The following is a 72,089-nucleotide window of genomic DNA, read 5'->3' as shown; positions in this document are numbered from 1 at the left end:
ATATACAAACTCCAAAACTGTGGTATCTCAGTTTATTTCTTCTTCTTGAAGGCATAGTGATCTCAGAGCTAGGATGTGTAAGTAGCCAGGATGTAGGGACACAGTCCCCCATATTTGGGGCAGAAGGCAAAGCCACCCTGCAAAAATGTATTTAGATCTATAACAGTGAATTTCAGAATTCACTCTTTATACTAAATTGTATATAAAACTGGCACAGTGTCAGGACTTGCAATGTAGAGTGTTGCACTTCTAAGAGGGAACAAGTTGCTACTATGATTAATTTATTGCTTGATTTATTTGCTGACATTTGATTACCTGGAAAGTCTGACTGGGTAGGAACCCATTTTCAGCGAAGGCCCAGGAAGAAATGCTTCAGAGAAATACAAAACATTTTAAGCATAACAATTTTACAGTCTTTAAAAATACTACAAAAATGAATACATTTTCAAAAATAAATATATGTTTTTATGCCAAGTTATTCTCAGTAGTGGATGCTAATCAGGGTTTGTTATGCTATATTTCTGAAACAACTACCTGGCATATCACCAGTTAGACAATGGACTAAGGGAATCAAACCTGGCACCTCTGGAGCACAGGAAACAGTTCATTAACTGCTCCTTAATCCTCTAAGCTAACACCTTAACATAATAATAATTAGGCTTGAAAGTGAACACCGTGAAGTGTCAGGATGATGACATTTTTTTAAATACATGGGTCATCTTCTTACTACTGATGGATTACAATCAGACACTGATAAAGCATGAACTCTTGTAAAATTGCAAAGTCCAGCAGACAAAGTGTCATTTATCTTATTCTTGGGGGATGGTATAATACATGTCCAGGTTAATACCTCTCTTGTCAGATATAACTGAATATCTAAACTGATTGAGTAAGATATAGTTGGGAGTTGAAAGAAGTCAAAGGGCAAAGAACACTGTTGGTTCCCAAGAAGAATGCAAGCATCAGAACTTCTCAGAAGAAGGAAATGAATGCACAGGAAATAATAAGGCAAAAATGCAAATAATTTCTCTTTTCTGTAGAAAGGAGAAAGCATCAAAGTGATAACAGATCATAAATGTAGCCTACATGCCTTATTTTTTTATTTATTGTTAGAAAGTTATCTTTTCTGTTCACAACAGTCCTTTTTCAGGAGTGACCCAGGAGCACTAGGTGATTCAATGACTTCCTCAGAGTCACATGGTAGGCAAATAGTGGCTGAAAGAAGCAACCCTAGACTACAGGAATCTGTTTAGTAATGGCTCATAGCCTTAATCCTGTGCACTAACTGGGTGCAGACCCTACAATTAGTCCAGAAAAAGGACTATAGCCTCCATCCAAGGAATAGTAGTTCGATATCACCGAAGTCTTCACTGGTATGTGCTTCAGAGTGATAATCTGCACCAGAGTGATAATCTGCACCATGACAATACAGCATATAGTATGAAGTATGAAGTATACTGCATAAACAATACAACTGACAGACAGCCGGGCAGATCAGTTTTGAACTGCCAGACATTGTACCTGAGCTGTCAGGGATGTCTTTATCAACAGCAACATGATCAGGAAATACAAATCCCACTACAAAATGTACATCTGCGTGGTCATAAGGCCTTTATCTCCTTTACCTTTATCTATTACTAAGACTGGTGCTTAGCTAACCTAGGACAATTCCTACTATAATAGATATGGCAGACTAGTGAAAAAACACTCGTATTTAAAGACTGTGCTTTTACAGGCCTCTACTGGTTTGTCAACTAATAATGTTTTGTTTCAAGAATGTGTATAATGTTTGCAAGTGAGAGTGTGCCATTATGGTTTTTAATGTAAAATGCTTGCAAATAGGATTGTGTCTGTGCAGTTTCATTTATATAAATGTATGATTGCTTATGTCGTAAGCGATGATTTAATAAAGATGTTTCTTGTTTAAAAAAAAAGAATGTAAAAACTTGATTCTGGAAACCAAAACAAGTAATATAAATGGGCTAAGAAACAAGAATCCACTGAGATCATAAGGGTGCTCCATGAGTTATACTCAATACTATGGAACATAAGTAGAAAAATCCCTTTGAGTCACTGTGGACTTAACTATGTTCTCTGGATACTCATTTAAACTCAACCGTTAGTGAAGTAAACAGATCTACAAAAGGTATTTTCTACATGATTCGTTTAAACTCTTTATCTTCCCTTCCAGAGCACAAACCGCAAGCAGGTTGTACATATCAAAAACAATAGGATGTTTCAGACAGTACTGGTGCGGTATGGGAATATTATTGCCTAGGCAAGCAGAGTTCTATTAGTGTCAGATAGCACACCTGTTGGCACTCTTTTGCTGTGTATAAATGCTAACAGTTGTGTTTGCTCAGTGACAACCTGAAAATTGTTGTACTTGTTTTTTTTGGTTTTTTTTTTTTGTATTGGTAGGAATAAATCTGTACATAGCAGCCAATTACTAACTTTAAAAAAACATCAGTTTCACAGTGTACAATAGTTCAGCTTTGACACCTCTAGGAAGTTAGCATCCATTCATTTCTGAGTGGTGAAAGTTGGGAGTAGGGAGTGGGATAGTCTGGTGGTCCTGTAGAGCAGCCTATCCATCCCCCCAAGTGGAGCAACCTCCTGTTTCTCTCTCTGCTTGTAACATTAATGATTCCCGTACTTAACACATAGGCTAATTAAACGAGTTAGCAATGCGGAATATAAGAACATTCCTTTAAATGAAATTATTCCATTTTATATAGCACAGGTATTACAGGGCTAGTCATGACCCCACGAGATGTGGTCCTCATGTGGTCACCTAAACTTCCTGATTATAATCTGCTACTAACAAATGGGCAGTTTGGTTATCGGCAACTTGCCTGAAGGCATGCTTTTGGGTTGTAGGAAGAAACCAGTGACCTAACAAATTCGGGTTGGCATGGCGAAAACATGCAAACTCTGCACAGAAGGTACCCCTGTTGGGAACTGAAAAGAAAATCAAGACGTCTGAAATGGCCATGCTAACCACTGCCTCACTCTGTCACCTCTGTCATTTGTTATGCTTGGAAAAAGAGAATAACCTTGGAATAATTCTTTTCAGAGCTATTACCCATAAATGATCACATCTATCAAATCTGCATGAAATAGCTGAAAGAAAAACACATACAATAGAATCAATATTCATATTATATGTGCTGTTGAAAGTGTATCTAATAAATCAAGGGTCTGGAAAATAAACTAACATATGAGGAAAAAAAAACTGTTGGAGAAAGGATATTTTAGTATGAAGTGCTTTATATAGGCAGTATAAAGAAAAGTCAAAGTACAGTTAGTTATACATATATATCCATCAAAGTTTTATGGCAATAGTGAATCTGATTTCCTTTTATAATGCTGAACAACCCTACATGCACAAGCTCTAGAATATCTTATTAAAGAAGAGAAGGAAACAAATTTGTTAAAAGAATGGAACAATGAACTTTCTAAAGAGCGCAATAACCCTACCTAATGTAAAGCTCCCTTAAAGTAAATAAATAATAAATAATAGAACTGTAACTTCAGTATGGAATAAAAACATGAACTGAATTTATGTTTTGCATTTTTGCTGAGTATTATGTATGGCATAAGATTCTGAATCAAAGGCATGGCAGAACACCGTGGGTACATTATGCATTAAATATCATGCTTTAATTCAGAGTAACACACTGGTAACTGCATGGATAAGATACTGTCATGTATTGGGATTACAGAATAGACCAGCTTAATATTAGTATGTGCTGTGAAAGTGATCATATTATAGAAAAATAAACTACTACAGCAGAACAAACCTCCATTAAATGAGGTATTGTATCAGCAAATTGAGTGAGAAGGTTGAAATGAAAACCTGAGATATAAAAAGAGAAGCTGGTGCCCCAAATAAATGACTGCATCAACAATTTTATCCCTGATAGAGTGAAATATAACAAGAACAGAAAGACAGTTGCCTACCTCAGCAACTCTAGAAATAGAAGTCGCTTTGCAGATTTGATAAACCACAAAGTACTATCTGTCAGAAACACTCCTTATATACAGGTATGTGTTCATGTCACTGACTTGCCTGTGCCAAAAATAGGTTGATAATGAATATAAAAACTGGTCTACGAGTATATAGACAGGCATTTGTCATTTCTTGAAGTTTCTTAACATGGTGCTTATTATTATATAGAAACCTGACTGCCAGGATACGATAAAACATTATGGATGAATACGTAAAATGATAACTGTATGCTTTATGAGATGCTTTAAAAAATTCCCATCCTGAAGCTTTACTTATTTATTTTTTGTTATGAAGGCATAAATGCAATATTATAGCATCTTAAAAGCCATAAAAGGTATGGAAGCAATTTTGTACATGTCAACACATAACCAAAACTATATAATGATTGGAAATATTTTCTACCATACAGCACTGTCATTACATGATTGTAGATCCTGAACAAAGATGGAGGTAAATACTCCCCAAATGTATAAAAGATGAGTTTATAACACCAGCATATTCGAGAAGAAAAAGAAAAATACGTATTGTGTAAGAATCTGAAAAGATGGTTACTAGAGAAACTGTCACAGCAGAATGCCAAACTGGCAAAATGTGGTCAGTCCATTGCACCCAGGCAGTCTCATATGAGTTCACTGGTCAGTCCATTGTACTCTACAGTCTCATACTGGCACATTTATAATGTCGCACGGACACTCACACCATTGTTGCTCATCAATATTTTTGTACGTTTATGTGATCTTCCAAGGGAGTCATTGTACCAGAGTCGGTACATTTGTTAGAATTTTTGCCACAAAGACCTTAGTTTTTCTACTCTTTTCAAATTTCTTGAGTGCCTTCTCTGCAGAACCTGTATGTCATGTTTTTGGCTATGTAGGTTTTCACCAGGTATTAAAGTATCCTTTCATAATGGAAAAGCATGCAGAGAGGTAAACTGCTGATCCTGTGAATTATCTGTATGCGTATGAGTAAAAGCATAAAATAAATATTACAAAATGAACAAATAAATTATACTTATTCTTCTTGCATTCTTCATAATGTATTAATGTTCAGCTTCTGCTAAATTTGGGATACATTTGCATAGTGCCATTTGTTCAACAGGTTATGCCCCAGAAGGTTATTCTAAATGTAAGACGGATTATTACTTCTTTAATGTCAGAGTGTGAGAACTATGTTGAAACCAGCACCTGTTTCCACCCACATGCCAAAGATATGCTATAAGCGAACTGGCAATCCGCCAAATTGTCTGCAGGTTTGTGTGTCATAAGTGAGTGATTGCATGTGCCCTGAGATGGTCTGGCATCCATTTCAAGATCAGCTTGTGTCTTTTTTGCGCCCACTGATTACCAAGATAGAGTCCAGCTCCACAAGACTCTGGTCTGGATTAGATGACTATTGGCGATGAATGAATGAATGGATGAAGAAACAGTGACAATGAGAAAATAAAATACAGTGATGCAGAATACTAATTTTGAAGTTTGCAGAACAGATATCACACATCAAGGTATGAACACAAAGTACAAACACAGATCCAGTGTAAAATGATGCAATTCATTACCTCCTAAGGAATGTAGAAATGTGGGAAAGCATTGCTTGTGATGAGTGCCTATTCAGATGGACAGGTGGGCCATCGTTTAATCACAAAATGGACAAAATCTGGTTAAATTTAATAAGAAACTTGATAAATGTTTTTATTTATGCCAGAGCTATCACACAGATGTTTTTCGGCTTTAATTATTGTGGTTTGTTGCTGTCATTTGCAATAAAAGTAAAGGAAATACTAGTTGTGGTTCAGTAAATGATGCATAAACAAAAATGTTCTTGGTCTTTATGCAAATACTTTATGCAAATAAAATGTGCATGTTGACCCAGCAATGGAGAACATCACTTTATAATACTCAGAATACAACTAATCTGCCATATTTTATAGCATCAAGGATATGATTTTCAGTAAGAAGCCTTCTAAAAGGGAATCTGTGTTATGCTAACCTTTGTTAAAACTTTCAGAATTCTGAACTATAGCAAAGTGTTTCAGCTGTCTGTGGATAAAAAAAGAAATACATGGATTATTGTAATTTACCAGTTCTGCTAGATATATAGTCAGCTATATGTATATTCAGAAACGTACTGTATCTTAGAAATCTTAAAAGTGAATGAAAATGAACATTTGATATTAAAAGAACACAAAATAATATTGTAGTTGTTCAAGTAGTGTAATAAAGAATAGTAGCTTTCTCCGGAAACAAGCAATTAAGCTAAAATAATGAATAATATGCTCTTTTCATGCGACATAAACTGATTTGTTCAATCATGCCAGCTAAAGAAATGAGGGACAAATATAAAATAAACTGGACCACAGGCTCCAGAGAAATGTTCAACTCAGTAAAAACAGAAATCCAACAAGCAGCAAAAGAGTTGAACAACCCGATGGCTTCAGAGTCAAATTAATAAAAGCTATTTTATTAAACAAACAGATGTAAGCATTTTCACAGTTAATCTAACTGCTTCTTCAAACGTTGAAAGGCATAAAACAAGAATCCTTTTATATAGACAGCATTACATCACTTTCCTTAATTATCCCTTCCTGATTTTTTTTGTGTTTTCATATACTATGACAGTGTTACACTATGGATTTGCGAGAAGGTGCTTTAAAATCTAGTTAGGATTCAATTAAATAGGATTATTAATTTGACTCTGGAGCCATCAGGTTGTTCGACGCTTTTGCTGCTTGTTGGATTGTATTCTGTAAGCAAAAGTAGGCAAGCATATGGATTCATATTAAGAATAACAATACATAACTAATGAAACCACCAACATTAAAAAATCCAATAAGTCTATAAAACATATAGCCAGAGGTTTATGAAAGGGAGATATGCTCCTTGTAAACAACATTTAGGGGACCTAACCCACAACCCATCTTACTTACATATAGTAGTGTTAAAATCACATAAATGTGGAAAAATTGATAAGTCCGTGAAATCTGTTATTTTAGAACAATACATTTAATGTTTGATATAAGTGGCAGTCTCAGACTTTGTAACACTAATACAGAACTGGCTTTTATTAATTGTATTTCGACACCAATGCATTCATTATCATAGTCATTGTTGAAATAACATGCTCTTTTATCATACGTATATACAAACGTACTTTGTTACAGGAGGTAATACAAGTAAATGAATCTGGGGTCAAATAATTGAAAATGTGGTAATATTTAACACTGGCTCACTAAGTTGTTAGTCTTATGTTGGTTCCAATAAACTGTCCAGATGGCAATATTATAACTGCTCCATGAAAAAGGTGGAAAACTCAAATACATTTTGATTTTCTGGACTTCGAGGTCTGTGTTATCAAATTAAATACTGGCAGGCACGCTCTTCTCAACCACTTTAAATTAAATCTATCAATGTCTTTGTTATCATTATACTGTTTAAAATAATATAGAAAGCTTTGCCTTATCAGTGACTTTGTGGAATGACTTTAAAATCACATTTTCCACACCCAAAACATATCTGATTCAGTTATTGAAAATTGTCTTGCATTCTTCAGATTTTGCACAAATAAAAATAATAGCAGTCTAACCACACAGGAATAGTTCACTGTAAAGGTTATTGCATGCTTTTGTGTAAATTAAAAGACTTCATCAGAATGACAAAATACACATGGAATGAAACAGTTATAGAATACACTCCAAGTTATGTGATCAAACATACCTTTAAAGTTTACTTCACTCTGTTGTTTTTCTGTTTCAAACTACAGTTGAGAGGCACATAATCATTTAACTCTAGGGATCTATCAGAAGTTAATTGCAGTTGTCATCATACATCTCAACTGTCCCTGATATTCAGTGACGTCCCTGATTTTGACTCAAATTTTAAATCCGACCCTCCTAATCTCTTCTAAAACTAGTGACTTTTGTAGAAAAGGAGGTGCATTGCACTTAATAAATAATGGCAATAATTAGAGTTATGGACTTCTTTTACTTTAGAAACTGTATATTAATTCACATTCTCTTATTCTGGCAATGTCTAAAGTAAATAATACTAATACTTTAAAAGTGTCCCTGATAGTCCCTGATTATTTGTGCATTTGTCCTTGATTTTGTTGAGATTTGTCCCTGATTGGTTGAGAGCTATGGTTGTCATAATAGTTCTTTTGTGAGTAAATTATTTGTGCAACTGCTCCTCTATCCCAGTACTGAACCACATTGAAATTCCAACCTATGGGATGGTAGGGCAATAGACTACAATGGAGTTAATGGACTGTTTGTCTTTTTTATGAGAGACATTAAACATGCACATATAATTAGTAAAATAACTAGAAAAAAAACAATATTCTTAATCTCTTTTGAAATAACAGACCTTGCTTTGACTACAGTTTTAAAAGTCAAGCAGTGATCATAAAATCACGTATTGTGAAATGAAGCATAGTAACTTAGGCCAAAGGCATGTACTGGGTGCTCATGTATCACCTTTCTTTACTACAGAAAATTATTATAAGAAGCTACAAGACTTGACATCCTGATTTAGAAGGCCTAAGCACATTAGACATTTGGGGCAAGATAAAGGAAAACATTTAGCGAATACAAAGAAAAAATTGATAAGCTGTAAAAGTCAGACAAAAGTACATACCTGAAAGAAAATGCATTAACTTTTGCAGCAGGTTTAAAAAGGTTGACAAGAAGAAAAGAGGTGAAACAGTATTTAATCTTCCCATAAGCTATGAAGGTAACCTTACAGCATTATTTAGGTTTCTGGAAGAAGTTCAGGTTAATGATAGCATTTCATTTCAAGTCCCCTATTTCATAATATCACATATAATGTTCAATGAAAACTAATACTTTACTGCTCATACTTAAACATGTTGGGGAATTCTGAAAATATTTTTGAATCAAGCATAACCATTGCAATCAAGGACTCAAGTTTATATCAATTCAACACAAGTGAAACATCAGCATTTTGAAAACTTTAAAAGTCAACAAGGCTTCAGGTTATCATAAAATTACAAATAGTCATCTTAAGAAGCTTGCCACTGTATGGTAAGAATCATTTGAGTATCTTTTTGGTGCTACTTTCATGGAAATCTGCTCACTTAATGATTGAAGAAGAGGGGTTTTATTATAATTTCCAAAAAACATCAGATGAAACTTCAGCTACAAACAAGCCATAGAGCAGTCAGTATTCTGTCATGCATTGGCAACATTATAGGAAAATAATACAGGATGGCTTAATAGAAAACAGCACTGTGAATATTTTGCAGCATGCTTATACAATTAAAGCTTCCTCCACCACCACCACCACCGGTAACATTGGCTTCTATACTAGTGAGGTAACAGCTATAGATAAGAACTTTCAGGATGATGCTGTCTACATCAATTTTTCTCATGCCTTCAACTCAATAACTCACAAGTCCTTGATTGAAAAGTTAAATAAATTAGGTTTAGTAGCACAGCTCATTCCTTGGATACATGACAGTTACTGATTAGAGTGGTATGTTCTAACTCAAGGAATGCCAAACAGTTCATGATCTGGACTTTGCCTTTTTACTTTGTATTTAGCGTATTTGAGTATTTTATATCTTATTTGCAGCATATATGCTGAATACATTAAACTAGCAAATGTTAGCTGAAGAAGAAGATGGCATAATACTTCAAAAACTGCTACATGGCCTAAATACATGGGTCAAGCATAACATGTTAATAATGGTTACTAAGACAAAATTCATTCATTTTGATAACCAAAAGATACACAATATCTCTTTGGATATCAAATAATTGATGAGGTTGCTATATTTAAAGTCCTGGGAGATCTTGGTTCATGAACTTCTTATCATTGCTTACTATGTGGATGGTTTATGAGGTTGAGGTTACAAAATGACACATTACATCAGAAATTTCAAATAAAGTGCTGGTTCCACTTTTCATCCACATCATGCTCTCTGAGTAAGAGTATTGTCTCCTGCCTGGCATCCAAACTTAAGAACTTTATTTAATGACTTTGAACTATTATAGTAAAGAATAACTAAGAAAATAATTGTAAAAGAACTGTCCTGTAATGAAAGATTAAAAGTATTAACCTTGTTTTCTTTAGTTCATAGGAGAGTTACATGGTGTCTAATATTGATATAAAGATCTTGACACAAAAGATTCTTACTTTAATGCACTGGATGAAAAACATCTAAACTTCATGGACATGATGACATCATACATTTCTGATTGATTTAAACAGGAGTCAAACCATCATCACCTGGTTCTGTTTGAGAATTTCTGAGTCTTAGAATAAATTACTAGTTCATGTTAAAAACAGTGAGAAAATAAAATTTTTACTTCAAGAGCTGATGAGTTCTATGGTGAAGATAAATCTGATTAACTGAGTTGTGAGGCTATTATGGACTAATGTCCCTTGTTCTTGGATGATGATGATAAGAGAAGATACTCCTCTTGCATTGCTGCTAATCTGCCAAATCCAATTACTAACATGACAGGCAACTGCTTGGTTCATCTAAGACATAAGAGATACTAAGAGGATTCTCTGTAATACAAAAGCAGCCTCCATTCTTATATTTGTTTGCAAAGCAAGTCTTTCATCCCATAGATTGCACCAATACATAAAAAGATTTATTTCTCTTACCTTGCACCCAAGCTAGTACAAAATGCCGGATGAACATGAAATTAAATACTGGACTTGCTGATAACTCACCACTAATTCCCACATCTCTGTTCCAGGCAGTGCCTATATGAGCTCCAAAATATTTACTTCTTGCTGTTACTGATAATTGCAGCTGCCTTGATAGACTATGACTTGCTTTTCTCAAAACGTCAGACATAAAATTAAGCTACTGTTTACAACTTTGGAGGATCCAGTGTACTGGAAATGTGCTATGACAATACAACTTTCTAGACTGAGAATTTCTTACTTCACCAAAACCAATGAAATAATAATCACCACAGGATGATAAGTAAAGCAGGATTTATAGATTACTGGCATGGTTTACCTAAGAAGGCAAAACCTCTTTTTATTTTTGATGGACATTTCTATACAAGCCAGAAATTGCAGATGTCCTCTCCAACAAAGTGAACATGTGCATGTGTATGTAAGTATACATTAATGAGCTAGCTGGTAGTTTGTGTCATTGATATTGTGGTAATAAGTTATGTTGAAAATAAGAAAACATGGTTTATATTAATTCTTCTGGAACTGAAATATGTTTTATGTTTTCTTTCACAAGTACTGACATTTTGATGTAGGAAGTAAGCTTGAATGGATTCAGGGGGTCTATTGAGCAGATCTTTTTGTGGAAGTAATCATAGTTTGCCACCACTAAAACCTCTATTTAGGCAATCATATAATCTCATGTGAGGGCTAGTTTTAGAAGCTGTATATAGTAACTATTCTCTTTCACCAACTATTAGCAAAGATACTGAAGAACTTGGTCTACAGACAAGTGATTGACTATTTTAATAAGTATTAATGCAAGCACAATATGACTTCATATCTATTTATTATACAGCTTATAGTCTGCCTCCAAAACCAGTTTCACAACAATGGATTGTAGTTTCTTGACAGATACCTTTTCTGTGGTCTGCAAAGGCCTTTAACTTAGCCTAAACCTGGTTTGAGGAATATCTGTTTCTTCACTGGTCTGAAATAAGATCATTTGTAAAAAATTATTCTACAAATGTTACTTCTCTATTACATTTCTTTAAGTTTTTCTCCATTTTGGACTTCACCATCATTATTACATACTTCAGCCAGTGCCATAACGTAGAGGGATAAATATTGGACTATGGTCCAGGTGACTCAAGTTTAATTAACAACTGGCTTGTCTGAAGTGCTGGCAGTGAAGGATGAGTATACTCATTGTGGGAAGGAGAGAGGTGTACGTGATTAGGGTACAAATCATGATTTTATTTCCCTGGTGGGAAGTGCTATCTAAAGATGGGTGAGGAATTCTATTGATGTCACCTTTTTGCAGACGTGAGGGTGGTACAACTCTGATGCCCATTGCAGCTTCCATCTTCAGGATGTTACTGGGTAAGCACAGGGATGACTTTAAAGTATTAAATACTCATGCAGCAATAGTACAATGCTGTCCCAGTATGCTTTGATTTTCTATCTGGCCCCAACCCTCATAAAGAGTTAGTACGGTGTAGCCAGGAGAGTGCACAAGTGGTAAGGTGAAAACTTGAACAATGAACAAGGAATGCAGGTAAGGGACAGAAAATGGAAGGATAGTGGTAATGTAGGGTCATAGCATGATTGGATGCCAAGCAGAGTCAGAAGGTAACAAATTGGATCCCAGGCTGACTCAGACAGCAAAAAAAAAAAAAAAAAACAGGCATCAGTCACCTGCGTGATCAATGTTCTGGAGCAAGTGCTCCCCTGTTGATCCAATGGGTGGAACCTGTAAGTCATATGGCTCTGCAAACCATGACAGAAGGTGCTAAACATTGCCTTGACAGACATTTAGGTACCAGCACATTTGGCACTCAGCATACTCCATAACTCATGCCAGCGGATCAAGGTAGACCCCACCAGGTCACTGTGAGTGAGAAACCTTTGACCCCTTCCTGAGAAGTGAAGGCAGAAGCCACAAGTACCCCTTCAAGTCACCTCCAGCAGTAGGACCATTGTTGCTTTGCTGTGGCAACTGCTGGCCACAGTTGGTGTAGAATCAGAGACATTGTTTGGCACAGACCACTGTGGCCACAATCTCACTTCCTACTCTTCCATGACTGGACCTTCAGAAGGATGACACAGTGGGAAAAATGATTACATACATATGCTACAAATATAATTGCAGTTGTACAGAGGGCCAGTACATACATCATCTGCATCCCACTGTTGAGAGAGGCACTTCTGTTTTCTTTGCCATCCCATGTTTAGCTATTGCTTTTCTGTTGATGGAAACAACCAATAACCAAAAACCAAAACAACATACTAATAAGCTAAAACATAAAAAACAATGCTTCAAGAAATACAGCACAGAAAAACTTTAACTAATTAAGTGTTTTTCTTCATATTCAGTAATTGGAACTTCATCAGAAACAATGTGTGCACTTCTAAGTGTACCTGTACAACAGGTAAGATAGAAGGCAAAAGTATGAGAAAAAATGCTTACAGCATGTTTCAGGCTCTCTGTCTCCTGAAAATCTGTCTCCCACTAAATTAAATAGGTCATGTTGGTACCCCCTCAGACCATTTTACCATTGCTGGTACCGCTACCCAGAATGGGCAATACCAATGACATAATTCACCATCCTAGCAAGCTTATGCTAGGTACCCACCTTCTGCAGGGAGTCAAATGTCATTTTGGCTCAAAAGACACTCCCCAAAGAATAAGAAACTGCTACATATTTTCCACATCATGTTGGAGCCCTTCATTCCATAGTGCTTGAAGTAGCCAAGAGCACTCACTCAGGTCTGCATGATGGAACAAAGTGGCATCCCATTGCACACTGATACACATTTGTGTATCATGTGTTAGGCAATGCAGCAGTGCACTGTGGCACTGATGTATGTCAGTAGTGAAGCATGCTGGCACTAAGAATGAACACATTCTGCGCTATGATGCTGCAGCCATCACAGATGCCTTATGTACAAGTATACTGGTTACATGCTTCATGGTCACCATGATGTGCACTGATTGATCGCAGCAGCATGTTTGGATATCACAATGCACCACTGTAGTGATTCAAAGATAGTGTTGGTAAATAGCTTAATTAGCATACCAACTACGCTAATTGGCCCTTGTTAATGTGATATGAAGTGTTAGCATAAGCTTATGCAGCACCACTTATTAATTTACAACTGTGGAATTTGGTTATTTTAGTAAAGATTCTAGAATTGCAGCTTCACAGAGTTAGGGAGTGAGTTCTGCCACGTAAACTGCCTCAGGAAGAGCAACAAACCATGTACTGGATGTCAGTGACAGTGAGAAAAATATCATGGTGCATATATAAGTGGAAAACCATGACACCTGCATAGTACTGCATCATCTGCCTGAGTCTTTTGGGGAGGCAACCATGTACAAAGGGGTTCCAAGGTCATGCACTGATGCATGGATACAATACAAATGGGAGTTGTGCTTAGAAATAATTGCAGCTGACAGACAAGTGCATACCAACCCACAGCATAACATACATGTATACGCATGTTCTTCCCACAGGTTCATAGGCAGGTACTAGGCTACTGGCCCTAGGGCCTATATAAACCTAGCCAATAGGTACCCTGGCTTTCGCCACCCAAGGAAAATTATTTCCCTGTGCCCCTGTCAATCAGAGCCACAGAAGTGATCCCCGGGGTGAATTTCCTAGTTTCCATCCAATCATCAAGATTTTTCTTGAAGAGTGCTAATGAGGAGCTTTGTTTGATAAAGGTATGTAGTTTGTTCCAGAGTACTGGCAGTCTCTTGGACAGGAATCTATCCCTCCAGCATGTCCTGTTTATTGTGGTGACAAGGTTTAAGTCCCTAGAGTGTGTACCTCATAGGGATTGGGATTTCTTTAAGTGGAGCATGTCCAACAGCTTTGGGTTTGACATAGCTTTGTATGTTAGGCAGATATCATCTCTGAGTAGGCAATATGCAACAGAGTAAAGCTTGTGTTCTTTGAGATGGTCTGAGTAGGGCATCTGGCTGATAATCTTCTTTGTGAGGTATTTCTGCGGTCTTTCCAGTTATTGTAGATGTCTTGTGAGGTACATACCAAAAGGGGTGTTGTACTCTATAATGGGTCTGTGTGACGAGTAGAGGGGAACAATAACCTCTTTTTTCCTTGATGAGAAACCTTTTGTGATGAGGTATGCCACATAGCAGGATTTCCTGACTACTTATCAAAGGAGAGACTACTGTCCACCTGTGTCCCAAGGTCTCTTATCACACTTTCGGTGTTAAGTAGACTACCACCTATGTGGTAGTTCATGGGTACAGAGTTTTTACCAAAGGGGATGACAATGCACTTTTTGGCATTGAGCTTGAGACCATGACTTTGACAGCAGGCATCTGTCTCAGTGAGGGACATTTGTAGGATGTCCACATCGTTAGGAGTTTCAATTATGGCTCCTAGTTTGCAGTCATCTGTGAACTTCATTAGCCAAAGACCTTCTGTGTTAGCCTGTACTTCAGAGAAGTAGATACCAAACAGGAAAGGACCCAGGACTGAAACCTGTGGTACTCCAATTGTCACTGGTCTGAAGTCAGATTTGGAGTTTGCTACTTTCACAGTGTGTGTTCTGTCAGTGAGCCATTTGGCAACCCATCTTGGGACATAGGGATTTATACCTAGTTTAGTGGGTATCTATAATTCCAGAGTTGGAGATGGTGTCGAAAGCCTTGGTGAGATCTAGATAGGTTGTGTGAACCACCTTACCCTCATCTGCGGCTTTTGTGACTGTTTCAAAGAAGTCTGTCAGGTTTAGGAGACATGTTCTGCCTTTTACAAACCCAAACTGGGTGGGGTCCAGAGTTTGGAGATTACCAATGTCTTTGTTTATAAGTTCCATGATGATACATTCCATGGAATTGCAGACCAGGCTCATCAGGCTAATGGGGCAGTAGTTCCCGAGGTCCATGGTGGCTCCCCCTTTGTGGAGTGGGATAACTGTCGCTGTGCACCATTCAGTGGGCACAAAGCCTGAGGTGAGGCTATGACTGAACATGGTACTTAGGTGGGGTGCCAGTTTGTACTGTAGTTCGTGTAGAACGTAGCCTGGGATGTTGTCAGGTCCCATGGATGCTGTGTTCTTGGCTTTGGAGAGTGTGGTTTTTACCTGTGCAGCAGTGATTACAGGAACTTTCCATTCTTCTGGTATAGAGACGGGCCCTTTAGCTGGTGAGGGGGGTAAAGTTAGCACTGAATCTATCTGCCAGAATGTTGGCAATATCAGTTGGTTCTGTATATTTAGTGCCATTGTGCTGTAACTCAGAGCAGATCTGAGTGCTGCCATTGAGATTCTTGACATAGCTAGGTGTACATGTACTATTATGGAAGAGTTGAATATCCTGAAGAATAGAACACTACCACAGACCATCTGCACATGGTATGCACCTAAAGAGCAACTGTACAACAGACAAGCATTATCAGGAGCAGATATGGCAGGGACTGATGTAATTTATGAATGATGTGGGTGGCCATATAAAGTCTTGACAAGGTGTCAGTGAAGGGTTACTGATTTGATATTCTCTGCTCAAGAAAAGGTATAGGACATTACAACATCTGGGTCCACCATGGTGGGTGCACCACCAACACTGAAGCAGCTCACTGAGGGTATGGGTGTGGAACTTTTGATCTCACTTGCCAGCTGAGAGAGAAATGTGACATATATACGGGGGGGGGGGTTGAATCTGGTAGCTGTACTGGCATGGATCAAGTACCCAGGTTAGTAACATCCATTACAGTACAGGACAATGCACTCCACAGAATCTTTGAAGGGAGCGATTAATCAAAGCCCACCTGCATATCTGTCCTTCTAGACACTTCTGGTCTGCAACTGCAACAACCTACCTAGATGTAATGTGTAGTACTATGCATGCCATGGAACCATAGGAGCATATGTGAGTGGGCAGACAATAATGCTTTATGTGTTCCTGCTGTCACAGGTTCCAACAGTGGAGATTCCAGCACAACAGGACAACAAAAGGCTTTTGTTAGCAGGGCACCTGTGGCTGCTGATGACAGCAAAATGCAATTGGCATAATATAATGACACAATGGCTTGTTCTGTAACTCTACAGGGGAGGAGAGTCAACCGTGTCCATCATCATGATCGCAGATTTCATTCTCCCTGTTATTTGCACCGCATGAGCTATTAGCCAAAGCTGTATTGCTCTAAGACTCTTGGAAACCGAAGATCCTGTGCACAAGCTAAAACCAAATGAAGCATTTTGACTCCAGTTTGCATCCAGGAAGCATGAAGTATATTTATGCCACTGCATTTAAGGTTATCTAGCCATTACATCAGTTTTGAGTGGTTCCTGTAATTTTATTTCTGTATTTTACTGTGTTTTTTTCTGAATCCGAAGTTACTGGTATTAATTGAAGTTATTTTACCACTTTTTCATCTAGGTTCTATGGTGTGCCTAGCTACTTAAATCAGTTTTGAGCAGATTCTGCTGTTTTCTGCATTTTTACTGTGTTCTCTGTATTTAAAGCTTAAAGCTGTTTTTTTTCATTTGTTCATTTGTTTGTTTTCTCAGCTCAGCTATAGTGTTCGGATGCGCAAACCTTTACTCAATAGACAGAGGCACTTCAATTTAAGTTTTACCCTTACCAAGACTAGTTAAAGCCATACCTAGTAGCAGGCTGTACTAAAGCACTACTCTTTGTTTCAGGAGCAAGTTAAATTGATTTAGTTGTTTCTACCTTTTGTAGATTTGTACTGATATTTATTATACCGAAAATTATTGTACTAATATTTATTTAATTATTATTTGTTGACCGGGAAATTCCAGCTAGGACAGAGCCTATTTTTAGCAAAGGCTCAGAGACAAACACCCCAGATGCCTGTCTTTGGAATGTGGGAGGAAATCAACGTGAACACAGGGAGGACATGCAGACTCCACACAGAAGGCACCCCAGCCGAGAATCTAACTGGAGAACCTCTTGCTGAGAGATGACAACATTAACCACTGCACCATTGCACCAACCTAATTTATTATACTGAACAAATAACACCTTATTTAAGCAAGTCAAGTATTGTATGCATAAGTCTTATATCCCATATTTCTACCCTATTGGACTAAATGGAAGAGCAGCCAGCTTGTCTTCCCTCAATTGTTAACCTTTTTAGCATTTTGTCTACTCAGGCAATGCACCAATTACTTACCTCATTACAGACTATCTGTGAGACATGTAAGTATTTAACTAAGATGAAGACATCACTTCCACATATGAAAACTCTCTGTAAGCAGCACACACTTTCACAGCACTCCACACAAACACATGGAAAATGATCCTGTGCTGAGGCTGTAAAAAAATCATTGCCTAATCCTTCAAGGTCAAGCACAACTATGACTCCATGGAATACATACTACCACATCCATAGCTGAGAGCTACCACAAAAAAAACTCTCCCCAAATCCAGAAGACATAAACCATCTATTAACAAAAATTTACTGGTGGCAAGCAGCTCCCTAGTTAGGCACACAGATGCTACTCTTACGAGGCTAGACAAAAATAGAATGACTGTTAGTTATCTTTCAGGTGCCAAGATCTCTGATGTCACAAGTGGCCTCAACACCCCAAGCCTAACAAGTGTGACTACAACATGGTTGTGGTCAATGTTGGTGTAAAAGTCTGGCAAAAAAGAACCCTGAAGGATATGCAGAGAGAAATTCATGAGCTCTCCAGTCCTTCATTCTCCAAGAATGATGCAAAGGTACCAAAAAAAGTGAATGATTTTAACAAGTGACTGAATAAATGGTGGATTCACTGAGGATCCAACTTGGGATGAATTGTTGCCCAGCTCTAATTGCTTCAACAAGGATGGTCTACATCTCTCATTCCAAGGCTTCCACATACTGGTTAAAGTCTACCTGAGGTGCATGTTGACTTCTCTTGTATGTGATCTTGTAACTGTCTCTGTTGCTGAACCATGTGTTGGCCACCATCAAGTAATTTGCCAGACAGAAGTCTAGAATTGACTCTCCTTCTTTATTCGTGTTGCCCCAAACATGTGGACATAGGCAGCCCTCATATCCTATTCTGTCTATCTTGCTATGTACATTCAGGTCACCCATTATAAACACCAGTTCCTGCTGCTGTGCTTCATTTTGTAGGTCCTGCAACTGCTGTCTGAATGCACGCTTTTCCTGACTATCACAATCCTGATGCGGGCCATAGGCTGAGATTATGAATACAACCTTACCATTGCACTGGAGTCTGATTGCCATGAGTCTGTCACTAATTCTGATGACATCACTCACTGATGATTACTGTCTTCTGAAGTCTCTCCCTCTCCACAATTCCCACACGCTTTTCTAGTCTGTCCTCCTCCTGAGTAGTAGACTCCGGATTCAAGCCAAGTGTCTTTGCTGTACTGCCTTTACATCTTGTCTCCTGGATACAGAAGATGTACAGCTTCCTCCTTATCATTGTGTCATCCACACCTAAGCTGCTTCCTGTCAGTGAATGTAGCAATTCTTATAGGTCTCAAAATTCAAGTATAACTGCAACTACCAAAATGTTAACACATAGTTATGTGAATAAATTCTACATTAACCTCATAGTTCCTACCAAAAGCAAACAAAGTGGGAAGTTCTAGAACAGACCAGCCAGGTAGTCTACATGCATAAAGAAACAACACAATAAACTAAAGAGGTTTCTTAGAATTAGCAAAAAATAAATAAATAAATAAAATAAAGACCCACAAATCAAGGTCAACATCAAAAAACGTATCAAAGGTACTGAAAAATACCATCAGGAAGATAACAACATCCCATGAACTTAGATTAAAGTCAGAAGCTAATGATAATTACAAATCTTTCTTTACTTACATAAGAAAACTAAGAAATACCACCCAGCATTGCTTTGAACTTTTTAAAATGACACCACCTACTTAGATCTAGTAGATATTACAAATATATTAGCTAAAAAAATTAATTGCAAATTTCACCTTGGAAACAACTATACAAAAACCTACAGATTCCAAAGGATCTCAACCCTCCTATTATTACAAAAGAATGTGTATTAAAGATACTTTCCAAAAACAAAATTGCCTCTGTGGGACCTAATAACAAACCCAGCTGCCTCCTGAATAGCAATAAATATGCACTTTTGGATGCATTCCTACAGTTATTCAACCTGTGCTTAGACACTGGCTTTATCCCTGAAGTATGGTGCACAGCAGTTTTGCCACTGAACAAGAGTGGTCCCCCACAGACCCCAGAAACCGTAGCTCTAATAGCCTGATGATCCTCATGTGCAAAGCCACGGAATGGGTCATAGCTGGTAAACTATGATACTAAAAATCTTACAAGACTTGACCGCCAGCAGTTTGGCTTCATTAAGGGTAGCACTTGTCTAATTCATCTAGTAAACATTTGTTGAGAGAGTAAGATAAGCAATGGACAGTGGTCATGCTGTCAGTACAACATATCATGACCTTGCCAAAGCATACGATAACATCACATAGTAACATAATTAGCAAGCTAAATGTGCTCCAAACTGATCTATATGTGATTACATGGGAAGCAAGTTAGCTAAGGGGCAGGACACACACAATGAGCATGATGGTAAAAAGTGGAGTCCATTAGTGATCTATACTAGGTGATCTCTGATCTTCAATTGAAAAAAAATAGAATCTTTGGTTATCCAAGTTTGCAGATGATTGCAAACTATGTGTCATCCTCAAATCCCCTTCTGACATGCAGAAGCAACAACTTGAACTTACACTTTAATAACTGGTACACAAAAGTAAACTAAAACTAAATCATAAAAAGTACAATATTGTTGCATTTGCTAAATAATCTCTCAACCCAGTTTACAGTACAGACAATACCCCATTACAAAATTAAGATGATGTGAATGATTTTGGAATATGAGAAGATAATTCCCTCTCCTTTGATCATCCTGTTGCAGTAGTCATTGCAAAATCTTTCTATCTGGTACAGCTATTGCAAAGGGTATTTTTCTAAATCCAAACAAGTCCTTACAAATTTACATTTTGCACTGATCAAACCCATTAACACAATGTACTCTTTGGGATGTATATTAATAGACATATTAGGCGGTTGGAGTGACCCCAGAAGTTCCTAACAGAAAAGATTTCAAGCCTAAAATGTCAGAGCTACCAGGAGAGGCAGGAGGCTCTGGTCCTGTTTTATGTGTCTCACAGACCATTTAGTCACAATATGTGCCTTGTTCTTTGGGTCATTAGGGATCTAGCAGTACAAGATCTCATATCAAACCAAACAGTTATTGAACAATAGGACAAGGGATCTGAATCTGCTTCAGCAGATATATAAATCAAGGTGAGAGACAGCTACATTACACAATGACTAACTCTTCTCTTGAACAAACTTCCATTGCAGATCAAGATATGTAATGCCCTATCTTCCTTTAAAAAGCAGTTTATTTTTATTATTTATTTATTTTACATTTGTTGACCGGGCTAGTCTAGCTGGAGATATTTCCATTTTCAGTAGAGGCCCGGGGAGAAAAGCTCCACATAATTGAATGGATATTCACAAATTCACCCCCAGATCGACTGGCATATCTCTACTTGAGAAAGCAAAGTAAGGTCTGCTCACAAGGTGTAAATGGCCATATGACCATTTGCTTTATATTTCATATGATTTCTCTTTCTATGATTAACAGACTATCTCATTTCAGGGAGTTAATGCATCAGAATTCATATGGACTAAGTGGGGCCTTGATGACATTGTGTTTTCAGCCTATTCCACCTGGGACCATGACTAAATTAGTTGTATCATAAAATGCCTAGATGATGCTGGCTTTCTCCTCTGCAGTTCAAGATATGCTTATCTGATTTTGGAGCAGAATGTCAAGGAACTGGTTTAGGATTCATAAGGCTCACACCTGCAGCAACTCTAATATGTCCCCAGAAGGTTGCTAAAAGGTCCTGTACCTAAGATAGTTAAAGTTCACATACTTTATTATTCACAGAAATGGTTATACCATGCATCCATTTTGATTCATCTGGTGGCCTGCATAGTTTGATTAGGTCCCTTAACTCTCCCTGTCCATGTGAAAATGGTCCACAATCTACTGATCAGTGACCTGGAAGTAAATCAGACACTGTCTGTACCTCCTCCATTGGTGCTGATTGCCATGTTATACAGCACCACAGGCACTGGCTCTAGTGGTGGCTAATACCTAATGATGTTGCTGCCCTACAGCTGCTGATTATCCTAGCATTACTCTTTACATGTGCATCACGATTCTCATTGTAAACAATATGTGATACAGTGCATTAATGCCGATTTTATAACATTTCTGAATTAGTCCACCATTTTGGGTGTCATCACTTACATATTCCATGTAGATCTTTTACACAGAGTTTTTAATTTCTAAGTCATTATGCACTCACTGGCATATACTGCATACCAGGATACTCTGTCCTTTATACAACCATGCTATCTGCATCTTAGTATCACCCACACCATGTGCATTGTTACTGCCTCTGCCAACTTATCCTGTGCGATATGCTGAATAAATATGAATTTTTGCCTCTGTCTTTTTCATCCACAAAGTTAAAGCAGTAATGCAACTCTAACTGAATGCACTTCAAAGGTACTCAAAAACTATATTATAAGTAGTGTGTGTTTCCTTTTAAGAGAGTATTGGCTAGTTCTGAACAAAGTTTCTATATAATGGAGGACTTTAGACATATTTTTTTCAAACCTGGATTTGTTGATTTAATATAGTTTGAAAATCTCAGTTCTGAATCATCCATTTTAGTTAACTCCACTGATAAACAATAAATTCAGCAATGACAGATACAATATGATTGTTCATAGATCATCAGTTGTGATTGGCAAATAGTTCTTAAGAGTCCCATTCCCTCCTTCCCTTCTCAGCTACATCTAACAGCCTGAGGTGCAATGACCTGGAGTTTTTATACTCTTACTAGTGATCAGAGCACAGTCTCCACTTCATGTTGAGAAGCTGTACCTACAATCATTGTGTGCATAATAGCATTTTTCAGAGCAGACATCTTTTTCATGTGTTTTCATAAACTCTGACCATTTTACAGAATGACCCAAACACAGCATTCCACACCACGAGTCACTATTAACCAGAAAAATAGTGGTGTATGAAATGAAGAAAAATCTAGACTAAATTTTGTGGCCAGTTATGCATTAATAATGTGAACTAATAATACCAAAACAAAGAACACAGGACAGTTAAGCAATTTCATCCCGTTTACAGTATGCAGACTTTATCACAACAAAAATCAAACCTTTCCATAAGTATTCATGCTACTGTCAATCAAGAAATAAAACTCTCTTAAAGTTGTATACATAGAAAAAAACATCTTAAAACCCCAAAACTTGTTAAACTTTCTTACTTTCTTTAATACTTATTCATGTATTTGATTATGTGTTATACCTTATGATATGTTGAAATATTTTAGTTTGTCAAAAAAGAACATAACAATAAAATATTGAACCCAGCCCTTGAATTAATAATATACCATGTAACTGTGAGTTTATATGTTAAAATTAATATCAAATGCAATTCATCCAGTTTACGGTTAAACCTTATTGCTATTAAAATTTAAGCAGAATGAGAACATTTTCTAAAAAAATGGATAAAATAAATCATTTTTATAATTTTTCAACCTGCATATTCAAAACTGGTAATATTGAAAAATGATCATTCAATCCTGGGGGTGTGGTAACATTCACTCTAAGTTGCCATAGCAACTCTTTGTATTCTAATCTAAAAAATCATTCAAAAACTGCTTGGTATCTGTTAAAACAGTATGCACTTCATTCAATACAGACCTTAGCTGTCTCTCAGTATAAATCGACATAGGCTCAGTTAACCAGCCTCTTTCAGAGACAATAGGTCTAAAAGGTGGGTTACTGATGTCTTTGAGTATTTTAGGCAGTCCATAAATCAATGGTATGATAGGCTGATCCACTAATAGCTAATTATATAAATCAAAATATATAATAGCACTAATCAAACAATCATATAACATAGCTCGAATATTATCTTTCATAGCATCTATACATGTCATAGAAGTTAATTCATATAGGTCTGACATCTATAACATATTCAGCAGAGCTTTATCATAGAAATCATTATCCAAAACCACCACAGCTCCTCCCTTGTCGACAGGGTGTATAACAATTGAACTATTATTTCTTAATGCTTTAAGAGCTTCTAATTCACTCTCGGTCATATTATAAAATTTATTCTTATCACCAGTACAATTAAACATCTCAACTAGATCTCTTTTGCAAACATTACAAAAAGTCTCAAGCATAGGATCCAGCATAGGGTTAAAGGTACTATGTTACAAAAGATACTAGAAAACAAAGTTTCAGGAAAAAGGGTCTTTAACTGAAGATTTCGAAGAAACAGTCTAATATCCAACATAACTTCTCCTACGTCAGCTTTACTGGCTGGTTTAAAAGATAACCCCTTCTGTAAAATGGCAATTTCATTGTCTCTTCTAGAAATATTATATACTAATATCTTTTCCCACATTCTCTTTATTGTTCTTATACCTGGATAGTCCCGTGAGTTCTTTCACCTTTTTTGCCACCTGCTCAGAGTGTGAGCCCTCTCTATAGACCTCTCTCCTCTGATAGGTAAGGGTAGTGAGGGAAAAACCTGCACTATCCACTCTTGTTATTAGTTTTTCTTTGAACATCAGGTTGCAGCATGTTGTCTTCTGGGATCCATTCTGAAGTTACTGGCATAGGAGGAACGATTCTGTTGACTTGATTCTTGAACACATTGTGACACGCCTCTTGGTTACTCATTTTTTCACCCGCATTCATCATGGGCTTTCTGCCATAAGAACACATTTCCTTTTGTAAAATTGGACAAGTCATGTTCAATCTTCTTAAACTTCTGTTGTTTTAGCCACAACTCATAACAAACAATTATGTTAGTTACTTGATCTAAAGCTGAAGTGTCCAAATCAACTAGGAATGCCTCATAATTTATCTTGGTTCTTGGAAATATCATCTATTAGAGACAATTTCAGAAGTCTAAAAAAGTCAATAAGCAGCTTCACATACCTGTAACATAGATCTAAATTTAACTTCTACCATTTTTAAGGAGTTCAGGAAATACCGTGCCATACATCGGCATTTTTAGGATTGCAGTAATCAAACAGCAAGCTAAAGCTGGTTAAGACTGAAGTCCAAAACCAAAAACCAAAACCAAAGGAAATCAAGCTGTTTTAATAAAATCCAAGGACAATTCCACAGTAAATAATTCCAGTAAGCGCTTTCGTCTGTAATAAGACTTCTTCAGACTGGCCAGTGTGAAGAAATCTTATTACAGATGAAAGCGGGTACTGGAATTATTTACTGTGGAATTGTCCTTGGATTTTATTAAAGCAGCTTGATTTCCTTTGGTTTTGTTTTTTGGCATTTTGGCATTTTTAGGATTCTTAAACATCTAGATAAGATTTTAAAGTGCAAGCATGCCTCCATATTCATATGTTGACATTGCAGATGCTTAAGTTTATACAGGTCATTCTCAATTGTTTTTACTGAGGTTCTAAAAGAATCAATATCCAAGTCCATAGCATCCAAGTGTTCATTGCTAGTATCCACTGTAAAACACAGTAAGGGATTATTATCAACCTGAAGGACTTTACGTAGCCGACTTCTATCCTTTCTCAAGGTGGAAACCTCGGGATTAAAAAATCCAATTCAATATTTAATCCTTCTGCCATCCCTTTCCACCAATGTAAATAACAAAGTAAATGAAGAAAATAATGCTTGGTGTAAAGAACCAGTAAGACATAACCAAAAAGTAGAATTAAGCAGACCAAAAGAAACATCTACTGTGCACGGCAGTAAAACATGTTCAACAAACGATAAAACAATAGTCCACTTTAATAAAAATTAAAACAAAGGTGAGTGCTTTCATGGAATATTCTCCACTTCATCAGACCATACAAATGTTACAATTATGCACAATTTAATAACAGACTCCAAGTACCCTATCAGCCAATCACATACTCAAGACAAATCACGTGGTAAAAACTAAAAGCTACAGAGCATCACCTAACTAATCCTCGCAACTTCAATGCTGGTGTTAAAGAGATGCAGGCAGCACCTAGACGTAGTAGGTTAAAATCAAGTCGGAATATTGGGACAGCAGTACCCTTAACTCTTCATTATTCAAGCAATATTGGGACGATTTGTCAGATTATTAATGACAACTGGCATATCCTGAGGGCTGATAGTAGGATTAATGAATTTAATGGTATGAAACCTATGTTTAGTTTTAAAAACAAAAAATCTATTAAAAGACTTCAATGCTACAACACTGGGACAACAGATAGGATACAAGGAATGGGTACAGTTACGTGTGGTAGATGCAACTTCTGTTGATATATTAACGTTGACCTCCTTTTTTATATATCCGGTTACTGAGGAGAAATTTGAATTTAAAATTAGAGCAGATTGCAATACTAGACATTTAGTTTATTTAGCTCAGTGTCAACAATGTAAATATTTTTATATTGGCAAAACTAATTGTACCCTTATGGAGAAAGTGAGAGAGCATGTTAGGGATATAAGAAATAAAAATGATAAATACCCACTAGCAAAACATGCTTTGGAGGCAGATGGAGTTCACTTTTCTAAATTTATGGTTATAGAAAAGATGCATGAGGATCTGACAATGGCAAATCTCTCCACTAGAACCGAATATAGAGGGCTTTATTGGATTCTGCACTTACAAGCTGATAAAGGAAAAGGGTTACATGGAAAGATCTCTTTAAGACCAACACTGAAGCTGCAAGGATTAGTTAGGTGATACTTTGTATCTTTTAGTTTTTACCATGCAATTTGTCTCGAGTATGTGATTGGCTGATAGGGTATTTGGAGTCTGTTTTTAAATTATGCATGACTGTAACATTTGATGGTCTGATGAAGCGGAGAATATTCTGTGAAAGCGCTCACCTTTGTTTTAACTTTTATTAAACTGGCTTATTGTTTTATCATTTCTTGAACATGTTTTACTGCCCTGCACAGTGGCTGTTTCTTTTGGTCTGCTTAATTGTACTTTTTGGTTACGTCTCATGGTTCTTCACACCGAACATTATTTTCTTCAAGGTTTGTTTTTTGTTCTGATAAGGCCTGCTTATTCTAAAGTGGACAAAAGCATTGAATGGCATTCTGTTCATTGTTTCATTGAAACACTTCAGCCCAATAAAGTATTACTGGCAAGAAAATTTAATCTAGACCTTTTTTCTTCATTTTACACACCATTTCACAGAATAGATGGGTCAGATTAATAGTTGAACATTCTAAAAAATCTAAATGTGCGGTGATTTACATTTATCAATTTTAAAATGATTAAGATAGCATAAGACACAAAGGATTGTCAGTTTTAGAAATGTTTTAGATGACATAGAAAATACTTAATTATTTTATTGATGCTAATACCTATATTCAGTTAAACTAATATGTCTAAACCAAATCCAGTCTTCTGTAATTACCAATAAGTTAGACGTGAATGTCTAACCACTGACTTTTCTTGCAAAGTATTCTTAGCAGGCAGCACGCATCAGCATTAACTGTTTTCCATCTTCTTCTTCTTTCGGCTTTTCCCGGTTAGGGGTCGCCACAGTGGATCACCTTGTCCGCACATTGAATGGCAATGGAGTTTTACGGTGTCGAGTTGCCAGCCCGGCGCCCAACCTTCCACAGAAGGCACACTCACACGCACACCTAGGGCCAATTTAGAGTGTCCAATCCACCTGCAGCATGTCTTTGGGATGTGGGAGGAAACCGGAGCACCCCATGACCACAGGGAGGACATGCAGACTCCGCACAGAAGGTACCCCAGCTGAGGATCGAACCGGAGAACCTCTTGCTGTGAGGCGGCAATGCTAACCACTGCACCACCGTGGCCGCCCTAGCATTAACTGTTTTCCATATTTTACTAAAATCCCACAATAGTTGTTTTCTGTTCTTTACTCCTCATAATATTAATTAATTTCATTATTCCCTTAAAACTGAACATTCTTGGGTGGGGGAGAGGGGATGCCACACCTATTTGACATAGGTCTCAAGAGCAGAATATTACTTTTTTAGAATTTATATTCTGATCAGTTACTTCCAATGGGATGGATTCAGAAAACTTTTCCACATTGTACAAAGTAAATTGGCACTATGCGTGGTATCACTCAGGATATGTACAATTCAGAAAACCCAGCTACACAACATGGCTAAGCCAAATAATATGGTCAGCCATGCTGTATGCTAATGGCTGCATAATGAGGTGCTGTGTAGGATAATGAGACAAAACAAGATGATGGAACAATCCAAAAACATTTAAATGCTATTCAATGGAGCTGCAACCAATTTATATTTGAACTCAGTCATATACCCATAGTCAGAAGAAGTAGATTGTGGAATTATGTTAGTGACTGCCACAGTCCTAGTAAATGTGTATCTAAAAGAGGCTGTCATTGCAGCTGCTACAGAGAAGGTGTGCAATGTCACCCCTTGACAAAAACAACAAATTAAATCTGTTTATAAAATATGTATGCAAAAATAGTATGTTTATGTCTATGTGTGTAAAACATATCTACATATCTCCCAAAGACTGCCCATAGTCTGGAATAAGCTTCCTATTCATGTCAAGCAGAGCACCTCACTGGCCCTCTTCAAGAGAAATCTTGACAAGTGGATGAGTAACAGAAAGTTCACTCCAGGGATCATTCCAGTTGCCCTACTGGGAATGGGCACTGTGAACTAACATCGGGTGGCAGAGTGCCTGGGCAATTTTTTTTTGGGCTAGGCTTGTAAAGGCTCCAGGGCCATTAGCATAGTACACACCCATGAACCTATGAGCCTCTCTCTCTCTCTCTCTATATATATATATATATATATATATATATATATATATATATATATATATATATATATATATATATATATATATATATATATATATGGGTTCCATTCAGAATTTCAAAGCTCAAAACTTCAAATTTCATATGATCGAAGATCATATGTTCGCAGTTTCAATACTCTGAAATCCTGAATGGAGATTGGCATACAGCACGGACCAGGAGATTTCCCTTGTCCTCGCTGTAGTGCAATCTTGAAGTTGGTATATTTAAGTTGCAGGGGGGTGGGGGCTGCAGCATACACATATTGTAGTGTGCTGAGTGGTGTTTTTGGGGGGGTTCATAATTTCGAGATCCCAAAATTCCGAGATTCTGAACTCAATATTCTGAAACTCACACACACACACACACACACACACACACACACACACACACACACACACACAAACACACATATATATGCATGTATACAGTTTATATTCAGAAATAGTGTCAGGGTATGGAAAACTTACACTATGCTATGCATGCCTATTAGGAAATCAACTAACAATGTACAAAGGGCAGGGCATTGTTATCATAATTTGCAAAGGTCAAGAATATAACTGGCTCCATCTGGACTGGCAATAGATGAACTACCTCCCTGGCTAAATATCTGTGCTCTAAAGCTCCTTCCTTAGTGCAGTGAGGCTCTCTTCCTATTGTGTAGATTCACCACCATGCATTTAACACAACATTTTAAAAGTGCGAGAATTGTCATGTCATAATTATCCATTTGATAATATATCCAGGCTGAGCCTGAAGTCGGTCAGTATTGATCAGTGCACTTCCTCTGTAAACAAGTATAAATAAATAAAGGAAAGAAAGAATGGAGTCACTGTAGACCAGTATTCTGAACAGCATAGTGAGGGATGTAGAAGTGCTAACAGGCAAATAAGAAAACTTGTCAAATCCTATAAATGCTCCTTTGAGAGTTACCTAGCAAGTACAGCCAAGGAGAACCATAAGGCCTTTTACAGCTATGTACATACCCTAAAAGGTTGGATCCAAGCATGTGGAGAAGTAGTGACCAATGGTATCACACACACTGACCCCACAGAGATAGCAAACCTGCTAGCAGATAGGTTTGGTCAAAATTTCACACACTTATCCCCTCCAAACTTATCACAAACCTTCCCCAAACTTCCTCCTCACCCTACATATCTGAAGAGCAAATCCTCAAAGCCTTGTCCAAGATGAAAACAAAGCCTCTATGGGACCAGATGCCATCCCAGGCTGTCTTCTAAACAAGCTAACCCCTTTTCAATCATAGCCTAACCAAATGCTTTGTTCCTGCGGAATACAGAACAGCAGCAGTAATTCCCCTCCACAAAGGTGGCCTAGCAACAAACCTGGGGAATTACAGACCTATAAGCCTGACCAGACTCCTCTGTAAAGCCATGGAACATATCATTATGGAACTCAAATAAAGAAATAGGTGACTTCCAAACCCTGGATCCTACCCAATTTGGCTTTGTCAGGGGCAGATCCTGCCTGTTAAATCTGGTGGATTTCTTTGAAAATGTGACCAAAGCCACTTATGAGGGTAAATCTGTGCACACAGCATACCTCAACTTGGCAATGGCTTTCAACACAATTCCACATTCAGGCATTATCGATAAACTTAGCAAATTGAATGTAAACACCTTCCTTGGAAGATGGGTTGCCAACTGGCTCACAGACTGGACACACACTATCAAAGTGGGTGACTCCACATCAACCAGCAGACCTGTTACCAGCAGGGTACCACAAGGATCAGTGGTGGGCCCCCTACTGTTTGGTATATACTTCTCAGAAGTTCAGGTCAAAACTAAGGGGCTGTAGCTGTCCAAGTTTGCAGACAACTGTAAACTAGTTACAATCATTGAATCACCAAATGATGTCAGTATACTCCAGAAGGGTCTCACACAGACCAACGACTGGTATGTTAATCATGGTCTCAAACTGAATGCAAAGAAATTCATCATTGCTCTCTTCAGTACAAACAATGTCCCTTCACACTATCAAATCAACAACAATACCCTCCATACCCACATAGCGGTAAGGGACCTGGGATCACAAATTGACTGCAACCTTAACTTTGAACACCAAGTGTCTACTGTTGTAAAGAGGCCTTTCTATGCAGCACACTTGACTAGAAAAGGCATTACTTCAAGAGAAAAAGAAGTTATAACCCCTCTACATTCGGCACTTATCCAACCCATAATTAAGTATAATGTCCCATTCGGCATGTACCATAGAAAGCACCTCCAGCAATTGGAGAGACCTCAGAGGTTTTTAACAAAGAAGATCAAGGGGCTCCAGCATGTGCCTTATACAGACTGACTAAAGTCCCTGTCATTATACTCCGATTCATATAGACTTCTTAGGGGAGACTTATGCCTGACCTACAGAGCAATCCAAGACCCAAACCTAATGAACGTGCTGCATATCCATAAATCAAACTGGACTAGGTCTACCCATTCTAAGGACATAAATATTGCCTACAACTTAAATAGGACATGCTGGAGGGACAGATTTATCTTCCAGTGACTGCCACATCTTTGGAGCAGGCTACAATTCATGTGAAACAGAGCACCTCTATGACACTGTTCAAGAGAAACCTGGACAACTGAATAGGGTACCATAAATTCTTACCAGGGATAGCACCCACAACCCTCCTAGACATAGGCAGTCATCACTAAATGCAATCTTGGGTATTGACTAGCATTTCTATGGTATTACATTGGGATGAAATGGCTAGCCTTAAAATGCACTCTGGGTCGATAGGCTAGTAATGTCCTATGATCCTATGATCCATGTTTCATACCTTAAAGTGCCATTTGGAACCATATCTAGTCTGATTTTGCAATCTTTCACACAATTGAGATGCCCGTCTATACTAATCATTGTGCAGAGGATGGGACATGCAAGAACTAGTTTGATCACCAAGCTAGAGAAAGAAAGAGTGGTGCTCCCTTTAAAGCACATGGGTGATATAAAAAGGAGTCCATGTTTTTTTTCTGGGCATCATCCATAAGCAGTACAGCCACAGACTCCTTTAGTAGAGCTATATCATGTCAAAGTGTAAGGCTGATGCCTGGAATGGTTTTGCCATGGCTGTGAACTGTACTACTGGTATCCCTAGCCCCCACACACACACACACACACACTCACACACACACACACACACACACACACACACACACACACACACACACACACACACACACACACACACACACACACAAGAGAACAGTGTCTTCAACAGTACAGTCTGTTGAAGCGTCACAATCCTGACCCCCCTTTACAGATGGTAGGAATAATTATGGTGAAGTACTTTAAGTATGCCTTATTTTATCCACCCAAAGAACCTGCCAGTGTATGCTATCCCTAAACTTTTAATTTATGATTTTTTATGTCTCTAGCACAAGAAGACATTGAAAGGAATATACAGGTATACAGAATCAAACTGTAGAACCTCAGAAAGCACCAGGGTGAGTCTACATGCTTTCATACTAATGTCTCTCTTGCTATAGTAACAGTAATAGGCATTAAAAATAATGCTCTGTAACAGAAATACATCAGTGCCACATTTGTCAGTAGTAGCATAGCTTAAAGGTAATGTTATAATTACTCAATGTTTGAAGTGTATTTCTGCATGTTCCCTCCCATAGTGGTGGACAAATGGATGCTCATGTTAAATCTGCCTTCACTAACACTGTAAGGATGCTTATGGGCTCCATTCCCACTCCCTCCCCCCCCCAAGAAAGGCTTGTTAGCATGAGAAAATCATATCTGTTTTCCATCTCACTATTATAATTACATGACTAGAGATCCATAATTAGTAGTTTGATGGACATTTCAAAATACACACTAGTGGTATCTATCCATTGTCTATCACCTGAGGTGAAAATATAAAGGTGTAATCAGCATATTTAACTGGTATCTGTACATTATTGTCAAAAAATATAATTTCATCTCTGACCACAAGCACACATTTTTGGTTTTCCAATATGTCTCCTGCCATTAACATTCTATCTGTCAGGCCAGTTGTAAGGATGGCTTTGGGTTTTGTACTCCTCAATATATGATATATAGTCAAACAGGCTAATGTGGGCAGCCACGGTGGTGCAGCGGTTAGCATTGCAGCCTCACAGCAAGAGGTTCTCCAGTTCAATTCTCGGCTGGGGTGCCTTCTGTGTGGAGTCTGCATGTCCTCCCTGTGGTCGGGTGCTCCAGTTTCCTCCCACATCCCAAAGACATGCAGTAGGTGGATTGGACACTCTAATTTGGCCCTAGGTGTGAGTGTGTGCATGTGTGTACCTTCTGTGGAAGGTTGGGTGCCGGGCTGGCAACTCAACACCGTAAAACTCCACTGCCAATCATGAACAGACAGATGATCCACTGTGGCGACCCCTAACTGGGAAAAGCTGAAAGAAGAAGAAGTCAAACAGGCTAATGCAATTCCTGTTTATGAACTAAGACCATTAGTGACACTAGTTTGCATTTTTTATTGTGTTTGTATCTCTCCTCTCCTAGTTTCTTTGTTGCTGTCTTTTCTCTTACTTACATTTATGTTGTTGATTTCTCTCCATTTCAGTTAGTGTTATATGCTGCAGCATAGCAGTCTACACCAATCCCACTAGCACAGCCTGTCACCCCCCAACAGCTGGCCACAGCAGTGCCACAACTACCAATAGCACAAGTATCCAGCATATTTAGGTCCCAGCCTACCACAGTTGTTTCCACTCCTTCTGTCCTACCTGTACCATCTGCACCTGTGGATGGTACAGTGATACCTATTGATAGCACTGCAAGTGGAGATGACAACTTTGCCACCCATCAGGAGCTAGTAGACCTTGTGGGGCAGATAGTAGACAGGAGGCTGGATGCTTGCATCACCTGCATTGGGAACATGCTCCAGCAACTTATAGATCCACATCCCTGCTCAGCACTGATATAACCTGCTGAGTAAGAACCTAGTGATGACAGTATCCAGGATAATAAGCAATCTCTCATTAGGTCTAAGCTGTCAGAGACTATACCTGTGAATACCCATTCCTATCCCACAACCTGGTGTTCCCCTCCATTTTGTGTCCATGACCTTCCTTGTTGATTTTACAATCCTCCCTTCACCACTGTCTTTCCCCTGTTTTTCTGATGCTTCCTTAACCGTTGTGTTTTCCCTCCCTAATTATGTTACCACACACTGTCAGTCATGTCTGCATACCTCTCAAATCTGGACAAAGCCTAAAATAATAGGGAGACAGAGGCCCAAAAATAGGGACAGATTTCAAATATTGCACTTAAAAACTTAGACAGGTATTAGAATAACGGATTTTGAATCAGAATGCATTTTCTGAAGGATGTAAAGTCTGAAAATCAAATGTGTGTCATTATTTAGTGACTTCAATCTTCAGTGATTTGCCAGAAATCCACAACTATTATGAGTAACAGACTAAAAATATGAGGCAAAATCTGGACATTTTGCAAAAATCAGGAAAGTTTGTAGGTATGCATGTTTGTCTTTCTCTACAGCCTACCCCCATCTTACTTACCCCTTCCTCCCATTTTCCATTTTCATACAAAAAAGGCACCTGTCTCAAAAAACAATAACTTAACTCCCACACATACCTCTGAAATTTTCCACATATTTGAAGACTGTCTATATGAGTGCTTCATCTTTTGGGGATGGTCAATCAGGAAATTTGTAGCTTTCTGTAAAAGCAATTGAGTATCAAAGTCAGAAAGTAATGGCACATGTTTGATTGTCAGACTTTATAACCTCCAGAGAATGAGTGATAATGCCACACCTGTTATTATATCCAGTATCCATGTCTATAGGATCAACGTACATAAAATATTTATCCCACCATTAGCTTTGACTTTGTACAGAAGTTTTGATCTATAAATTTGAGAGGCATGCTTATACCCAAACCTCCCTCCTACTCAGTCCTTATTTTCTTGCCTTGTATTGTACCCTCTACTTGCATCTCTTTTTCCTCTCTATCCTATAATCTCATTTTTAACTTTTAATCCATTCAAAAATATATAAACACACTGCACACACATGCCCAAATGACCTTCAACAACACATATTTTTGTGGTCATAATGTGTGCAATGGGTCGTGAAGAGCAACATCGATGCACATACAAACGACAATGAATAGCACTGCTTGTTCTTTACTTACATTGAAGTCTGACCAACATCATGTGCCACATAAACTGGCACTGGCTTCTATCAGTCGCACAAAAGAGATGAGCACCATTTTGCAGTATTTGGTAAACCTGAAATCAGGTAAAGCTTATGACTTCATTCTAAATGCTCCCATAATTCACTTTGTTCTGGGTTGATTGTCAATGGTGACAGGACAGAGTTCTCATCCCCTTAGAGTTGTATGCTTGTTTTTTTTTTTTTCACTTTTCACAGTTCATTCTGCAAATATGACCCATTCTCCTGAAGTATGTTTCTCTGGCAACGTCTATATGAGTTCCTGTGTGGCATATCTTGTTAATCAACTATTTAGAAGCCATTCAATTCCTCATGAGCATGTCTTTATTACATATTAGCAGCCTGCAAATGTGACCTATTCCCAAGAAGTGTTTTTCTACCACCTTTACTGTGACTCCTTTTCTCCTTGTTTCTGACACTCCTTTTTAAGTCACGGAGGGTGTAAAATATGCGGACAGAGTTGATGGATCAAATCCCTCAAAGATGAATATTTTCCTTTGAATGACATTCACATTATAGTACAAGTGCACAGGTAACACAATGATGTTGCCAGGACTGATGCAGGCTAGTACTTCATGTTACTTTATCGTACCTCACTTCTCATGCCTAAGTTTCACATAAATATGCATTCAGATATTATCATATCCCATTCTCCAATGTGATTTGCATCCCTGCTTTGCTCAGGTGTTCCCTAGGCAGTCTTCTTTCACTTTCTTTACTTTCTGTTGACTTAGTCACAGCTCTGTACTCTGCTCTTAGCCATCTTTCACCTTTTCCCTTTTAAAAACATTTATCCGCAGCTCTATTACCTTAAGTTACAGCAATAAATCGACAATGTAGTTTAGCCATCTATTTGCTTAGACACACAAAGAGCACCATAGATGCTCAGGCTCAGGCAATGTTTACTGCAGCTACTCATAGTTTCATCTGCTTACAATGTGGTCTAACATGATCCGGCTGCAGGGCTGTACTGCATCTACAATGGGAAGTTCCTCCAAAGGAATCGAGCCTGGTTGCATGCCTAGGTAATAAGCCACAAGGCTTGTTCCACACACAATCAAAACAGTGCTGACTTGGCCAACAGAGCTGGCATGGCATTTCTGAATCCCTGGGCTTAGTATGGAGTATTAGGAATATCTGTTGCAATTGTTTACCTTAAAACATAATGCAATCTATTTATTTTAAGTGCTTGATTTCCACTGGTAGTGGTTCAACTATCTTTTGAAACAGGTTTCCCTGAGGCCCATACCATCATCACCTTCATAAAAACTTAAAATCATAAATTTTTTACTTCTGTTGTATTGTTAATACAGCTCACATTCTTATACAATTCAATAAACTTAGTAAAATTAATGTATTTTTCCAACTTTGCTTTAATTTTTATATGCTAATTTTAGTATTTCTGATAGTAATATTATTTGAAATACTTCCACTTTCAGCAATGACACCTATCACTGCAATTTTAACATCAGCAAAATTCTTGATGACAGCCTGAAAATGACAGAGGGAGAGTGATAAGTTATTCTCCTTTCTGGAATATTTTATGCTAATACCCGGTGAGACACAAGCGTCTGTGTTATCTTATCTGAACTTATCCAGAGTATCTGCATAGAAAGTGATGGATTTGTATTGACTTCATTCATCTCAAATCTTGTACCAAATTAAGAACTAAATATCATCAACAATTTCGCCTCTGTATTTTGTGCTTCAAACTAACCTCAATTGCCATAGAATCTTAGAAAGGGCAGTGATATTAAAATGAACTGTCTGATATGTCACAAAAGAGATGACATCTTAACACTAGTAATGCTGGTAATACAAAGAAAATTATATAATTCATTCACTACAGCTTATTAATCCAAGGAAAGTACATCAAAGTGATACATTTGAAATCATCCTCACTGTCTAGTGACATGCAATTACTCTTACCCCTGTCAGAGCATACACTGATCCGTTGAGTATATAACCTTATAAGATGTTACAAGCAAGGTAATCAGGTGTGCTGTAAGTACTTGTTTATCTTTAGCAGTACCTGGTGCATCTGCATCCACAGTACTGAAAACTCATTGTGGTACAATTATGACCATGTCACTAGCATAAAGTCCCATCACCAGTTTAACTAGTTTTGATACACAGGTATAACATATTCGCTGAGTCTGCTGCTACTGTGTAATGTGGAAAATGCAGATATCCCTTAGCTTTTATTTCATTATTTATTATAACAGACCGATTCTGAGGTAAATTCATAGCTCCATTTAATTGGCAGACAGACCAACATGAAGTATAACTCTGATCCAGTAGCCATTCACTGAGGTTACAAAGTCTACAGACTGAGTAGGTTAACAAGACAATAGGAACAGTGACATAAATATGCCTTATCTAATATCTAATCACAAAAAGGCCCTACACACCTTTCAGATCAACACTATTAGTGATGGAATGGCTCTCGATTTTCTAAGATGATAGAAACAAATAATATTCCTACAGAAAGTTATTTTCCAGATTTTCGTGGTGGAAAACTACTATGTTTATTAGATGAGCAGGTACACGTTTATACCGATATTTAGTTAGGAAATGCACATCTGTCAGCTAAAAGCTTTAATGCTTGCAGACCTCATCTAGCTTTGGTGGATTCTGATGATAACATTTACCAACACTTTTTAGAATCGGTGACAGCACTTTTGCCATTCAAAAGTATACTACCTGGGAGAACTGGTTTCCTCTCAGAAGTAGTTTTTCCTTTGAACTGTGAAACCACCATAAAGATGATTTTAAACACACAAGCATCAGATGTAGTACAAGCCATGAGCCTAGTATTGTGTTGTATTAACAACACAAAAAGACAAGTAAAAAGTAAAACTGCATACAGCAACTCTAGGCATCACTTTCAGATTTGATTTCCAGACGTAGCTGTATCCAAATCCAAATGTTCACTGACTATGCTTTGCACAGTTGCTGTTATTCTTATGGTATAAGAGATATGAGAACCTACACAAAGAAATTTGTGAAACAATGATATCATTGCATGCTGTTCCTGCCCTTTCCTGCCTAAGAAAGTCCAGTTTTGTGTCATTTTTAAGTGCAGTAAACTTCTGTCAGGAAAAAATGTTTGTCTTGGATAGATGTTTCAGGTCTCAGAATCTGCAGTAGCCCTTAAAATATTTTTTGTGTTTGCTTTAGCAAACCCAAGAAAAATGTAATGATTGTCAAACAGCTTCAGTCTGACAAATGATATATGTATCAAATCATGTCACTGGGAAGTATACAGTTGTTATTCTTAACACTATGTCTCATAATCTTGCTTTACTCTCTTGCATCTGTGTGACATGGAATGCTTTGACAGCTTCACCTTAGTACACCTACAACCGTCTTCATTTAGTACTTGAGGGAGAGCACAGAAAACTGAGCTAGGAAAGCATGATAGATATTAATTTCTCTTAAATAATTTAATAAAAGTACAGTCACTGAATCAGCTGAACCCACTGATACTGGTTATAGATTTGATGTAAAATGTATAATAAAGTTGAACACATTTGCTGTAAAAGTATACAGATTCTAACTCAAATTACATTTCTGGTGCCACGGCTGGACTAAAACAGCTGACAAAGGCTATCAATATGACATACAGTGAACTCCAAGGAGAACAATAAGCAAGGGGTACTCTCAAGGCTAGACTGAATAATGCTTCATGCAAGATTAAGCCATTTAATATAAACACTGAAATAATGGTTAAGCACAAGTATATAACATTTTGTACCCAGTATGTTGGTTTTGAGTTAATAAAATTTTACTCAATATGTTTAAAATTATAATAAGTTTCACAGTAGCAAAAATACATGTTTATTCAAATAAAGCTGCTTCAAGCCATACATTGGGAAACATCTGATGTTGCATTTTGACTTCCTGGGACAGCCTGAACAGGACTTTGTAAGCTAAACAAATCAGCAAATTCAGGTTTATAGAAATCCACAGGGAAGGCAGCTAATTTCAGACTTCATAGTTTTACTGAACTTGCAGTGCTATCCATTTCTTAGATGTTTCTTAGGTCAGCATTGGTTTTCATACTACTGCAGGTTTATTCCTGAGTAGGCAAACATGAGAACATGTGGTGTGACCACCAAGCATACACTCACAATGAGGCATATGACAACTCATTAATGTATATGCCTTAAGGCACAAAGGTATTGTATGCTGCGTTTGCAAGCACTTCTGTTCTCCGCAGGGTAAAATGCATATGTTCTGCTAACAGAATAGAACAAAAGACCAGTGAACCACTGAAAAAAGTACCCCAAATGGCTAATTTCCAAACATATTAATAGTTAAACAATTATGTTTCTACAGTAATATAAATATCTGAATCTTATCAATGGTTTATGTGACATTGAGTAGTGTGTGACCATTGTCTTTAAAGTGGTTTATACAATGCTTTCTTATTGAGAACATACTTTAATCATATTTTAAAATATTTTTGCAAATATGTTTGTCTGTATAAGATCACAGTTATTCTTCCTTCCCTGTTAGCAACCTGTTATGCTTTACCTGTATGTTAATATGAGAGAGTGAATGGGGCCACATATAAATACTACTCAGACGACAAAAAAATTGCTCCTGGTTTTATATATCTGAGAGGAGAAGCCCCCATGCCAAGTGAAGAAATCTCATGGAACAGGGTTAAAACTACAAAATGATTTGTTCAGTTTGGATCCTTAACTATATAATAAATAGATGAAGAACTATTAAATGTCTTCATGCCGGTGCATTTTCTGAATATTTTCAAGTTTATGCACAGAAAACAGTTTGTTATTGATTGCCATTAATGGGTATACTGAAAATGCTACCAGTACTTTATTAATTAATCTAAGACATTTGATTATATAAAACACATACTGCTGTTTGAAAAAAAAACAGAAAGTAAGAAAGGACTATATAAATGTGGTAAGAGCTTCATATTTGTCTTTATCGTTAACCATAATTGGCTCAAGATGGACTTTTGTTTATGCAAACCACAGAATACAAATTATTAGGCATCACTAAGCTTGGATTGACCTCTTCAGTGATAACCTTTCCCATCTATAACCTGTTTTACATTTAGATTATATGATGCTAAAATCATATACACATTCCATAACTCTATATGATAACCTATAAGCACTCTAGATGTACTTTCAGAAAATATCTGCCTGCAAAGTCATAGTAAAATCTGATTCAGATTGTGTAGCCACACACTTCTGTTCAGGTATTTATTTTATGTTCAGATTGTATTAAATGGATGAATTACTGAAAAGAGCTTCCCCTACAAGCTTAATTGTCTTGAAATAAAATAATCATAGAACTATAAGTAAATTTGATCCTTCATATGTCAACTGCTTGTAAGGTGGCAAAATTAAGGGTAGGTACTGAATGACAGACCTACTGAAATGCCTTACCAAGCAAGCCAGAATCTATGCTGCAAAATCTCTACTGTGTTCTAACCTGAAGCCATCTGAGTGTTCACAGTTAAAAAGGAAGATGTGGAAACTCGGGATGCTTATTATGTATGCTTCAAGGATATAATAGTCAATAATTTTAATAATAATTTTATTAGCTTCATTTGCACTGAGCTTACAACAGAGTCATGAATACATTTCAAGATTTTTCAAAGTCCAGAGACCATAGGATGTACTTGAAATGCAAGCCATTGTAGATTTGCAGATAGAATAAAAAAGACTGTTAGGTGAGACAAAAAAGATCACTTATTGATTAGCAATAATGACGTAACAGATGGAAAGCAGAAAAGTGTAAGCATTTTTCCCATTTGTATCAAAATGTTATATTTACATATAAAATACCTATGCCATTTATAGCTTTACTATGCAGCATCTTTTCCTGTATATGACGTACAGAGTCATTAATTTGGTTAAGAGGAATTACTCAAAGAAGAATGTGAACTACTTTTTTAAATATAGGTGTACTATTTTAAGGATGCTTTGATAACAGAAGTTATTTTCACAGTCAGTATCTGACACTGACATTCTGAAATGAATGCCATTCTGATTTCAGTTAAAGAATAAGTTGCAATGGTCAGCTCTGGAAAAGCCCTGCTGCTGCATTTATTTGTGTTAAGAACTAAATCCCTGACACCGTTTACATTTTGTCAGTCTGAGTCTTGCAAGTCTATGAATGCCCTTCTAATACTTCATCAAACTTATCAAGTGGATAATTTGTTGATGGTTTTGTAAAGCACTTTTCCTTAAATCAAAACAAATAATACTAACAGTTTACGCTGTCTTACAGTCTTTGGAAATAGAAACTGGGCTTTTGAATTTGCAGGCATAATTTGATATGCAAATCTTAAATTGATTACACTAATCTAAAGTATATATTCAGATACTATTAATCACAATTTCTTTATCAGACACTTCACAAAACCAGTATAACTATTGAATAATTGTAAAATAATACTTAATAATACTTACAAAGTTGAGACTAAACTACAGGTAGCTTACAACCCATTAATGTTAAATTAGTATTATGTTTATCACCTTGCAGAATGGTGGAAACTCAATAGGCTCTTTGAATGAGAAACATACGCACTGACCCCCAGATTCACAAAAGCTTGCATGGAGTGCAAGATTGGTGCAGGAGCCTATACAGGCAATATGTCTGCCATGCGATCCATATGGTTACCACCTGTCCCACTTTGCGAGGGACAGTCCCTCTTTAGGCAGTTGTGTCCTGCGAAAAAAGTAAAAATATAGCAAATGTCCTGAGATTTCAGGACAAAAATATTTCCTAAGTTTTCTTTAATAGTTGTATAAAACAGTCATTTTATATATGAAACTTCTATATGTTATGTGAAGTAGCATAAGCAATTCAAATGTTACTAGAATAAGCTTTTATTTGTGCAAAAAAGTAAAGTTCTGTACTATGCGTGGCTGTAGGTATGTTTTGTCCTGGAAAATCTGACATTTCTACAGAACATGTCCCACTTTGGGCATTTGAAAAGGTGGCAACCCTAACGATCCAGGAACAGCTTGCAGGGGCATGCACAAGTGCTCCTGCACTAATCTTGCACGGACTAAGTCCTGGTATGCAAATCACCCCATTTGCAGGTGAAATCCATGCAAATGAGGTGATTTTTGCAATTCAGGAAGCTTGCAACAGTCCATGCAAGACTAGTGCTATCTGCAGAAATGTATTCGGTTAGTAACCGAGTACATTTCTGCAAAATCCAAAACGGAGCTATGACAGCCCCAAATAAAGGCTGCATATCATTGAGGAAGCATGCCAATGGCCAAGTATAAGGCCATTGGCATTGCAAACAATACAAAAAATTTAAAAAATCAACTTTTATTTTTTTTCGCCGATCTCGGCTGTTTAAGCATAGGGCAGCGGTGCGCAAACAGGACCGAGGAGAAAATAAGAAAATAAACCTAAAATAAGCATTCTAACTAAAATCAGTATTCTGCCATGCAAGTCAATGGCAGACAGAAGACAACCCAACCAGTGAGTAGTGGTTGCTAAGGGGGGAGGCTCAGTGTGACACATGTAACTGTGCATTAGCAGGCAATCCTATGCAAATGAGGGGAAGGATAGTGAATCCCAGTTTGCCCTAACATGTGAGGCAGGTCCAACAGTGTAAAGAGTATGAATAGCTGGGTGCAAGATTAGGAGGTAGATGACATCATGGGGGTGTGTGTCAGGCATACTGTAAGCGAAGTGGAGTCCTGTGGCTTGGGTTTGATCCTAGCTTAGCACAGCTAAGCTAGGGGGTGTGTCTAAACCTGCCTAGCACTCGTTAAAAAGTGTCAGCGGGTGTGCGTGCCACACACCGGGTTTTACAGGAAGAAAAAAGAAGTTAAACCAGGAAATAGTGGCAGTGTGCACATTTGAGCACTATGTTTGCACGGTGCACACATGGGCTTAAACAGGGAGGCAATGGGAAGGGAAAACAGCAGTAGGAAGGTAATCAAGGAGAACTAGCTTAGCTGGCAGGTGAAATGTATCAGAATCAGCCAATTACACAGGCAGCAGACCAGCCCAGCCCAGCACACCACTATAAACTATGCAAACACCTTTCCCCCTTGTTTTTTCCCAAAAACTCTGCACCACCGGTCTATACAAATAGGGAAATTTTACAAAACAAAAGCAAGAGAAAAAATGTTAGGGGCTGCTTTTGCTATCATAAACCAGAATGTGCAAGAGCCGAGGGTGGTGAGGATGTGAATGCTGATGACCAACCCACAGTGACGAGGAGGAGAAAAGTGTACAGACCCAGTGAAACCTACCAGGGGCTACATGAGCTGGAGATAGTGGAGCGCTATAGTGTGGATAGGGACCTCCTACAGCATATTGTTGAGCTGTGCTGGCCACACCTCAGACACAGAACCAACAGAGGGGAACTCATCCCAGTGGAAACCAAGGTATGTGTAGGCTTAAGAATACTAGCCACAGGTACCTTCCAAAGGCCAACTGGGGATATCACGGGGATCTCAAAGGCATCAGCATCCAGGGTACTCCACCAGTTCCTGGATGCCATGTCAGCACATGCCAGTGAGCACATATATTTCCTCAACACCCGTGAGGCATTGGCCAGCAATATGCATCTCTTCCAACAAATAGCAGAATACCCTGAAGTAGTGGGTTCTATAGACTGCACGCACATACACATAAAAGCACCACCCCATGAGCAGGGCAGGGTCTACATAAACCGCAAGGGCTTCCCATCCACCAACTGACAGGTAATGTGCAATGCCCAGGGCATTATAATGAATGTGTGTGCTGGAAGCCCTGGGAGCTATCACAATTCCCACATCTGGCATCTGACGCAGCTGTACTAGACATTTGCCAGTGGGGACATCCCATATGGGCACCTAGTGGGGGATGCTTGTTACGCACTGGAGCCATGGCTGATGACACCCATCAGAAATGCACATATACCAGAACTAGAGCTCCATAATAAGGCACACGCACAAACAAGAATCATAATAGAGCATGTGTTTGGGATGCTCAAGTCATGGTTCTGGTGCCTGGACACATTCAGTGGAGCCTTGCAGTACTCTCCAGCTACATGTACCCAAATTTTAATGGTATGTGCCATGCTACACAACATGATCTTGCAGAAGCAGCTGCAGCAGGAGCAACATGGGGTAGGGCCACACAGCCCCCCACCATTACCAAGGCCAGCACAAGCACAGAGTGACTCAGAGGAGGAACAACCTGAGCCTGCACCTGTAGGCAGAAGGAGGCATGCACAGTATGCCTTGGCTTTGGCAAAGAGGCAATGCATAGCACACACACTGACACAGTAAGAACCCAGGGAATGGAAACTCTCTCTGACTCGCACATACAGTAAAAGGGATGCCAAAAATTACACTACCTGTGCTTTACCATGTTTAGGGAGTATACTATGTGCATCTGACATAGTCAGCCCTCTAGCACCATCCTCAACACTGGCGCAGCCACAAGGTAAGTCACCCTTCCTATCAATCACTGAATGCAGTAGTATGGTCTGCTAGTTGTATCAATGGTATGGATGTGAACATGCAAGGAAGGGAACTGGGTGGCTGAATGGGATGTCAGCAGATAGTGGACAGCTATATCGACAGCATGAAACCATAACAAATACTGGTGTCAACAAGGTAGGCAGTAACAGACAAAGTGAAAAAACCCACTGCAGGACATGTGCTGGCCCAAATGTGTGTCCATAGGGCACACACATGCATGTCATGGAGGTTCACATACCTGACAACAGTCCCACCCAGCCAGCAGGACAGGTGTAGATGAACACAAGGAAAGGCTGTGCTAAGGTCCTCAAGGTATGGCAATGGAGCTCAACCCCCCATCCAGACATACACAGAGTATAACAGGTCAGGAAGTGGGATGTCATTCATGAAGGGTAGGAAGTCTGAAATGGATATGTAGGTCAATAAAACCTATAAACTGTACTACACTGATATGCCTGTAGTCTGCAGGATAAGTCAGAATACAGATTTAAAAGGAAGCCAACAGACTACCAGAAATACCAGTGCAGTCAAAACAAATGTCCACAGTTGGCAGCTGTGCCCCCTCCCCCAAACCCAATGTAGAAATGTATTAGCATCCATGTGTTGGAGTAATAACAGTGAGCACAGAGTACCTGTGCTTGCCAAAGTAGAAGGATGGATTGTGTCATGTGTACAATATGCAGAGCTCTGAGTGTCAGGTTGATGTGTGGAGGCCAACAGGGTACCTGAAATATCAGGTGGGTATAGCAGAAATGTCTACAATTGTCAGGTATGCCCCCCAATCCTATGTAGTATAGCAGTAGCATCTATGTGTGGGTATCACAGCAGCAGAGCTCAGAGTGCCTGAACTGCCCCAATTATAACGATGGAATGTTGCATGTGTACAATATGCAGAGATCTGAGTGTCAGGTTGTGTGGAAGCCAACAGAGTACCTGACATACAAGGTGGTTGTAGGACATGTCCACAGTTGGCAGGTGTGCCCCACCAACCCTATGTAGAAATGTATTAGCATCCATGTGTGAGAGTAATAACAGTGAGCACTGAGTACCTGAGCTGGTCAAATCAGCAAGATGGATAGTCGCATGTCTACAATAGGCAGAGCTCTGTGTGTTAGGTAGTTCTGAGTGGTATGCTGTGTGAATGTGTTCAGCAAATAGCCATGGATGGTGTGTCCTGGTGTCCAATGGTCAGCACTGCTGATGACTGGGCCAAGTCCACACAACTGCAGTGCCAAACAGACTGGTATCCCAGCAAGACATGTTGCAGCAGTAGGCCATATGATTTGTACAGATGTCATAACTGTCACCATCTGGAAGATGGACATGGCATGAGTGTTGGCCCAGACGTACACACAGTACACAGGTGTAAGTACCGTAGAGAGAGAGAAAGAGCGACTGTTTAAAATCTCACAGTGAAATGGAGACACCCTCGATTTGTACATACAGGTTCACAGCACACCGGTTGGTTGTGTAGTATGGGAAACTAACATGTACTGTGAGAAAACACTGGTAGACCACAAAAGGTGGAGGTATGATGTATGTAGAAGCTGCTGGTGTCCACCCACTAGCCACCAGCAGGGGAAAGGGCCACGTATACCTGTGAGACAGTTGCAAGTAGTTACCCCAGCACACATGCAGCCAGTCCAGCCCAACATCAGCCTCAGGTAACACGCAGGCCACCTCCCTGCTGCTGTGAATGAGTACAATATATTATTCCCACATTACTATGTGAATACTCACAGAATGCAGCATGCTGAAGAGGAGTCCCATGCAGGTGTGTCCATAGCTATATGATGCACCCTGCCAGCATCCACACCAATGGATTGATAAGGACAGAAACAATTGCCATCACCACCTTGCACACCAGTCCTGTCAACCCAAGGGAATACATTGCTTTTCAGCCTGGGTCTGTACAACTGACAGAATGCACTGGCCTGCTACAGATAGCCTGCATCAGTACCCAATGCCCCACTGTCCTTTGTCACAGGTCAGTGTCACGTGTGTACCGCCACTGTATGTTACCCCATGGACTCCCACATCATGACAAAACACAGTCCACAGAACACAAATGCAAGGATATGTTGACAAATCCCAGTAGTATGTCCATCATATTGCAATGCATGAACTGTGGACCAACCTGTACATACTGCTGGGATGGAGTGGCAACTATAGGTATATCTATCAGATATTGTGGGCATAATGGTAGGAAGAGGACAGATTAACAGGGGGGGGTAGCATCACCACCATGGAGTGTGTGAAGGGTGAAACCCTGATGTGTGCACATACTTATCATGGCTGCAAACACTGGGATGGGTGGCCACAAACCTGCTTGCAAACCAAATTGTGAAGGGTTAATGAACAGAATAATGAGCCCTGCCTCTGGATAACCTCAATGAGTCTGAATACCTGGGAGGTATGTTCACAGCATGATATGGCCATCCTGTCATGGTGATAATTGTACAGGCATGAGACCCACAGCCACAACAGCACCAAGGTTCTGGACCATATACACAGACCCATCAGCAAGTGTCTACAGTTTCCACGCCAGAATGACATGAGTATGCAAGAATATATAGGTTGCACACCACATTACTGGACAAAGCTGCATTCATCTTGTAATCCCCAGGAACCTACTGACAGCAAAGATGTATACCTGTCAGTAGTTGATGACATAAAACAACAGAGGGCAAAACACCACATGTCACTGAGTATCCCTGGCAACACCAAAACCATGTAGCAAAAGCACCACAGACGCAATTAGCAACAATCTCACTAGCCTTTGCCCAATGTCGACCCACATTGTCAACCAATCTACAGATATCCTGCAGAAGCAGGTTACTAGCTGTAGGTGTAGAGCACAAAAACCTGCACTGGAGTACAACCTACCTGGAATGGAGTCACGCATGCAATACAGACACTCATACTGGGCATGTTCACACACTTAGAGAAGCGAAGGCTATGTCAGAAAACAAATTACAGAAGGGTCATACTGGGCATGCTCACACACTTAGAGAAATGAAGCCCATGTCTGGAAACAACAGTGGACTATACACAGCAGTCAGTCACAGATGTCTGTGCAAACACTCCACATTACACACTAGTCATGCTCTGCACACACAACATTTGAGAATATGCATATATATCCAAGGAAAGCACACTATAACAGCTCAGACATACACATAATAGATGTGGGAAGAGAGTGACAGACAGTGACAGACAGCTCCCCTCTCATGAGGCCTGCCCCACACAGCAGACTCCCATTGTGCAAAAACATATAATGTGCAAATGTCCATCACTGTACACAATTGCCCCTGGTAGCCTTCCAGTCAGTACACCTTTCATTGCCTTCCTTTAATTAGCTTGCTGATGTCATTCCCTGTGAAATACACCTTTGGTGAAGCAGTACCCCAGTAATCTCTGTGACGTGTTCTGTAACTGTGTAATGTGCTGTAGTAGTTAGGTAGGTGTTCTAATCCCATTCATGGCAACTGTGCATATGTGTAGGGCCCAATGATTTTGAGGACACTCAGTACACCTGTCATTGCTCTTCTTTAACAAGCCTGCTGATGTCATTCCCTATGAAGTATATCTTTGGTGAAGGAGTATCCCAGTAATCTCCGTGGAGTTTTGTGTGTGTGTGTGTGTGTGTGTGTGTGTGTGTGTGTGTGTGTGTGTGTGTGTGTGTGTGTGTGTGTGTGTGTGTGTGTGTGTGTGTGTGTGTGTGTGTGTGTGTGTGTGTGTGTGTGTGTGTGTGTGTGTGTGTGTTTGGGCATATGTGTAGAGCACAATGCTTTTGCGGACAGTCAGTACACCTGTCATTGCCCTTCTTTGACAAGCCTGCTGATGTCATTCCCTGTGAAATACACCTTTGGTGAAGGAGTATCCCAGTAATCTCTGTGGTGCATTCTGTAACTGTGTAATGCTCTAATGTGCTGTAGCAGTTAGGAAGGTGTTCTAATCTCATTCATGGCAACTGTGAGTGTGTGTATGTGTAGGACCCAATGCTTTTGAGGACAATCTGTGCACCTGTCATTGCCCTTCTTTGACAAGCCTGCTGATGTCATTCCCTGTGAAATACACCTTTGGTGAAACAGTATCCAAGTAATCTCATTGGTGTGTTCTGTAACTGCATAATGCTCTAATATGTTGTAGTAGTTAGGACAGTGTTCTAATCCCATTCATGGCAACTGTGAGTCTGTGTGTGTTTGTGCATAATTGTAGGGCCCAATGCTTTTAAGGACAGTCAGTACACCTGTCTTTGCTCTTCTTTTACACGCCTGCTGATGTCATTCCCTGTGAAATAAAATTGCCAAAGATTCGAAAGACAACCGCAAGGCATTCTATAACTATGTCAAGAATCTAAATGGCAACACTCAGATCTGCTATGAGCTAAAACAGAATGGCATTAAATATACTGATCCCAAGGATATTGCCAGTATCCTGGCAGATCAATTCAGTGCCAACTTCACCCCCTCCCACCCCCTAAATGGCCCATCTCAATACCAGAAGATTGCCAAATTCTGGTAATAACGGCCACACAAGTAAAAAACGCACTCTCCAAAGCTAAGAATACAGCATCCATGGGACCAGATGACATCCACAGCTGTGTATTACATGAACTACAATATGAACTGGCACCTCACCTAAGTGTCATGTTTAATCATAGCCTCATCTCAGGTTTCGTGCCCACTGAGTGGTGCAGAGCTACAGTTATCCCACTCCACAAGGGAGGATCCACCTTGGATCTCGGAAACTACTGTCCCATCAGTCTGACGAGCCTTATCTGCAAGGCCATGGAGTGTATTATCATGGAACTTATAAACAAAGATATTGGCAACCTTCAAACACTGGACCCCACCCAGTTTGGGTTCATGAAGGGCCGATCTTGTCTCCTGAACCTGATTGATTTCTTTGAATCAGTCTCCAGAGCCATGGACAAGGGTAAGGTGGTCCACACAGCCTATCTAGACCTTGTCAAGGCCTTTGACACCATCCTCCACTCTGGAATCATAGATAAACTTACTAAGCTGGGCATTAATCCCTATGTCAGCCAAAGGGTTGCTAACTGGCTTACTGATAGAACTCACACTGTAAAAGTAGCCAACTCCAAATCCAGCTCCAGACAAGTGACAAGTGGAGTACCTCGGAGTTCAGCCCTGGGACCGCTCTTGTTTGGCATTTACATCTCTGAAGTACAGGCCAACACTAAGGGACTCTGGCTAACAAATTTCACAGATGACTGCAAACTGGGAGCCATTACTGAATCCCCAAATGATGTGGATACTCTACAAAAGGGCCTTACAGAAACAGATGCTTGTTGCCAGACCATGGGCTCAAGCTCAGTGCCAAGAAATGTATAGTTATCCCCTTTGGGAAAAAACATGTACCCATGAATTACCATATAGGTGGCAGTACACTAAACACCGAAAGTGTGATAAGAGACTTAGGGACACAGGTGGACAGTGGTCTCACCTTCGATAACCACATCGCCACAACAGTCAGAAAATCCTTCTATGTGGCACACCTCATCACTTAGGGCTTTTCATCCAGAAAAAAGGAGGTCATTGTCCCACTGTACTCATCCCTCATCAGACCCATTATAGAATGCAACGCCCCATTTGGTATGTACCTCTCAAGACATCTGCAACAACTGGAAAGGCCACAGAAATACCTCACTAAAAGAATCGCAGGCCTAAAGCAGATGCCCTATGCTGACCGCCTTAAAAAACTCCAGCTATACTCGGTTGCATATCATCTAGTCAGAGGCAATCTCTGCTTAACATACAAGGCCATGTTAAGCCCAGAGCTGTTGGACATGCTACATTTAAAGAAATCCCAATCCCTCAGAGCCACATGCTCCAGGGATCTAAACCTTGTCAACCCAATAAACAAAACATGCTGGAGGGATAGGTTCCTGACCCAGAGACTCCCCAGACTCTGGAACAGATTGCCCATACATGTCAAGCAGAGTGCCTCTTTGGCCCTCTTCAAAAGGAACCTTGAGGATTGGACGGAAGAAAGGAAATTCACCCCGGGGATCATGTCAGTCACCCTGCTAGACAGGGGTCCAGGGAAGTAAATAGTGTGGGAAGAAATAGCCAGGGAATTGTTATGGCTAGGCTTGTATAGGCCCTAGGGCTGATAGCCTAGTACCAACCTATGAACCTATGAACCTACGAACCTATAAAATCACTTTTGCTGAAGAAATACCCCAGTAATCTCCATGGTGTTTTCTGTAACTGTGTAATTCTCAAATGTGATGTAGTAATTAGGTAGGTATTCTAATCCCATTCGTGGCAACTGTGAGCATTTGTGTAGGGCCCAATGCTTTTGAGGACACTCAGTGCACCTATTATTACCCTTCTTTGACAAGTCTGCTGATGTCATTCCCTGTGAAATACACCTTTGGTGAAGGAGTATCCCAGTAATCTCCATGGTGCGTGCTGTAACTGTGTAATGCTGTAGTAGCTAGGTAGGTACCCTAATCCCAGGCATGGCAACTGTGAGATATTTGTTGTGTGTGTGTGTGTGTGTGTGTGTGTGTGTGTGTGTGTGTGTGTGTGTGTGTGTGTGTGTGTGTGTGTGTGTGTGTGTGTGTGTGTGTGTGTGTGTGTGTGTGTGTGTGTGCATTTGTCATACGTATCCTGTGTGAAGCACGAAGCAATGTGGAGCTGGTTTTGCACTTTTCCTATATGTTGGGCCTATTAAATGTCATAATGTCCACCTCACAAGCATAACAGATGTCAAACATCACAGTGGCTGGGATAAACAATCTATACCTTCACATGTGACATCATGGCATGGGGAACAATATAGGCATCACCTGTATTACTGAGAGAACACTCTCCACCCCTGTCCCGGACACAAACACATTTGGCCAGGCAACAACCAATAAGTTGGTAGTCCCCTGCATATTGCCCACAGATGGTAACCATGGTGTTATTGCAGTGGACTACAGAGGACATGGCACCCTGTCCCATCCCTACAATAGGCAATGCATTGCATACAGTGCTCTATCGCTATGTGCCCCAATGGACACCTGCTACAACTGGCAAGCCAGCAAATGTTACCCACAAAGGCCATGCCATGCCATGCCGTATACACATGCCCTGTATGGTCAGATGCCACTGACACCAGTGAATACTGAGGGGGGTAACAGGGGTAAGCTGCCTGAAGGTATCTGGGTGCACATTACCATTCAATTCACCTTGGGTAAATGCAGGCCTACTGCTTCCTGCCATACAGACTGTTCTGTTTGTCAGTGAGATTGTGATGGTTTCAGTCATGCCTTTTTATATCACAGATACATCCCATTGTGTCTACTTTGGCATGTACCCCTAGGGATTGTGTACAGACTGTAGATGGAGGCTGCCAGATTGTACATCTGCATTACTGACAGTTGATTGTTTGTTATCCTGTGGCCCAGTCTGTGTCTACTGTTGTACTACTTGAAAGCCTTGGCCTGGACAGCAACATATGTACTCCTTTCCAGAATACTGTATACCTTTATCTGTTAGACAGTTACATTACTCTGTCTAAATGTATGTCAGAGTCTACACAGCCATATGACATGGCATACAGTACTGTAGTAGTACACAAATAAAGATTCCCCATGTATGCAAACCTGTGTGTGGTGTTATATCCCGTGACCTCTCTGTTGGTATATGTTGCAAGCAACAGGTGTCACTTGTATGTTTGGCTCATACAGTGTTCATGTGGTATGCTGGAGATTGTAGCCATAGTGGCTGCACCGTATTGTGTGCACCCTCTACATATGTATCTGCCTATACATATGTCTGTGTGTGTATGTGTAGTTGCATATATATCTATAAATAGGTATATATATATATATATATATATATATATATATATATATATATATGTATCTGCATATATGCGTCTATGTATATGAATCCTAGAAATGTTGAGTGGGTACACATTGTAAATCCTCTATGGTAGCCACAGTGTATTGCATGATATGTTACCGATACCAGCTTGACAGCATACAGGTGGGATGGAGTACTGTTAACACCCTGTGCCCATGTTGTGTCAAGTCCTGGGTTTGGGATTTGTGTTCCTTTGTCAGTGTAGGGAGCAATGCTTTTGAGGCCATTCACAGGCACTACAACCTCCATTGCCGTACTTTGGCAAGTCTACTGACATCATCAACTGTGAAATACACCTTTGGGGAAAATTATCCCAATGATCTCTGTGGCGCGTGCTATAACTGCATAATGCTGTAGTGTTATAAATTAGCTAGGTAGGGTTTCTATTCCCAGACATTGTAAATGTGAATGTTTGTTGTGTTCCTTTGTCAGAGTGGGGAGCAATGTTTTTGAGGCCATTCATAGGCACTACAACCCTCATTGCCCTACTTTGGCAAGTCTGCTGACATCATCAACTGTGAAATACACCTTTGGGAAATAAATATCTCAGTATGTTGTCAGAGGTAAGTCCCCAATCCATCTTTGATGCTGTTTGCCAAACAACAGATCAAGTTCCTGCTCACAGTGAATGAAAAGGCCCAACACCAACATGATGTTCCTAGATATTGGAGTGTGTTTTCATGCAATTGGCTATGAGAATGTTACCACAGCTGTTCCACATGCAATCAGCTAGAGGAGGGCTGCAATTTGTGCAGAGGCCATCAGCTGATCATGAGCATCACTGACAATACACATGCTGCTGCCTAAGCAAAGCAGGTGCACATCTCCACATCCATCAAAGAGGGAGTGAGAGAGGCAGACAGAGGCAAAGATAAGTCAGGGAGGGTTGGGAGAGTAAAACGTAAGCGTGTTTGTGTCACACACCTACCAGTCCAGGATATCAAACCCCTGACTGACTATGTACTGCTATTACATGTCTAAGCAGTCACTGGATGCGCCACATACATTACATGTTGAGAAGTCCTCCAAATATATATGTGATGGTGAGTGACATCTGCAACAGTGATATGGTAGCTACACGGTAGGTCTAGTATACATGTCTGTCCACATGAACAGGTGTCAGCATCAACACAGCCACACTCTCACAGGGAAGCACACACATTGATACACTTGGCAGGGCCAGGGATACAACTCATCATTAGCCAGATGGAAATACAGTGCTAGGTGATGGGTATACCTTGGCATCAGGCGACATGACAATGGTCCGCAGTGTGGCTCAGGGGTGTAGTGTCTGGTTTCCCCACACAGCTGGGTATTGTATTCACCATCCAGTCACCTGGGTAACTATTGCGTGGGGGCAATGATGTGCATTGCTTGTCATGTATGTGTTCCTTAGTCCATGACATGGACGGTGTCTGGGATGTGCACACATCCCACATGCATGTACAGTGACATGTGGAACCCCGTAACTGGGGGGTCTGGCCCATGTTATGTACACAGAGTGTTATCATCACATGTGCCACTCCTGACCTCTTGTGGCAAGGTGTGCTTATGGACAGTCCTTAGTGGACCACATTTGATGGCACCACAGATGTTGTAGGCATCCATTGGGGATCATAGTGAAGGTGGACTGTCTTCAGTTATGTGCTTATTGTACTGATGGACAGGGTGCCATGCCCTCTATAGTCCAATGCAATCACACCATGCTTGCTGTGAACACTATGCAGGGTACTACCAACATAGCAGCAGATGTCTAGGCAAGTGTGTTTGTGTATGAGACACTGGTTCCTAGTGTACTCTGTGTAATGCTAGTTGATTACTTTGTTCACCAGACCTTGTATCACATATAAGGGTGTGAAGTGGCACTCCAGCATCTCAGCTGATTGACATCTGTCATCCTTGTAAGATGGACATTGTGACATATAATATGGTCACCATATAAGAAAATTACAAAACCACCTCCTCAATGGGTCCAGTTGTTACAGAGTCACAGCCACCTCCACACAGGTTAGGAATTACAAGCGCATGCACACACACACACACACACACACACACACACACACACACACACACACACACACACACACACACACACACACACACTTGCCATGGCTGGGATTAGAACTCCTACTTAACTAGTTTACCACGCTACATCATTACACAGTTGTAACGCACACCACAGAAATTACTGGGATATTTATTTCCCAAAGGTGTATTTCACAGTTGATGATATCAGCAGACTTGCCAAAGTAGGGCAATGGAGGTTGCAGTGCCTGTAAATGGAGGGGATGTGCATGTCTTGACTACAGACTGTATGTGCTGCTATACTGCAGTTGGGGTAATGTTGGTTTAACAGAGTTTGTGTGGATTTGGCTGTCCTACATGTTTTAATACTTGTCATGTCAGTGCTATGTTTATGAGGAAACCCTATCTGTAGGGTCATCTGCAGACTGAGAAGGTGCCTTGTGTTCCTTGTGTTACCCACAGAGCACCTATCTGCCAACCACAGAAGGTAGTGTGAGGATTGCAGTCAGTAGATGGTGACAGCCGGGAGAGTTACTGACTTCATATTCCTCATAGGACATATGTTGAAACAAACCCTGTTGCAACAGTAAATGTATGATGTTATCACAGAAACATGTTAATATTGGCCCTGTGTTTGTGCCTCCAGCCACAACTCTGTCAACCTTTGTACATATGTCGTGCAGTAGGGGGTGCATATGTTCTGTACACTATATTCATTGACAGCATATCTGATAACAAGCCAGTGAGATATCACACTGCTTCACATGTTACGTATAGTAGGGGTTATATTTGAGGACATAGCCTGGGCATTCTGTAGATGTGTGTACAGTACTGAAGTATGTGTAAGTCTGATAATTGTCGACAGGGTGTGTGCAGTAAATATGTATCTTGGCCTGTGTAGCAACAATGGTAGATGTCATTGTTCTTGGTCCTGTTCTATCTGATGTTACATGCTGCTCCACTGCATGTCACCCTATCAACTTACATGTTTGTAAGGGCAAACACACATGTCCCATACCACAGACAGGCATTAGACCACACTGTGTAGCAGCCCAGTATATGTAGGGTTGGTGTGTGAGTGGCACATATGAAGATGGTGTTGATCATATAGTCCATGTACTGTAATATCACACTAGCTAACCATATGTGGCTGCGCTGTGTTTACATTGGTTGTGGTTATGCACTTTCACACAGGTGTCTGTTACTCTGTGATGTGATATGCCCGTAGAGCCTGCTATCTATGCAGGTACACGTGTATTCCCACATAGGAGATGTAGGCCAGTGTTGAGTCAGTCTACCTGTAGCCTGCCTGTGTTTTGTTACATGCCTAGCAGCTTACTGTACTTACCCAGTGAGATGTCATGTCTAGATACCTGCCAGACGTACTGCTGCCAGGCCACCATAACAGTCATGTATGTCAGACAAAGCAGTGGGATGCTGTACAGATGTCTGTCACTAACTAGTGGGTAGGATGTGGTCATGGCACCTCTATACCAGCGGTTATTATGTGTCAGGACAGACAGGGGTGTATGAATGCATAACCTATGGGGGCAAATGTATACCAGTATTTACGCGATATACCCATCTACATGGCTGTTAACATCCACATTGTCAGGCTTGGTCCACATGTCTTGCATGAAGGGGTGCTGTGAATACCCCTGGACTGACCAGAGAGTGTCAGACTGTCCACATATATTGGCCATATCTCAGCTGTAGTCCACAGGGGCATTACTGTGCTAGCAGTGGTACTGTACTATGATGTCCTTAGGATGCCTGTCAGTAGCCAATGGCGCACATGTTAACAGCACATATGGCCTCACACACACACCATTTCTGTGAAGACAATCCCTATCACAGTAGCAATGGTCTACAAATATATCTGCAGTACATACCTGACATCCACTTGCCCTGAGAGGTTGGGACTATTGGAGTTGAGGTAGGGCTCCACTCCATGTTCAGGACATAGGGTGAACATATATGTATATATAATTATACATATATCCATATAGATATATACACATATACATATCTTGCTTAGTGTATGCCAACAATTTTATACATATGTGCCTGTGTTCCAGCCTCTGTCCTCCACCTACATACCAGGCTTTGCACATATGACATGCTGTCAGGGGTTGTTATGTAGTGGGCTGTGTGTATGTCATGCTGTCATTCCTGCCATCACTCCACTGCTGTTGTGTCCCCCACACATACTGGGGGGTTGGGGCCATATATGTGTGGGCTTCACCTACACAATACATGTGTGCCCTAATGCACTCCAGAGGCCAGTGTATGAAACAGTGGTATATGGAACAGTATTACTGAGTCTAGGGGGGGTGCACCATAATTAACTTAGGCTGTTACAACATGTGTGGGTATCAGGGGTAAGCTGCCTTAAGGTATCTGGATGTACATTACCATACAATCCACCTTGGGTAAATGCAGGCCTGCTGCCTCCTGCCATACAGAATGTTCTGTTTGTCAATTTTGATTGTGATGGTGTCAGTTATGCCTTGTTATGTAACAGATACATCCCATTGTGTCAACTGGGGGTCTTTATCCCCTAGTGATTGTGTACAGAGTGTAGATAGAGGCTGCTGAACCATACATCTGCATTACGTACTGTTGATTGTTTGGTATGCTGTGGCCGAGTCTGTCTTTACTATTGTACTACTTGAAGGCCTCGGCCTGGACAGCAACATATGTCAACCTTTCCAGACTACTGTATTAGTATAACTGTTTCACAGTTGCATTACTCTGTTCATATGGATGCCAGTGTCTAAACAGCTATATGACATGGCATATAGAACTGTCATAGTACACAAATAAAGATTTCCCAATTATGCACACCTGTGTGTGGTGTTATAGCCTTTGATATCCCTGTGGGTATATGGGTATATGTTGCAGGCAATGAATGTCATTTGTATGGGTGGCTCATACAGTCCCCAGTTGGTAAGGTGGTAACTGTAGGAATACTGGCTGCTCCATATTGTGTGCACGTAGTACATATGTATCTTACTGTACATATCTCTGTGTCTGTATGTGTAGTTACATATATATCTATATATATGTATAGATATATATGTATAACTGTACCTGCATATATGTGCCTGTGTATATGTATCCTAGGGATGGCCATGTCGTGTCTGGTCCAGGTTATGGGATCTGCAACACTTAGTAGTGTATTGCAGGGGGGATGTGTTTGGCTGTGGGGGGTGTATACCTATTCGTACAAGACATATATTGTTTGGGGGCTCTCAACTCCATTAACGTTGCATATGGACATATATGTTTTTATTATTTCCCCATTATCTGCAGAGGTATGTCCGTATATACCTATATATATATATATATATATATATATATATATATATATATATATATATATATATCTGCTGACATATATATAACCTGCCGTATATATGTAGACATGTAGATGTAGACATATATATCTATAGCTGTAGGCATTTGCATGTATATATGTTCATAGACATTTATATATGCATATATTTCTACAGATATATATATATATATCTATATATATATATATATATATATATATATATATATATATATATATATATGTATATATATATATATATATATATATATATATATCTACATATATCAATATGTTGTATCTGTTTAGAGTTTAGACATTAATATATTTACTCACACACATACATCGACATGTTGGAATACATTCTCTGTACTGTTGAATGACTGGGCTGGTTGATATGTTTTGAATACCTCAGGGTTATGTATATCTGACATTGCTTAGTGGTAAATCACTTTGGCTATGTTGTGCAGGGTCCTGAGTCGAGCCTTGCAGAGGTTGTTTATTTTGTTGTTGGGCAGAACATGGGCCATTGGGTACAGTGTGATTAAGGCACTTTAAAGCAGTTCTAAGTGGGTGTGCACAGGTTTGCGTGATGGTAAGGACTGCTAACTTCCGGTTACAGTTTCTTACAATCAGTTAGCTTCTACTTTGCTTACTATGTGTAGGCAATGCTTACCCCCTCACATATGCACTTAAACATGCTTAGTAGTGCTTGTATATGCTTACTACTGCTTATTTGTGCTTAAACCTGCATACTAGTGCCTTATTCGTTATGAAACTGACACTTCACATGTGCATTTAATGCAGTACTCCAGTTCACATTTAAATGTAATTTCATAGGTTATACAGCAATAAAATGTTCATATACAGATTTCACATGGAAAATGGTAGGTGATGCAGTGGGACTAAAACCAGGAATGCCTGCTTGTTAGGCAAATGCTCTGCCCATTACACTATTGCTGCGCTGCTTCATTTGCATATATCTTCCTTGTTATCCTCTTCAGCCTTTTAAGCTGCTTTAACCGTAGCTAAGCACTGGGCACTCCTGCGCACCTATGGTTAGCTGTACTCGGATTCTTAATAAATATAAAGGGGTTTCTTCAGTTTATTTATATGTACTGCTGCTGCTCTACACATGGGGGACTGTTGGTGGGGATAGGCAGACACCTATGAGCGGTCTCGCTCATCTATTTCCACTTTATGATGTTCTACATTGGCAAGGGCTTTTTATTCTGAGAGCTCCACTCTCAGACACGCCCCCTGCACTCATACACACTCCATGTATGCCTGGGAGATCGGGCAGCATGCCTTCATTAATATGCATGGTGTGCTTCCGCCCTCTTCTTACACGGGTGCTTCCGTGCATGACTACACTAGTCCTGCACGGAATATTAGTGAATCTGGGTGTGTGTGTGTGTGTGTGTGTGTGTGTGTGTGTGTGTGTGTGTGTGTGTGTGTGTGTGTGTGTGTGTGTGTAATGGACATGCACACATATATACTAGTACTAGATTTTGTTCAACTGATCAAGCATTAGACTTGCAAATGCAATGAGATAATAACAAACGCAGCAGAATAATAAATTATTTATTTACTGTTATGGTGTCACCATTCCATAAGAAGCAACATGTTCTTGGAAGGTTGCTGTACTTTGAAGTAGCACTTCCATTCCATACATTTTTTAACAGATTCCAGAAATGCCTAGGCTAAGACTAAGGTAAGAAAGTAAAAAAAAAAAAAAAGAAAAAGGAAAAAAAGAAGATGGTTAGGTTATAATGAAATCACATACTACTGAACAACTCAAAACTTGTGATAGACTGCAAAAGAAACTGCATTAGTGGTATAGATTAGCTGTTTGGGTTCACTTTTGAAAGATTGCTTTATGTCTTAACTTCTGCATTTTACCTAACAATTCTTGATGACTTTCTTTTTACTGTTATTAGTATTCCCTTTATTTATTTCATGTAACGTACGTTTTATGTTTTACAGGCAAGCTGCTGCTGCCATATTTGCTTATGTCACAGCTGAATAGGACCCTCATACCAATCTGTTTGTCTAATAAATATAAATTAATTATTCTAAAGTTAAATAATGAATTATTTATATCAGTAAAGAACTGGAAACTAACAAGAAACATTGCAGTGAGATTCATAAAGAAGCATCATCTCAGCAGAGAATCACCATGCAGTACATTTGTGATTCATGAAGCCAAGTAAAGCAAAGCTATGCTAAGATACTTCATGACTGCAATCAAAAAGTCAGCAAAAGGTAAAGCAGTCTTAGTACAGAATGTCACAATACAAAGGAGGTAGTGCTTACGTGTGCAATATTGTTCAGCATTATAAATACTGTACCATGTAGAATGGCAAAAGGCAGAGTCCCTAACATGTAGTAGCTTAATAAAAGTCATGTATGGACTAGTGTTTATCATATAGGTATAGATAGCAGAAAATGTAAGAATGCAATGCATCCAGGTGCTGTATGGCACTAATCAGAATAGTACTGCAATGGACAGTCAAGAGATAATTGCTAGTATTAAGGTATAGTCCTTCCAGTCATTTCTCTGGTGGGCAGATACCACTTCATTGAAGTTCATTGACTGAAGGGACACTCTTATGAAATATGTTTATTTGTAATGTCTACATTTATCAAGAAGGTGTGTACAAGAATAGATGTGTACAGTATATAGCCACTATCTATTTCAAGATAAGACAAATTCCACGTGTGCATAGTGTGTGTGTGTGTGTGTGTGTGTGTGTGTGTGTGTGTGTGTGTGTGTGTGTGTGTGTGTGTGTGTGTGTGTGTGTACATCTGTGTATTTGTGGCTTGAAGTAATTGGTTCAGTATGTACATGTGCTTGTGCCTGTGTGTGCATATGTGTCTGTGTATGCATTTGAGTGTGATCTATGTGTGCTCTGGAAACTCATGGAAAGTGTACAGTCAGAAGCTTGCACTGTGTAACCCAGCAGTTTACGTGTCTGAATGTGAGTGAGTGGATGAGTGACTGAGTGATCTAGAGATTGTGTGTGTGTGTGTGTGTGTGTGTGTGTGTGTGTGTGTGTGTGTGTGTGTGTGTGTGTGTGTGTGTGTCTATGTGCAGGAGGGTGTTTGGAAGCTTGTTTTACATTCACCAGTGAATGTGTGTAGGCAGGGCATCCAATGTATTTGGTGTATAACCATATAAATGAAAGCTCGAGAGCTGTAGACTGTTAAAAAAAACTTCAACTTTGAGGGTCCATTCACAACTGTAATCAAGATTTCATCAAAATTCAAAAATACATAAATTGTTACATTAAAATAAAATGCGTAACTAAATGCACCAACAATTAACCAGTCAGCATATTGTTGTGCCATTAAGTTTCAAAATCTACTTAAAGATATTAAGTCATTTAAGCAAAAACACATTGATGCATGTCAATCAACTTCTCTGTTTTACAATAAATAGCTAAAATCTCCTACTCTAACATTAAACTGATTGTCAAGGAAAAATATTAATTGCTAAAACTGTTACACACTATACATTGCATGGACTTGTTTATATATATGCTGACTCAATTGTATTTATGTTTTACCAACATAAGTAGAGTAATGGTCATAACAGCTTGTTTCTCTGCCCCCACTCCCAACCCCTAGATCTTGGATATCCCATGTCTATGACACAGGGTCATCTGTTACTATATCTATAATAAGCACAAAAAAATACATTTAAAAGTACCTATTTGCGGTTGTTACTTTCCCTGTGACTCTTTCCCTTTGCCAAAATTTATTTGAGGTTTGTAGATAGTTTTACCACAAAAACTGTGACCTCTTATAATCTTCCATTTGTCATAGAAAGTGAGTTTATAGGTAAAGAATTTATGCTGCAACTTATGACTAAAGTCATTCATTGTTCTTTATTATATTGTTATGGGTTGATGGAGTGTCCCTTTATTTGTTGAGAATGGCGGGTACAGTGAATCCATGTATTCAATAACTCCCTGAAAAGACACAGAAATTGTACCAGTGTTGTAGTCCTGGTCAAAAAATAATCTTTTTAAATGGTCCCGCTCTTCCAAAATACATGGGTATCCATAATCTATTTGCTTAATCTGTTTGACCTTTGATAACATTAAATTTAACATGAGATAGATAACAACTAGAAGCATGCAGATAGTAGTTTGTAAAGGTAGGTTTTCTAAATATATATACATGAAAAATCATTTGTTAGTGTGCCTTTATATCACTTCACATCCAAAAGCACTATTTCCTAAGTCAACCAATTTAATTTGAAAGTCAAAATGTATATTGATTTGTTTAAAACATCTACAAAGTATATAAAAGTGGCAGAGAAACAGCCCATAAAATACAGGTCATCCATAAAATGACAAAAATAACAAATTTGTAAAAATCTGAAATGAAAATGTATTTTCCTCACAGGCAGACAATGTAAAGTTAAGAGTATGCAGTCCCCATTACTGAGCCCATCTCAACACCAATTAATTGCTGAAAATATTCACTTGGACTGACAAAAAAGTGTTGACCATTAATAATTCTAAAGGGTTGCACAAAATTCTGTGATGTCATTGGTAAAATGATATTGCATATTCTGAGACCAAGGATATGGCCAATAAATTATTTGACATATTTAGTGCTAAATTTATCCCCTACCCAGATTTTTCCCCCACTAGCATTCGAAATTTAGTTTCCCCTGAAGCCACCTTGCAGCAAGTCTTTCAATGACTGACAAAGGATTAAATAATATGTCCATGGGTCCACACAGCACAGTATACTGCATTTTCATCACAATCAAGAATGCACTATCCAAATGTCTACTTAAATTTTCAGCCTCAGCCTATCGATAGGATTTGTGTTTAACACTTGATCAGCCCCTGCAACTCCTCCACACAAAGGCAACCTCTCTACAGACCATTGTAATTATATATGGCCCACCAGCCTTATATGCAAAGCCATAGACTGTATGATAGTAAAACACACTTATGTAGACTCAGAAAACTTAACTGACCAAGATCCCAATCAATTTGTCTTCTGAACCTAGAAGCCATTTTTTGAAAGGGTCACACAGATTGTGGATAACGGCTAATGTATCATGCTGCACTCCCTCAAGATGGTATTGCTGAAAACTAGACAAAATTAACATAAACAACTGTGATGTCATCTGGGTTGTAAATTACCTATCTAGCAGATCTCAAGTTGAGATAGTTGCTGGTCCACACTCTTAATGTAAAATTGTATCTAGTGGGGTACTACAGAGATCAAATTTGGACCCTCTTCTCCTTCTTGGCATTTATTCTGCAAATGTGTAATCCAGTATCCCATTAAAAACTGGAATAGGCACATACACAATGTACTGAAAATGGATAAATGCAAGAGTTCAGTGTAGTAGCATTTGGCAAAAAGTTGCTAACACCTCAGATGTTATAAATGTACTAACCTTCAGACAGATAAAAGATCTAGGTACATATGTGAATAATTCTCCCTCATTTGATCAGCATGTTTTCATCTTAATCACGGAGTCCTATTTGGCCAAGTTAGTATCCAAGCGAATATCTTCAACATCCAAAGAAGTCATCAATTTACTGTACACGTCTCTTCTCTTATCAAACCCATCATTGAATATAATGCCCTTTTGGTGTGTGCAAACTGAAACATATCACTCAAGTGGAAAAGCCCCAAAGATTTCTAACCAAGAAAATTAAAGGCCTTAAATCCTTCATCTATTCCAGTAGACTAGCATGACTCACCTTGTACTCAGTAACCTACTGGTTGTTCTGACATGGCAATCATCTCACTTTTTGAATCGTGAAAAGACAATGTAGAATGGGAGAAGGCAGAGTCCCTAAAAATGTTGTATCAACATATAGGTACAGTAGCACAGTGGATGTAAGCAGTAGTTATTCCATAGAAGAACTGCAAGAATGTTTAAATGTGTCTATTTAAAGGTATATATGACCAGATATTTTATGATCCTATTTGACATCCCATTTATTTGTAGAACCAGTTATTCTATAAACAGCTACACTATGGACCTAAAGCTGCACCAGCAAACAAACAAGACTTGCTGGAAGGATAATTCCCTAACTCTACATTGTCCTAGCCTATGGAATAAACTACCACTAAAGGTCAAACAAAGTACTTGCTTTTAAGGTTAATTTTGATGATCGGATTGTTAGACACAAATTTACCTATCATATATAGCCCCGCCCAGTTCTTACATTTATAGGACCTTAGGTAGTTACTAGGCATGCTGTTCAGGAGAACAATAAAGAGTGTAGGTCAATCCCTACTGCGGCAAAATTATGTCTGGTTAAGTGACTTGCTCAAGGTCACACAATAAGCAAATGGAAGCTGAGGGAATCAGACCTTGTACCACAGAAAGCAGCTCATTAACAGCTCATAGCCATAAATATATGCACTAGCTGCAAGACCTTTAAAGGCTTTCCTGTGAAAACCCAAGGACTTTAGATCATTAGTCTAATATTGTCTCAACTGATCTATTTCAGTTCACTGAATAGTTTGGACTCACAGAACTGAAACTCAAATACTTGTCATTTAGAGTTCAGTGCCTTACAACAACACCATGGAGACACAGCAGCACAGTGGATGCGAGCAGTATATATTGCACAGAAGGACTGCAAGAAGTTTAAGCATGTCTACTTAAAGGGATATACGACCAGGCATTTTACAATCCTCATGATAACTTACTTAGTATGATCTTGTGGAAATTAAGAGTTAGTAGAGCACCAAACAGTAGTTAGGTGTGGTATAACATTATAATGTGGAAATTCTGACCATTTAATATCAGGCAAGCTATAGAAGAAATTACATTGATGAGTAATTTGCGAGGGAAAAAAAGAGGTATAAAGATGATGTTGAACGATGTTTTTTCTTGGAGGCTTTCTAGGATCATATTACTAGTAAAGGCTCAAATGAGATATAAAATAAGTGGAAAATATATAAAACCAATGCCACATGTTTTCTAACATTGTAAATAATAAGTGGACTTCGAAAACTGCAAATATGTTTGATATAGATGGCTTCAATGAAATTAACTGGGCTATGCTATTATAAGGATATATGACCAAAAATGAAAATTAAGCTGAGAAAGTAAACATCGTTTTGTTTATGCACATGTAGTTTGTGAGGAAGAGGAGATGTGATCAAAAGAACAATATAATTAACAATGTGTGAAAAATGTCATAGAAATATACAATTTTGATTATGTTAAAAACAATGGAAGACACTGCAGAACTAGTATTGGAATATGAATATGGATATGAATATCAATATCAATATGAATATGTACATAAGCACATTGCAGAGGAAAAGAGTTCACAACCTTCTGATCTTCCCAGCATCTAATATGAGGTGTTACCTGCTAAGTTACTCACGCTGCTTATAAAAGATTATGTGAAGGCTCCATCTTTTTTATGTGGCATTGTGTCCCTTGCAATCAGCTGGCCAGATGATATAATGTATTTACTTATTTAGTTATTTTGCATTTGTTTACCAAGAAAGTCTGACTGGACATGAATCCCATGTTCAGCAGAGGCCCGGGGAGAAAAGCTCCAACATACATAGTTCAATTAATAAACTACATAATATTATCACATGAAGTGCAGTAGCAAAAAGTAGATTCGGCATACATGATAAATAAAGTCAGATCAGAAAATCATACAATGAATACTAAACAACAATCATAGGATATTGAACACCTAATAAAGTAGAGTCAATAGTGATAAGCAATGGGAAAGACATTAAGCATTTTAAATATGGGCAAAATAATAAGAGAAAGGAAAGAGATTTTGCAGATGGAGAGATTGTTCCATAAAAAGGTTTCTCAACAACTTTGGTCTTTTCATCCAGATGGTCAGCAGTAAGCACACTGTTTAAGATCAGTCTGTAACAACCAATATTATATATGGCCATTACATTTTCATATCCATTTTGATGCCCTGCAATCAGCTTACCAGATGATATTTAAAAGAGAATATCACTCAGCACAGTCTTCACAAAAGGTCACTCAAAAGCATCCCATAGGAGAGTAGTCTTTAAATGTAGCAAACAAGTTAATAAAAGGACTTCACCTTTATACCTGACATTAGTACCTGTACTTAGCTAAAAAGAAGGTGTTTCCATCAGATAAGTCATTCAGCACAGTGCGTTCATCTAAAAGGTCACACAAGTGTACCCCACAGGAGATTAATCTGAAGCAAATACCTTGATTTAAGAGTTTCATATTTTAAACTGCATCAAATCCCCATGTAGTCAGCTAACATATTGGCCATCTCACCACAAATGACGGTCAACACAGTCAACCTAAGCACCCGGCATTTGGGAGGCTCACATGGGGCTACTGCTTAGAAACTGAGCAGCAGACGTTTAGCTTGATCTGACGACTACTTCGTCTTATCCTGTGATTTTTTTTTATATTTTATCTAGAAAATACAGAACACATTTGGAAAACTTATTGTCATCCTTCACTGAAAGAGGATAAAAATGAGATAATGAATGCAAGTTATACTCTGCTAAAGGAAATTTGCAAGTGAGAAACTATATTTTTTTAGATAGCAAAGGGTGTGACAGTCCCTATCTCTATCTCAACTAAATTCCAGGGAGTCTTGACAGTGGACTGTAGAGTGCACAGATTTCTGAAAGTCTTTAGGTCTACTCATTAAGGAGAGATTGTTGAGTTAAAGATTTTTCTCCCCAAGTAATAAGTTTTTTGAGATTCAAAGGCACTTGTTCAATGGATTGAGAGATGTAGCAGATCAATTTTAATCCTTACTTGGTGGCAACAATATCCCTATTTTAAATCATAAGCACGTCAAGTCAGGCTTTAGTAGGAGGTCTAGGGTTATGTGGCTGATGCTGAGTTGTATAGCACAGTGGAAAGGTAATAAGTTGTATTTAGAGCCTCCCTCTGCTGGATGCAGCGATAAGCCCTAGCCTCCACCTTGTCCATCATCTCAAATTAACTTTGGCCCATCATCCAACTCCAGTGCCAAAACATCAAGCTTTGATTTTTTTGACTGTAACTGGAAAAGGAAGCTTTGGAAAGGTAAGCTCAAAAGAGATGATTTCTGTTTGTGTTTGTGTTCAAGATGGGGTGGCAGGAGTTGTACTTCATGGCAGATTTTTTTTCTTTCCAGAAAGGGTGTCATACCCAATTAGATTTCACATTTGACATCTCCTTAGTTGAATTCTGGCTGCATTGGAAAAGTGTGTGTCTATCCGTGCTACTGGCAAACCACGTTTGATCATTGGCTTGGAGCATCAAAGGGCCACTAGGCCTGCCCCTGGTGCAGCGGTAAGGAGTGTGTATCGATCTGGGCTACTGGCTATGCTTGATTAGTGGCTTAGACAGCACCACAGGAGTGAGAAGAATGAGACTGCTCCCTGTTGTCCTTCTTGGGGGGAGGTATCCCTCTTTGGGGGCATCTCCTGGCTCGTTGGGGGAACTAAAACAATTCTGCAACATAGTCTTAGTCTTATGTGCTTACTGTAGAGATGATATAAAAGATAAATCATATAGATAGATACCACAGCTGGTCATGGGGGGTGGTTTTTAGCCTTTTTGCTTTATCATGGCCTCCAACACCTGTCCTATGTGGACAGGCCTTAATCACTATCACTCTACTCAGTATCGTACAGATTGCTCAGAGGTGATCTGTGTCTTGCCTACAAGGCACTTTCAGACACTCCTCTACTAGAGATGCTCCATATCCATAAGTCTAACTCCTTGTCCATTACCCATTCAAAAGGCCTAAATGTAATATGTGGCATTAACAAAACCTGCTGGAGAGATACGTTTGTCTCCCAGAGGCTGTCCCATCTCTAGAATAGACTTCTCATACACGTCAACAGAGTATTTTGCTGACTCTCTTCAAGCAAAATCTTGATGAGTGGATAGGAAACCACGCATTTGTCCCAGGGGTTCCACCTGAGTCTCTCATTGACAGGGGTGACAGGTGCTGACTGAAGTTTCTTTTTTTGGGGATAAACTCTTGGACAGGCTTGTAAGGGCCCCAGGGCCATTAGCCTAGTGACCTCATATGACCCTATGAAGACTGCATATTGCTGTACTGAATGTGTTATTCTGAATCTTCTACAGCTTTAGCAGCTGTTTCTATTGGATATATATGTGATAGTTATTTGTGGTAGCATTGCAGAGAACTGTAGGGCACTTTATTAATTTTTCTTTACAGGTGTGAAATGAGGAATACTAAAGCATGGTGAGAAAATGTGCTTGTGATCTTCATCCTGGACCGCCTAATTTCTCTTTCACTTAATTGTCAATCCTTATTTGATCCATCCTCTTTCTTATGTTCATCTGAGAATCTTTTCAGTAAAGAATGATTTAAAAACAAGAAGAGCATTAGGAGTTTAAAGTTCAGTAATATTAATTAAACATTTAAGTGTGTCGGATATAAGTATGAAAGAGGTTTATTATTACTGTTAGGTAAAAGCTAAGCATTACCCAATACAAACAAAAAGATTAAAGCAAAGTAATACCCAACACCACATGTATATACAAAAAATAAATTAGAACTCCAGTGACTGAAGGTATGGATTGGAGAGCCATCTTATTCTAGCACAGGTGTGATGGAATGAATATATTTTAAAGTTTGTAGGAGGGAAGTTATCATGTGGACATACTGGCAGTGTTAGCCACTGCTGACTTCAGACCTTTTCACACATCCTATCAAGCCATCCTTCCCAGTGCCTCCGCATACTGGAACACACACTAAATGTGTCCATTCACCAGGTGGACCTCATATCTCCAGACTGGAGCAGCTTTTCATTTCTGTGGGCTATGAATTCCTGACTCCCAGGAAAGGGAGTTGGTGATGATGGGCCATCATAATACTGACAACTGTTCAATATGTATATCAGGAAAAGAGCCATTATGTCCCCAAGATGCTGGGGAAATTGTATGGAATGTGGCTGTGCAAAGGGATATTGTGAGGGGCAATACCCCACCTTCACAGTAACATAGACCTTGGAGTCCCTGTCCACATTTCTACTTGGTGTTGCCAGTCTCCCCTGAATGCTGGTTTTCTTAGATAGAAGAACAATAGCATATCTCCAATGTGTCATCCTCACTTTCTCTCCCCATTGTGCCATAGTAGTCTGGAAGCTAGTGGAGAGAATGTTTGGTTTTGTAGTACTTTAAACAGCTGTAATCTGAAAAGGACTTCTGCCCTTTGATAGGCACTCATTGTACTTTTTGTAGTGTTTGAAACTGTGTTCATTTTTTTTTTTTTTGGTGATGATATGATGAACTTGCATATTTTAAGAATTGACCTTTGTAGAACATGTTGCTTTAGACTGGCTAATGGAGAGAGTAGACAGAATTTTAATGTGAAAGCATTGATTAGACAGATGGATTTGAAACCAAGATAGAGCATCCAAGCTAAAGCTTATATCAGGTTTTGAAACCAAGGTAGAGCATCTGGACTAATGCAAATATCAAGTGGACAGTGTAAAAGTTAGTTTTGAACTACTAGATCACATGCCTTTGTCAGATCAATAAAAATGACACTTATGAGTTGTCCTCTGTCCATCCCTAGTAGGATATCATTAGTTGGGGTCTATAGGGCTGTTGAGGTGCTCAGGTCAGACCAAAATACATGTTGTTTGTTAGAGAGGAAGTTATAGTCCAATATCTATTGTGTTAACTGGGTGGGAAGAATAGAGATTAGACAGTAGTGTGAGAGTTTGGTGAGGGTGGCTTTAATTCATTAAAACAAGTTTCCATTTCTGGTATTGTGCTTCGTGTAAGGTATATATTGAGCATGTACTAGAAGGGTGTTATGATGTAATCCTTACAGAAGTAGATACATTGGGGTGGGTGCCTTCTGATCTTGGAGGTAAGTCAAATTTGAGTATGGTCTGTTATATTTGGGTATGGTCTGGATTGACCCATGGTTGTGGTTTGGTTACTTTTCTTAATAATGGCATAGTATAATGCCTGTTTACTGCCCTTCCGCAGATGTCTGGCATCCGCGGGCAGTTCTGATGTACTGCGGCGCCGCACAGTATATCTCGTTGCTTTATTTAACTGTCCTACCTATAAACCCCATTACACATCGAACAGAAAAAAAAAAAAAAAGATGTTAAATGGGTTTAGCATAGCTAAAATAAGCAACAGAGATCTCCGTTGCTTATTTTCATGTTAAACCCATTTAACATAGCGGAGACAGCAGCTAAAAGTATACTTACTGGAAAAGTGACCTTTTCCATTAGTATAACTGGGTCATGGTATAATAAAGCTCTATACACAAGGCAAAGGCTGCTAAGATGTCTCCTCTACCTTGTAAGTAAAGCTGTAACAAATCCTATCCTATTTAACCTATTACACATTTGCACATCCCATGGTAGTATTAACAACACCATTAAGGTATCTCAGTCTGTTTTTCAACATAAATAAGACATGTTGCAGGGATAGGCATATCTTACAGAGAATACCACCTCTGTGGAGCCATCTTCCACTCTACACAAAGCAAAGGACTTCTCTTACTCTGTTCAAATGCAGTTTGGATGAATGGATGGGGAACTGCAAATTCATCCTGAGTTTAGTACCCATGTCCCTCATGGAGAGGTGCAACAAGTAAATGCCCCAACATATCCTTCTTTTGCCCACCTCTGGGTTACTCATACAAAAAATACAACTGGCAAAAAAGTATCATGGGAATAAAAGGCTAGCTTTGTGAGATCCACATAGCTCAATAGTCTACTAAGTACCTGTGAATCTATGAAACTTTGAACTATGTCTTTTATTTTAATATGCTTATACTGAAATTAGGGAATGTAGGTAGGGAGGTTCTGGAGTCAGGGGTATGCTTGTTGTGGCTGGATGAGCTCTAGGTAGGTTGTTGAATTCTGATAGGAAGTCTGAGGAGGAAAATGTATGTGGTGTTTTGTTGATGGATAAGTTGATAGCAAGGCATTATGCAAATGGATTACATTATTTGACTGGTATCTCAAAGAAAACCATGTGGGGTATGACAAATGTTAATTGTGTAAATCATATGAAACTGCTTTCTGCATACAATGTCATTAAAAAGTATTGCATGACATTCAAAGGTTAGACTGTACAGATAAAAAAATTAATGGTAAAGAACCAGGAAAAGTTAATATGCTTACATTATATTCAGATGTTGAACAGTTATGTCCTGTCACCACATGTAAGAGGTTTATTTCAGAGTTACAACAGGAGTCAAATCAGTTACTGACAGAACCTCCAGTATATCTTGTTACAAAAGAATGTAATAAACTTCTAAGAGACAGACACAATGAGTTCAGGAAGTTTAGACAAGTTATACAAACTATTTTTCAAAACTGCATAGGAGTTTTAGATTCAGCAGAACTGGTTACTGAAAAATGTCAGAAAGACTGTGCAACATTATAGAAAACTCTTGAACTGCAGTTACAGGATAAAGAAAATAAATTAGCTGAATTGACAGAGACTGATTTTCTGCATACAATAACTGAGCTTAAAAACATGGCAAAAGAGGAGGAAACTACTGCTGATCTGTATAAAAGAAATATATTTTATAATATGCTTATGTTTTAAAAATGGTTAAGCATACACACTACAATCTGATGCATGGGCAAATCATTCTCAAATGCTTTAAAACTTTCATTCATTTTAAGCAAGACATTTATCAGTACTACAATAAAGCAGAGCATATGACTGCCATTCTTAGTATAGTCAAAAGGTAAACAAAACAGTTCTAGTGCATAAAATTAAATAAAAATAGTTAATAACAGTAAAAATCTAAAGTCACAAGACTGACATGCATGTATTTTCTTTTCATTTAAAGTATATATGTTAAAATGCACAAGAAGAAATGACAGACAACAGCAAATATAAATAATGTAAATATAAACGTGTTAGTGAAGCTAATATCCATTTTGTATTTTAAAGCTTTTTTATAACTGTATAGTAGCACCACACCAAACAGTTAAAGTTCTGAATTAAAAAAAAATAAAATTACAGATGGTATTAATCAAGCAGTCTTTGAAGAATGAATGGCAGGGCAGTTAAATAAAAAAATATTGAAATCCAAGTTACAAAAATATGTACGCTAATTGTAAAATAATGTTTATTTATGTAGTATAAATGCATAGTTATATAAATCACAATACTTATTATAATACTAAGCATTTTTACAACTGAATTTTAATATCAAATTGCAAGTGTATTAACATATGATTAAAGGAAAAATGCTAAAAGGGTTAACTATAGTTTACAAAGTCTGAAATGTGAGCTTAGACCTTCTCAGACTGGGTGAATAGTTACAGGAAATGTTAGAAAGATAAGGTAAAAAACAAGACTGATTGCCAGGCAATTGGCTTGAGTTTTTCTAAAAGGAAGTTGGGGTTGGCATAATGGTTAAGGTCCTTACCTCGAAGTCACAAGGTACAAGGTTTGATTCTGACTATGGGTCATTGGCTAAGCTTAAAATGGCCCTTTAGAGCAATTAGCCTAGTATTCATATATGATTTATTTTTTTTATTAATGGCATAATGGTTAAGGTGTTTGCCTTATAAACACAAGGTGCAGAGTTTGATTCTCACA

This window comes from Protopterus annectens, chromosome 7.part0 (genome assembly GCF_019279795.1).
Source record: "Protopterus annectens isolate FY-2018-M chromosome 7.part0, PAN1.0, whole genome shotgun sequence".
In the NCBI taxonomy this organism is placed as follows: Eukaryota; Metazoa; Chordata; order Ceratodontiformes; family Protopteridae; genus Protopterus; species Protopterus annectens.
The sequence above is the reverse complement of the archived record's forward strand: the minus strand, read 5'-3'. Positions refer to the sequence as shown.